Source organism: Aptenodytes forsteri, unplaced genomic scaffold (assembly GCF_000699145.1).
Source record: "Aptenodytes forsteri isolate BGI_AS27 unplaced genomic scaffold, ASM69914v1 Scaffold119, whole genome shotgun sequence".
NCBI classification, from domain to species: Eukaryota; Metazoa; Chordata; class Aves; order Sphenisciformes; family Spheniscidae; genus Aptenodytes; species Aptenodytes forsteri.
Window position 1 is genome coordinate 11961946 of NW_008796165.1, and position 72089 is coordinate 12034034.

Sequence of the window (72089 nt, forward strand, 5' to 3'; positions counted from 1 at the left end):
TGACGATGGCAGGACTTCACCACGCTTCTCCCAAACAACAAATGATCCAGTATCACGATATTTCACAGTACTAATGTTACCCAATTAGCCTCGACTGGGGTACGTTGACAGAAAACTAAGAAAGCATGTTCTAACTTGAATTTTTGATGGTTGATTTGCACCCCATGCTGTGCTGAAGTGCTGGATGCTGATACGCATCAAATCAAACAGCACAGAGGTAAAGCTGCATGACAGCTTAAAAAAAAAAAGTAGGAGAAATAAAAGAGAAATAAGTGATCCTTCATTTCCAAGGACTTCCGTGTCTTATCTTTCCAGAAGATTGCTACAGCTAGCTCAATTATTACTTTCCTGGGATGTCTTGTTTGTTTCCACCAGACGGAAGTAATATAAAATTATGTAAATCAGCTTTCTTGAAGTAAAGAATCATGGACAAGTCAATAATGTTTATGCATTAAGAAAGGGCAGCTCCTCCTGGAAGAAATAACACAGGGAGCCGATCATAAGTAAACATTTCTAAACAGACAAAGGGCTGGTCCCTGCAGCACAATATATTATCATATTTCCACATAATTAGTTTGTTTTCCACTTGAAATCAGAAAATGATTCGACATTGCATTCTGTGCCTCAGGATGGTGCATACAGTACAATTCTCATGTGCAGGTTCATATGTTGAATAATTAGTAAGAATTAATCTGTTGAAATTAAAGTTTGGAATATTATAGAACTCATGAATAGTGCATGGAACAATCAAGTAAATTAAACCAGAAACAGAATTTAAGAAGCCAGACAATAGCAGATGACTGCTGGCAATCTGTTTTTTAATCAGTGAGTTACAAGCCAGAGGGATGAATATTGTTACTGGCTTTGGAAAATAGTGTAAAACGTTAGCAGGCACAATAAAGAAGACTTACTAAGTAAGCACATTTTTATTGTATTTGTTAAAGAAGGGCACTTCAAAAGGACCTGCTAACTTAGACGAATATCTGCTCTCCAGGATGCTCAGATTGGAAACGATTGGACTTACGAAGGGTCCTGTACTTCTGGTCTGCACTGCAAGTGCACTAAGGACTTCTGAGAGCTCCGTCTCTGTCCATTTTAAAGTTGTATTTGCCTATCTGGAGCCAAAAATGTGTAAGTTTCTTTTTAGTTTCTTTAAAAGTAGCAACTAAGTTGCTATAAATTTCAGGCAGCCTGAGTCCAGTGTAGTGATTTCTCATTTTAAGAATTCAGAACAGCTATCCCGTTGTTCAATTTTATTTTAAATCCATCTAACCATTATAAAGATTTTTTTTTTTTGCTTGCTTTACTGTGAAGAAAACACTGGTCATGTCCTAAAAAAAATGAGAACAGTCAGAAATCCTGTGAAGACTAGGTTGATTCGTGCTGAAACGTATATATTCCATCCCTTGAAGAGAAGAGCTTTAAATCTACACGCACACTTGACTGTTTCCTGTTCTGTATGATCCTGTTAAATTGGAAGAGATTTCCAGATCTATTTGAAAAATGGCCACTACAGTTAGCTGAAACTTCAATCTTGAAAATGAATGAATGGAGCTGGTCCAGTACATTGGCTCTGGACCAGTCTTTAAAATACAGCAGAACAATGAATAACTGAATTCACAGCCAGCTGGTATCATGGTTGGGCAGTGAAAGTGTCAAAATATTAGTGACTTTTTTACATTTGTCAAAATCATTGCCAATACGGGAAGCATGGGCAGCTTGCAAATGTGAATCTTACACCAAAATAGTTTTAAAATCTTGCCTTAAGAATGTGAGTGCAGTTCGTGGTTTTATATCACCCATCACAGGACAGGCGGAAGAGAATAAAATATCTTTTACTTAGAAGATAAAAGCTATTATTGATTTATCATCAAACATCAACTACTAATGTGGTTGAGCGGTGCTATACGCCCTGCAGTAATAATGGATCAACCAGCATTTCTGTGTCTTATTTTCTGGAGTCTAAGAAGTCCATTCAGTCATTTCTAGAATGTAGCATGTAAGGTCTCCATGCAGAGTAAGTATAAAATTTTTATCTCTATATACATACACACACATACTCACACAATGTAAAGGAGAAGGAAACAGAGTTTGGCCATGTTTCAGTTACAGGAGAGAAAAAGAAAAATAAACATATGTTAGTGATGTCTGACATCTTTCTGCTCCAATAATTTGAAAAATGTTTGTTTTATCTTTAAAACAAAATTTTGCTGGCATTCACTGGATGCTGCAGTTGAGATACTTTCACTCTTTTTGAAAGAAAAAAACCCTACGTGACCAAGTTACTCCACTGCAGCAGAACAGAAAGTCACTGTACTTGTGCACTGAGTTTATTCTCCAGCAAGAATCTCTTTGGGATTTTTAGTGCCTACTCTCTGCTTGCTGTGTACTTCTTTACCCTCATTGACACAGATCTGTTCAGGTACCAGGACTTCAAAGGGGCTACATAAATTATCCTTCCCGTGATGATGTACGTGGCAGCCTAGGACCATTCAAACCAAGACCCATTTGTCATTGAACATAATGGATTTTCACAGAGAGTTTTGGAGACCTGAATCCACTGACAATTTATTGATGATCTCTAAAGGCCTGATGTGCAAAATGTGTGAACAATTAACTCTTGTGACCAGTTATATTAGCATCTATGGAAGCAACCACTGAGCTAATGAATTTATGAACTCCAGCACTCCATCACGATCAGATAGATTTGTGGAAGGACAGTGCAAAACTCCCACTGACACGTCTGTGCCACAAATCAAAACGCAACTTTTAAAAGAACAGGACATACCTCTTGGTTTTTTTCATTTAAAAAACACTCATTTCAAAAGCAAACATACATATCTATATGTAGAGGTATACTTTGTATAGGCAAATTCATTGCAGACATTAAGAGAAGCTTTTTACTCCCTCTGCACCCAAACACCTAATCTATCCTTTTTTTTTTTCCTTTGGAATTCATTAGTTAAGTGAATAATCTCTTTATGTTCCTTTATTAGTTTTATACTGAAAAACAGGAACCTCTGCTATTTTCCCCTGCTCCTCTGCAATGTTCTTGTTTCAGCAAAGTAAGGTTTGAGCTGGAAAGTTTCCCTAAGAAGATTTTCATTTCTCATCTTGTCTGATGCAAAGTAAAGAGTATGCCAAGTGCCGCTGACCTTAACTCTCCTGAATCAAAAATATCTGATGTGATATATAGAAAACTTTGATGTGTAGATATGCTAATCAGCAGAGAAATGTCAAATTTGCATACATTTCAAGTGACCCAACAATATTTACCTTAGAGCTAAGTTTCATATTTTTCTGACAATTGCAGCATTGAACAAGTGACTCATTTAGCATATCTAAGCAGCATTATGTCACAGGGATTTACCTCAGAGTTGTTTGAAAGCATCAAAAAGATGAACATCACTGTCTGAAATTAACAACAAGCCTAATTTGATTTGACAAATGATGTTGATTTAGATAGGGTCACTAGCTATTGAAGATGCGGAGGACAAATAGTGCCTTGAAGCCTTGATAAAACTGAATATTTAAACAGTTCATTATGCAAATTTGCCCTCTACCTGTCAGTAGTGACTAAAGTATAGGGTTAGAGTGCTGGAGAGGCTCTGTGCTAAGGAGACAACTAGTATACATGTACCTGGCTCTTCTTAAAAAAACAACTCCTTAGACATTTACAAAGTGGATGTGTATCAGCATTGTCCTCCCCAGGTTTGACAGTGACAAAATAGACAAGGGCTTGATTCCTAAAACTTTCGGCATCAGTGCAGAAAACTTAACTTTACCAAGAGAGCAGGTAGTCATAGCCATTTGCCTATTGCATATTCAAGGCATCATTCTCCAACCCTTTCTCACAAGTCTCACGTCCTGGGAGCCCAGTGGAGTTACCTGTGTAAACGTTGCTGCTGCTCAGGATGAGGATGCTGGATAGGAGCCCTGCAGTGTAACCAGACTTAGAGATAGGCTCCCATCCATAGCAGCCTGGGAACCATGAAGGTCCTGATCACTTTACAGCTGTGTACAACACCTACACATATGCCTTTACCATCCCTCCCAACATCGCTTGGCCAACTGGTATCCGTTAGGAGGAATATCAACAGAAAGAGAAAATCTTGTCCAAGATAAGCCCTTGGGTTTTGATAAAATACCTTGAGATGTTATTGCCCGTTCAGAACAGAGGGCTTTAACTCATGAGGGTCCCTTGTAAAAAATTAAGCATACTTAACTGTATTAACCTTGTGTAGTTTTAGACAGCTGAGAGCACAAGTTGCACCGAATGAAATATGTAGCAATGCAGAATTTGAACTCAGAGTGGACATTTAAGTGTTCAAGAATAGTTAACAATATTTACATGTTCCAAATCTGATGTGCTAATAAATACTAATTCTGAAAGCAAGTGCTACAGAGTACTTATCTATACAACAGTGAGTCCTTAAAAGGCTATTCTCATCTTTTTTTTTTGCTATATACACACACGCTATGGTTTTGGAGGTTTAGTATACCAGTATACTTCAATTTACTAGCGCGCTGCATGACCATGGGTCAACAGTTTGTAAGATACCACATAGTATGTATGTCTGGTTATATTATGCTTTACAGGTTAACTTTTTGTAAGACACTTTCCACTGTGTTTTTCTCAGAGCTCAGAAAAGACCGTCGGTGTAAGTCAGGCTGAATTTTGAGGCAGTGTGTTTAGAAAAGTGTATGAAAATGTCAGTTTAAGTATTGGCAAGTAGATAATATTAGAACAGCAGACAGAAACCATTTAATTAAAGTATGGGAGAGCAACAACAATACAGAGAGCAGATAGAAGAATACCTATTCATAAACTAGGTCCCAGGAAAGCCTTGCATGTAGTGAGCTCTGCCACCCATGGGGCAGGGTGCCTGTGCAGCAGAATAGCTATGCTATAACCGCAGAGGGGGTTGCACCAGCACTAACCCTATAACCAGAAGCCCTGGCAATGTCAGTGCAGAGGCCAGCCAAGTCAGACCCAACTCAGGAGCGGCACTGCTCTTGCTCACAGCCCTGTGCGTGAACACAGAGTCCCCACTGAGAAATGGGATTTCTTAGGGCCATGGAACCAGAGAAATGTTTATACCATACGTGGTAGACTTGGGCTAAAATATATAGCAGTGCACTGTGTAGACTTCTCAGCTCAGGAGCTCGTTAGCACCCATGAATCTAAGCCAAAAGCATCATAAACCTTTTCCCTTTTATGCCTTTATCATACAATCTTATTGACTCATTTACATGTGTTTTGTAGTATCTGTGTTTTCTTTATCCAGGTTATCCCAATTCCCCCTTGCTGGTCAGACTAATTGAGAGATGACTGTATTTACCATTTCACCGGATCTGAGAAAACATGCCTTGTGAGCAACCCTGATTTGTTTATAAACTACTCCCCTAACTCTGCTGAGCTTGTAAGTTCTTGGCTAATTGCTCTCATGTCCATGAAAGGGGAGAAACTCAAGTCTGAGATACATGGAAACAATTAGGACAGTAAAACAAAAAAAGGCTTTCCCTGTAAACAGATGTCCATGCCAAGATACCCCACCTAAAGCAACTGGCACGTGGTATGTTTGCAGATGGATCCACAGTAGGATCTAGCCACTTATATTTAGCATGCAGTGTTATTTGTTTTAGCGAGCCAGCTAGCAATAGGTGGGAGTTGGAAGGGGAACCCATCATTTCTGCACAGAAGTGCACTAGTATCAACACCCCTCTTGTACCAATCATATACCTTAACACTTAATTATTACAAATGCACCAGCCATTACAAGAATATCCATTTTTCCCCCTCACAATTAGAGACACAGGGAAAGTTGTCTTAGAAGAGCATAGGTAATATCATTTGTAATGTGTTATCTTGTTACATAGTTCTTTTGACATTTTGCTCACATGTGGAAAAATAAAAAGAAATACAGCAAAGCGTTACAGCCTGTTTCGTTATGTTGGTAATTTCCACTGCACACATTTACTGTAAACTATGGTTAACATGCATGAAGTAATTCAGCAGTCTGAAGGCCAGGAGGGATCATTTGTGCATCTAGTCAGATCCTCCTCCACAACCCGTGTCACAGAATTTCCCTGTGTTAGTCCACTATCTGCACTCATGCCTTCTTACTGAGCTAAAATGATAACAAATCTTGACTTGAATCCTACAAGAGATGAGAAAATCTATCCCTTTCCTAGATAAACTGTTCAGAGATCAAAATTAGTCACTACTTCCTATTTTTTCCCCATTCGAATGCATCGATTACAAAATCAGAATTGTCTTTGGACTGGACATAATTGTAAAATGATGCAGTACTCCTGAAGCAAAAAGCTATTATTTTTTATGAGAAGAAAAATAACTTGAAGAGAATAAGAGCACTGAAATGTCAGACAGACTTGGTCTTTGGGCTTACATCCAAAAGGAACAGCTAAATTTCTATGACCCACAAAGCAGGGCTAGATGATCATATCGACCCTTTCTGCCCTAAAATAACCCACAAATTTACAAGCTGTCACCTTGGAATTGTTCCTTTAACAAAGTGCTATTCAATGTCAGAACAGGTACAAGTATTTGATCCCTGCCAGTTTGCATATGATAGCCTTAATAATAAGGTTTCTTTCTTATAGAAAGACATTCCAAACATTGGTGATCTCCAAGGTATTTTTGTCTTTATAAAACGAAAAGTCAAAATACCTTTTCCCATGGAAGGCTGGCGATTTAAGCAACTGTTATGATGGAAAAACTAAAAGCCTAGCCAGTTTGGATGCAGAGTTCATCTTCACATCCTGCTGAACAAGCACCTCTGCAATCTCTGTATGAAAATGAAAAGGCTACTTTAAAACATTTCAAGATTTCTGAGTTATTGCAAATGCCATTATCCAGCAATCAATAATTGAAACAACTTCAAGGAGTGCACATTTTGTGAAGACCAAACTTTCTTTTTCCAAGCATTGTTATTCAATTGTCATTAATTTTATGACTGAAAGTAACTGCATGGGTTTATTTTTGCAAATCCTAATATCGTCAAAGTAGATGGATTCTTTTGGACTCCTCTTTTGCTGTAGGCCAGATTCTCAAAGTTGTGAATACTGGGTATGTCTAGCATGAGTGCACATACTACCTTTGAAGTTATTTCTGAGACATTTCAGGGTACCTTATGCTATAGTTGCTCTAATAGCTTGGTGTTACATCTCCAAGCATAGGCAGGGTAGGCAAGTGACCAGTTACCCAGGCGTCGCTAACATCAGAAAAATGTGGTTCTTTGCCAGTTCTAGAGCTCTTCACATGATAAAGTTTTTCTCTATAGAAATGCAAGTAGTAGTAGCTCATCTGAGTACTTCATAAGGTGTGAAGATTGAAATACATAATCATACTCTGACGTTACAGCCTACTTCAAACTTACTTTGTGAAGTTTAAAGAACTGTGATGGCTTCTGAATAAATACAGGTAAATAGCTTTTACCATTAAAATTTAGGTCTTCTTACTAGAGCAAGCTGAAATCACATATAATTTTTAAATTAAAAAAAAAAGGATGTCTCAATTGTAAAGAGAAGAACAAGCAACTGAAGAATACCAGGAGGATGAACAGCAAGCAGTGGCCTTAAAAATATTCCTGGAATGAATATCATTCTAGTGACTGGAATGCTGCCAAGATTTTTTTATTCTGTGTTTTTAAAAATGCATAGACTAGGAGAGTCATAAAAGAATGTTTTGTCTCTGGAATATGCTGGAACAAAAGCCAGATATGATTAGACTTTGACATGGACATTCATCATGTCCCAGGCTGAATCAGTTATTAATTCTGAAAGTATTAAATATGGAATGGGTTGAGTATCTAACAAGTCTGCAATATTATTCAATTATAACTAAAATGTTAGACTGACTGAATTTTCAGAAACATCCTCCTGTATATTAAGTTGTGTGAACTCAACCAAGCAGCACCCCCAGTCCTAGTCTTACAGAAACAAACTCCATGGGGACCTCCATCACTTTGCCCGACAGGATGAAGCTGAAGTGCCAGGATTATTTTCATGGGTGTGGAAAGGGCTTCCACACACAGAGCACAAGATCCACATAAAATTCACGGAAGCTTCTCTTTTTGGAAGCTTCCTATGCACTAGCTCCTGCCTCCTGGGCAAACTGACATCTTCCTTTGAAGACTGATGTAGTCAGATGACTGGAATGTTGTCACAAGGGTTCAACACATCCCCCATCTTTTTTCTCTGTGATCTGGTAGCAGAAGGATAAAGTATCTCCTCTCTAGTCCTTCAGACCACTTTGGGGCTCACACATGCAATTATTTCTGCTATTTAGTTACATTATTCAGCATCTCCCTTCAGGAAGTTACTAGCTCCCATGTACTGACTCATGTAGATGCTAGCATTATTATATTTTACAGCACTTCGAAACCTGCCAATATTTATTGTAACGGTAGTGTGAGCAGCAGTGCTATGAAATTCTGAAGTTGCAGCATCAAGTCACTTCCACAAATTCTGTATCTAAGTGCCACTTCAGTTTTCATTGCAATGTTTCTGCTGTGTTAAAGAGAAAAGCAGGAAAACACTCCTCCAGCTGTTCATTAACACCATTGCTTATCACCAAGAGGAGCTTCTTGGTAGTAGAAAGGCTACAGCTATAGCTCATGGAGGTACAAGAATTCTTAAGGACATTCACCATCCTAACATGAGACTTCAATGTTTTTTGCTCTTTAAGAAAAATCCTTACATTCAGGAGAAAAAAACACCTTTATAGGCTAAAAAATTGTTAAATGTGGACTCATGCACTCCAGTTTTCAACATAAACGCATATCCCACAAAAAAGGTTCCTAGACATACAGCTGTCTGTTCTCCGTTTTCTTAAATTCCTAACTTAGATCATCTTTGGAAACAGAAAACAGAAGGAAAAAAAAAACACAAATCAGGTTGAGTCTTGATTAAGAGCTGATCAAGAGGCTCTGGTAGACTCTCTTAGAATGTTCTTCTCCATTTTATAATCAACTTACTAAGTGTCGGCAGTAGCTGTAGTAATAAATATTAATATTATTTGTGAGCAAAGTCACCAGTGGAGCCCATTGCACTGTGCGCTGCAGGAGCAGAGAAAAGACAGTTCTTTTGCAGGACTTCTGTTGCCACAATTAAGCAAAGGGATTGCAAAGCATATAAAGCAAAAATAAAACTGGTAAAGTGCCCAGTCCACCATCCTGTGGACTTCCCAGGATCTGACTTGATTTTTAAGGAGTCTTGCTTTGATGACAGTACAAGGCCTCCTGTATTGCTTCATATTCCTTACTTGTAGGGAAATCTCTACACTAGAGAAGTGTCCTCCTCCTTCCTCCTCCCCTCCTTCCTCCTGCCAGAAGTATTTTCTCAGAATGGGAAAAGCCATACATATTAACACTGCCTCGGACTCCATTACCAGAGGAAAGTGCCTTTTGAACCATGAATTCCTGATACTGAATATCATCCATTGGAAAAAGCCTTCAGCTTTACCTCTGACATTCAAAGCTTTTGTTTATTTCAGTAAGCGTGCATGTAATTTTTAACTCACAGAAATAGAAGACAAATGTTTTCTTATGCCTACCCAATGTGATGAAGTAGATGGGAGAGGATAAAGGATATTTGTGCTGTTCTGTGTTAAACTGAGCCGAGAGGTTCTGCACCTGGACTTGTGCAAAGCATTTGACACTGTATTGCACAACATCCTTGTCTCTAATTTGGATAGACATGGATTTGATGGATGGACCACTTGGTGGATAAGGAACTGGCTGGGTGGTCGCACTCAAAGAGTTGCGGTCAATGGCTCAATGTCCAAGTGGAGACCAGTGACAAGTGGCGCTCCTCAGGAGTCAGTATCGGGACAGGCACTGTTTAACTTCTTTGTTGGTGATGTGGACAGTGGGATTGAGTGTACCCTCAGCAATTTTGCCGAGGACACCAAGCTGTGTAGTGCGGTCAACATGCTGGAGGGAAGGGATGCCATCCAGAGGGACCTTGACAGGCTTGAGAAGTGGGTCCATGTGAACCTCATGAAGTTCAACAAGGCCAAGTGCAAGGTCCTGCACATGGGTCGGGGCAATCCCAAGCACAAATACAAGCTGGGCGGAAAACGGATTGAGAGCAGCCCTGAGGAGAAGGACTTGGGGATGTCGGTTGATGAGAACCTCAACATGACCTGGCAATGTCTGCTTTCAGCCCAGAAAGCCAACCATATCCTGGGCTGCATCAAAAGAAGCATGACCAGCAGGTCAAGGGAGGTGATTCTCACCCTCTACTCCGCTCTCATGAGACCCCACCTGGAGTACTGCGTTCAGCTCTGGGGCCCCCAACATAAGAAGAACATGGACCTGTTGGAGCGAGTCCAGAGGAGGGCCACGCAGATGATCAGAGGGCTGGAGCACCTCTCCTACGAAGACAGGCTAAGAGAGTTGGGGTTGTTCAGCCTGGAGAAGAGAAGGCTCCAGGGAGACCTTATAGCAGCCTTCCAGTACCTGAAGGGGGCCTGCAAGAAAGCTGGAGAGGGACTTTTTACAAGGGCCTGTAATGGTAGGAGAAGGGGTAATGGCTTTAAACTGAAAGAGGGTGGATTTAGATTAGATATAAGGAAGAAATTCTTCGCTATGAAGGTGGTGAGGCACTGGAACAGGTTGCCCAGAGAAGTTGTGGATGCCCCATCCCTGGAAGTGTTCAAGGCCAGGTTGGATGGGGCTTTGAGCAACCTGGTCTAGTGGAAGGTGTCCCTGCCCATGGCAGGGGGGTTGGAACTAGATGATCTTTAAGGTCCCTTCCAACCCGAACCATTCTATGATTCTATGATATTTCCTCTCAGTTTTAACACCATGATAGTAATAACATAGCTGGAGTCTCAGTATTTCTCCTGTCTTTAGTTTTAGGCTGTGGCTGCGCACAACCTATAGCATTTTAGCTGCAGTAATGTTCAAAACCAGTTCGACTAAATACTTGTTGGTTCTGTGTACTGCCCCTCATTTGTATGATGAAAAGCTTGTTTTATTTAACCCAGTAGATACCAGATCTGTTCAGCACAGGGGATGCTATGCACGAAGAGGGAATCCTTACAGAATTTCTGCATAGCCTCTAGTTTGTTAAAGTCAGAATAGGCTGAAATAAGTCACCCTCAAGCCAGATATGAGCAAGTACATACAAATAAGCAATACTCTAACCAAACTAGGTTTAAATCACTCTTTATCAAACCAGTGCAAGTTTGCTTCTAGACAAGGCCTACTAAAATTTGCTACACTGTTTTAAACTATTTTTTAATACTTTTGGGCAAGCAGCTTATACACCCACTGTGTGGCTAATATTAATGGCAGAGCTCTAAATCCCTCACAAGGGACTTTGTGGAAATGCTGATATATCCATTATGACCACAGGAAAGTGCTGCTGGGCTCTTCTGTAATTACAGCTTCTTCAAAGGAAAAGGACATCATTTGGTCTGCAGAGAGAAGCAGCGAAAGCCAAAATGAGAGTAGACTGGCTGATTTGTCAGAAGTCCTGGTGCCAAGGGCGTGAGTACGTTGGCACCCAGACATCCTCACCCAGGTCCCACAGCAGCAGAGAAGAGCAACTACCCGTTCCCACCTTCTCCACCACTTTCCTGCTCCTCTTCCTTGTTTGTTACACCCACTTGTTCTTTTGTAACCCATGTTTCCCCAACACCCATCGACACAACAGTCATGCCTTCCCTCTATATAGCATTTCCATCTGTAACTCTCAAAGCATTTTGCAAAAGGCAATAAACAAGCTGCTTCTTCTGCCCAAGGTCACCCAGATGATCAGTGCTGAATCCAGGAATTGAACCCAACCTCTCAAGACCTGCACCAAGGATGGGACACGCTGTACCACTCACAGCCACCTGTTAGAGAACACCACAGCCTGACTAATATCTGAGCTCTTACAGGGTGCTTGACACTACTCCAAATCAAGTAAAAATAATGAAAACTATTTTCTGTCCATTTGAGACACTTGCAAATTACCATTCACTGTCATATCTAAGTGCCAAACGCTATCAGACATACTGACAGGCTTTGAAGGCTTCCAAGATGAGGCGGTATTAATACAAGCCTGCCTCACTACAGTACTACAAGAATTATACAGTGGATACTTAAACCTTTGACCCTGTAAGTACAATCTGATTCCTTTCAATCAGTAATAACAAAGCCTTGGTATGGAGCAAGACAGCTGTGAAAGGGTCATTCAGGTCAGCACCATCACATCCTTGTATGATCATCCAACAAGAGCACAACATAAGGAAACTGTGCTCATGTCCCGCAACTCAAGGGCTGTGGGTGATACCACACAACATCCCAAGGAGTAGGTGGCTATTTCCTGAATAAGTCTGTCTTTCTGCTGACACAGAGTTCAGCTGGGTCTTGGTTGTGGCGAAGGCTGTATTACAGACCTGCTAAAAACATTGTGTTATTGGCCTGTCTACCTCAGGTCTTGTCTCTGCATTGCAAATAACCAAGGAAGAAAAGCTACCTGATTCACATGCATGGAGAAATGGCCTCCTACAGCCCTGTTTACTGTCCCAGAGTACCAGGATTAATCAAAATACATAAAGTCTCTAACTTTGCAGGCAGACATCAAGGGGTAATCAACACCAGAGGATGGGAACTTGGGACCTGCAATAACTGTGCGTATCACTGCTGCATGATGGCATCTGAAAGAAACTTGCAATTGTGTGTGGCCAAGGAGAGTCCTTTATTCAGAGAGACATTGTTATGAAAGAAAAATCCACATTTCGCCATCTTTTTTACTCTTACTCAGGTCCTGAATCCATGTTCATGTAGAACTGAGGCTTAAGAAGATTCAAGGAGCTTGGACTCATTTTGAGCACCTAACACTTGCTTTCATGCAAGACTGAACGTTTTCCACTATCTCAGACATAACCAGCTACTGTTGGAGGACAACTACTTTGGACGAGAACACAGTAGTGAGAAATGCTATTTTAGTTTCTGATCACAATAAAGTTAGCAAAACTCAGGTTGAAAGTAGGGTGATGTCTCTGCATTTTTTACTGACTCCTTTGCTGAATAAATTCAATGATTTCTTGCTCAAAGGGTATGTTATTCTTTGCCTAGTTTGTGAGAAAATTCTGTTAGCAAACAAGCAGGGGCAAAAATCTTCTAGACATTGTCAGTTGTTACATATTTAGCCCTGTGACTGCTGTGGAGATAAGTCACTACACATTGGAAAGGCTTCTTTATGAAAGCTGAACGTGTGTGTGTGACAGAAGAAGTTAAATGTAAGCAAATACTTCTCAAACAATAAAGAAAATGTAATCTTTTTCACCAGACTTAAATCATTACAAGACCAGTTCTATCTTAAAGAGAAATTCTGAACAACACTTTATTATTAGAAGAGCCAAAGGGAGATATTATGCTTCATGAAGGATTTCATTACTTGTTTCATTTATTCAGAGTAAAAGCTAAGCCCCAAAATTTGTGTTCTCCAAGAAAAATACATTCAAAAATAGATCAAAATATTCCAAGAGATTGTTCCATTTGCATTTTGACTTAAGGTTCATTGTATAAGTAATGAACTAAGCAGCCCTTTGAAAGTTAAAATGCTTAATTTTAAGTGTCCAAGTGGACATTTTGACACTGCTAGAATATTCCTTCTTCATTCATGAAAGGGAATATACAAATGAGTGAAATTTCACTAAAATCAACTTGCTTTCAGGAATTTTTCAGTTCTGACAGAATTGCATTTTCTAGGGAAAAATAATCCAAAAATTCAGCTACTTGGTGCTTCTGTTCCACCCCCCACCCCCCACCCAGTATCTGGTCAGCCATCCTGCTTGACTACATCTGTAACACTTCTAATTTACATTCCATTTCAAAGACATAGATCAGAAATGCTTTTTTCAGTAGCATTTGGAGCAACATATAGATCTAAAAAGCATAAACCTGTGGCCCTACTACAACATGCAGCTCCCTAAAAATATGCAGAGTAGGTGAGAAACATCACAGTGTAGTTATATTTCTACAGTATTTTGGACAAGTTACTTAGTAGAGGATGAAAGGCAGCGCATCAGCACATTCTCTCCCACCTGATTCAGTTCCTAATTAAAAATGGACAAAGGAACTTAATTTCTTTTTTTCCTTTCATTTAAGCCAGAGCGCCATCTTTGGCTTGAGCCATCTTGAATTAGAAGTAAATTCAGACATGGTCAAACTAATACTTTAAGACACAGAAGATCTAATGAAGTTAAACAGGACAATGAATTTTTGCTTAGTCCTTAGTGGACACCTCTGTCCAAGATCAGCATCACTATTTGCACTACTTAACATTTCAGGCAAATAAAGCAAGAATTTAACAGAATGGCATACACCTCTACACTACCAAAAAATGCTCTTGGGATGGTGCTTAAGTCTCAATTGCTCCAATACTGCTTTTGGCCCCTTTCATTTTCTGCCTATGAACTTGGGTCAGAGGATGGTAGCCTTCTGGGTTTTAGAGACTAAAAGCAGAGCATATCCACACATTGGGCAGTTGCAACTGATTCTGCTTGTGACTCTCCCTGAAGATGACTCACAAGCTTTGGTTTGTCAATGCTTTGACAGAGCAGAGCAGCACGAGCAAGTTACTCCTTGTGATCTGTGAGCTGACCTGCTGTTTGCTGCTGGGCGTCAGCCTATCAATAAAGCCTCATGTGGGCTGGAGCAGAGCTTTGTTATGGATCACTTCTCTCCCTGTGCACCATTGCAATGCCCAAGCTCAGAATTAAATGCATCTGCTGGCAATGCACCGGCTGCATGCTTATGAAACGAAGGCTGATGCTTTAAGCAAGGGATCACCAGATGGCTATTGCTTGCTGGCAGAGTAGCTTAGCTCGACCTTCAGAGAGCACTGTTGTGTCCTACACAGCGCAGCATTGCTGAGCTCCAAGGCAGAGCGTAAGATGCATTATTAGGTCAAACACTTACTTGGCTGAAGACCATTGTGGAACTATTTATTATGGCCAACTAGGGCAGACTGCACTGGGCAGGGACATACTATTATAAGCACATTAACGCTAAGTGTCACATGCCAGGATCTGACAAAGAGGGGTGAAGAACCTCAGTTAATACTTCACTCATCTGTTTTTCCTGGGTAACTGCACAAGAGGCTTAGACAGCTTCTGCCCATACTACATCTAACCTGCTGGAAATCAGAAACCTCAATTTCCCAGCCCGAAACACTAGCCAAATCCACCCAATCTGATTCAGTTGCAGTCAGAAAAAAATCCTGACTGAACTACATAGAGTTAAGCACTGGCCAAAATATCAGCAGAAGCAGGAGGCTTGGGTGCTTTGAAACTCTGTTCAACATATGTCTGAAGGATTTTTGGGACTGCACAAAACTGTAGTAAAAGAAAAGATTGGCAAGGCAGATGTTCGTTGTTTACTGACCCCTGATGAAACCTGCCCTTTCCTTTACCCATTTGAGATGTTCAATAGATACGTTGGTGCTGATTTTTAAACCATGTGCTGCCAAAAATCTGGTGTATTTCTACGTCCCTGAGAGTTTGAAAACAAGAAGTACACTAGACTAGTGTGAAAACACACTTCCTTATGGCAGGTTTATAAGCTGATCACTGGAAATGAATTTCTTGCAAAGTAACATGTTGAAAACCATGACAGGCTCATTGACAACAAGCAAAGCCCTCACATTTCTATCTCAGGAAGAGGGTCAGTTTGCAGAGCAGGCACCAAGCAATTGTTTATTGGAGCTTCTGCAGAAAAAAAAATGAAGTTTTGCCTCCCGGGTATTTATGTGGAAAAAGCTGATACTGTCGCAAACACAAATAACAAAAACAGGACTGTGAGAACTCCCAACTACACTCAAGCTTTCCTTTCCACTCCATTTTTCTATATGGCTAACATGGCAACATTAGAGCCCCAGCCAACATGGTAACACTTCTGCCTTTGGAAGAGGCCAGCATTTTGCTTTGCTTGATTTTTTTCCCCCACCTGTCAAGCATGTCTTGTCCAAGAATATTTCCCAAGCAGCTGAAGAGATGGAGGTGCAGACATGACAAACACAGAATAATGAAACTACTTTCTAGAGCAGCTTCTTAGAATTGCTGGGGCAGCAGCTAGCAATAACTCTTGGGACTCTCATTCGTAGGAAGCCAACACCATGGTGGTCCCAGATGGAGTAACTCAGCATTCATTAAGTCACAGGCAGTATTTCTATTGCATATTCACCCCCTGCTTCTAGGGTCACACTTAGCTTCCACTTAAAAAATTTCCAGGCCTTGTCACTGCAAGAATATAACACCCCCACACAGGTAGCATTGTAAAGCTATTGTAAATGGGGACAACCTAAGACCTAAAACCTTACAGAGCCAAGTGGCATTAAGTAGCATCCTGGCATCCCAGTAGGGAAGCCGCCAACATCACATGCACAATGGGACCAATCTACTTATCTGAGTACACCTATCAAAAACTCTGGGCTTGTGCTACAGGATGTACAAGGTTCCCAATTTCGGTATACAGATAAGTGTCTGAGTGGAATATCAAGCTCTACAAAGGACCACCAATATTGTTAAACATGACACACAGGGTTCAATTTTAAGCTGTGCATGGTGCAGACAGATTAGCTTTCTTCAATAATACTAACTAGGTTAAATGAACTATCATTCCATGCATTCTTGAACAGCAGAAATTGATGAAGAGTGGCTTTTGAAATCCAGGCTAACTTATTTTACTGCCAACAAACTCTTCATCAGGGAAGATGCCTCTTCTCCAGACAGCTGAACGGCCAGCACAGGGCCAGGCCGAACGCAAGGACTGCACCTGTGGGGCATGCAGCAGGGATCCCACATCCTTGTCACATGGTCCATTCTCCTCTCTTGGCAGGAAGGTGAAGCAAGGGAGGCTGCAGGGAGATCAAAGCAAGTTGTTAAGCAGAGTTATGAACAAATATGGGGAAAGGATGCATGGAATACTGAAAAGAGTAGAGGAAGGGTGATAGTTGGAGTCCCTGACCTGGCAAAATGGTGGGGTGAGAACGGAAGCAGGAGTTCAGACAAAGCAGTTTGTCAGCTGCTATCACTCTTAATACATCATGCAGTCTTCACAAAAAGCTAAGCTTATCGTCTTTGCCATATTCCTAACAGAATACATGTCATTAATACTCCACGTTTAATAACGTGAAATGTTGCAGACCCGTGAAAGGGTACTAAAGCGTGCTGAGCTGACTGGGAAGAGAGGATCCAAGGAAAGCCTTCACATGTAGCAGAGCCCAGGGGAAATTCAGTACAGCAGAGACAACTCTGCATACCAGAAGTAGATACTCCTACAACAAGGATTGCTACTGCATCTTCATTAGCAAACTCTAAACCTGTCTTTTCATAAACACCAGAGAGAAACATGGCTTCAGTAAGAATCAAGAATCCTGATTTCGAGTCATAGGATGGAGGCACTCTTCTTCAAGAATAAATCCTTGGTTTGCCCAAGATGGCCCATTTCCTCCAGGATCACAACCTCCAGCAAGTTTCTCTTCCCATAGAGGCACACTAACAAAGGCAGGTTGCAGGCACTCCAAGGTGTTGAGCACAGACCTTGGAGACCACCAAGTGTCTCAGGCAAACCTGGCACAGGGATGGTTGTTGCAGACAAGGACCTTACACAAGACTTGCCTCACAATACTGAAGACACACCAAAACAATGCAGGATGGATGAAATTAAAGAATCTATACCAACAGTAACATTTCTGGTAGTCCCATCTCAAATATAACAAGCACAACTCCCAGTAGAAAAAGGCTTTGGACAACAGCAAGAAGCACTAAGGAGCCCTTTCCCCATTACAATCCCAACAGATGCATCCTTCATACAAGCAGGGGAGCTACCTGATTTTTACTGTGTTAGCAGACAGCTACAATATCCAGCCCACTGTTGTTACATGCAGGAAGCTTAATTGTAATTACACAAGTGAAGTTTACTGATGAATATTTCTAGGGATTTGCCATTTGGCTTGTGCTCTTTCTTGCACTTTCTATTTTACAGGTAAAGCTAATGAGTACAAAATAAAGCACCTGAGAAACAGATCACTAACAAAGTCCACACCAGATTTGTTGGAGAATGACATAAGCAGGTTTGGAGAATATTCCCTGTTCTCTCATAGCATCTTTCCATCTTTTCAACAGGTACGAAGGAAACAAGCTACCAAACACCTTAAGCTGTTGTTTTCAAGTTTTATTAATGTATTCCTATTGCCATTTTCAGCTCCTAGTCAATGTCTTTGATAGCTGACACATCATTTCTATCACATCTTATTTTGCTGAAGGCATTTTCCAACTCCCTTAAGCCTTCCTATTCCCAGCTCCAGTGCACACTTTTGTGCTAATATTAATTTAAATGACATTTTTTCCCCTAGACCTGCTTTTTAAATTTAATGAGATCCCAGGATTATACCTGTACTTACCAACACCCACAGGGGTACAGTCCCCCCTAGACAGATTGTAAAGGCTGAAGTAACTAAGGAATCTCACAGAGGAAAGAAGTCTTACAGGAAGCATAAGACTGTTCGCATGCCACACTCCTTTCTCCTCTCCAGTAGCATCCAGCAAGTTCTAGCTCCCTGTTTACATTTTGTCTCTCTGGCACATCTGGGGGTGGACAGAAAGGGAAAGTTAATGAGCTTGAAACCTAACCCAGTGAACACCTCTTTTTTCTAAGTCATTTGCAGCACATTCATAGCAAGCAACAGCACAAATATACACAAAATATAGTAGTAAAAATGGGATTATTGAGAAGCAAGTACAAGTTCTGTGATGATAAAAGCATAGAGTGATAGAAGTATCACGTTAGAGTTTGGGGGGTTTTTTTAATGAAACTTATCTTTTGATGTCAGGGGATGGTATTCAGCAGCTTTTATTCTGTTTTCTTTTCACTGAGGGCAGGAAGTTAGTTGGGAAACCTCTTTGAAGCCCATTCAAATTTTCCCACCCCCCATGACAGCAGTTAACATCAGAATCACTCCCCAAAACCTGGAAGATCACACATCTGGCATCAGGGCCAAACATATGAGGTTCCCAAACCTGAAAGTTCAGTCCCCTTCACACTGGAAACCAGGGACCCCACACCAACGTTCTCCTCCAGCTTCCAAGCCAGCATTGAACAAGCAAAGGACCAAGCCTTCCTACCCCTCCCAGCTGCATCAGCCCTCCTTGGCAGGCTAGCCTCCTACAGCTTGCTTCTCCAACACCTCTCCACCTACCACTCCTATTCCTGCTGGGCTGCAGCCTTTTATAGCAGCTGTTTTTTGATTGGCACTTTTTCACAGATGGGGGAGGCAAATAGGTCCTTCATTAACCCTTTTCAGGTTGCTGCCAAGTGTGTGTGGGGGTTATATGTAATTTCTGTTAATGAAGTGCCTTCTGGAATTGAACCCTGTGCTCCTTTTCCATAGCTGTGTAGTTCAGCACATCTAACTGGAAAGTAGAAACAATATATATTCTTAATCTTACTTACTGTCAGTAAATGAGGCGGTGAAGTGGTTGGGTGAAAAGGCAGTATTCTGAACAAACATTTTCCTTTATCCAAGGTAAAATTTAAAGATTAGCAGACTTTGGAAAACAACACAAGTATTTTGTGTCCATAGTCCTCTTTGTTTGATTTTTATTATGCTAAATGAGGTCTAGGATAAACAGGAAGGAAGGAAAGAAGCAGCTCCCTTCCCCACTTTTTCTTTATATCTTTCCCTCAAAGGGAAATCCATGGAGCTCCAGCCTGTTTGGATCTATAAGGCAGCACTCAACATGTGTTTGCAGGTAAAGCCTCCTGCATGCTGGTAGTGTGGGAGAGAACTAAGCAATATATGTGTGCTGCTTGCCTGGCTGACCAATGTCTTGCTTTGCTGTCTTTTTCTGTCCTTGCTTTGCACACACTCCTGGCCTAGTGCCCCACAGGAGAAATCAATTCAAGAATGTTTATTAAAATGAAAAGCTCTCTGCCCCACGTGGGGCTTTATGGAATTTTGCTGTTTGTGAAAGATAAATAAGGTTATAGAGAGAAGTCTTCAAAAGTGAGATTTAAGTGATTTAAAGCAGAAGCATTTAAAAGTATTTTTAAAATTAGGATTTACTCAGTTTTCCTATTTGTACTGTGGTTGCAACTAACCAGGGATACATAACCGACATACTCACCACTTCCAGAACTCAGATCCTTTCTTCTCCATTCCTCTTCCTAAAGTGGGGTTAGGGACAAAGCCGGGTGGGAAAAGGAATGGGAACAGGATAAGGTACTCTAACTACTGCTTTTGACAGAGAAAGGTGGAGCAGAAATTATCGATAGAAGCTAGAAAAGACCTTCTACCTCTTCTCAGGAGCAACCAGCTCGTGCATTCTGCAACCGTGTGAAAGGGCTGATCACTTAATCTACACCTTGAACCAGATATGTGGCTACTTCTAAATGGATACTTGCTTAGCACTCCATGTTCAAAACTTTGCCTACCATTATAATATTCTCTGCCTTAGGCACCGCTACTCAATAGAAGTGTAAGCCATGAACAAAAGTGCCATGTTGTTGTAGGTACCCATGTGAGTCATTAACACAAGTAGTCCATTCCACCCCATTTTGGAGGGAAAACACAGCTAATAATAGTTTAACAATTCACCAAAAGCATCTGATAAAATGTATTTGATGTCTTTGCATGATGATGTAATACATCAAAAATCTGATTTTAAACTTTTTGACAAGTTGCCCCAGGCTTTATATCAAAATTAGCCTTGTGCTGATGCTGCTGAAAGGAAGGAGGAGGGGAGACAGCTGTATACCATGCATTAAGAAAATAAGCAAGTAAGTATGTGAAAAAGGTGTTCAAAGTGGAAGTGGCCCCAGTACTCCAGTGGTTCCAGGCACTTACATGACATACTGTGAACAGACATGAGCTCAATCTGTCCACTTTCCAAGGTGGTCAAAGCCTTGTGGTTAACATCATGCCAAGCCTGAATGGGAAAGCCCTGCCAGTGACTAAATATATTAACTTGGGCTTGGTGCTGTGCTGACACAGCCACACGGAATTTGGGCAAAATGGAACACAGATGGAGTGAGGCTGTTTTTGCTGATGATGTACTGGCAGATGAACTCTATGTTCATCCGTAAGAGCAAACAAAAGGTCTCCCTGCACCATGTCATTAAAGAAAACATACAAGACACCCTTTCCAAATTTCACCATAAAATTGAATGGACAGGCTAGAGCTCCCTACGAGAAAGGATACATGGGATGCACATTTGGATGTGGCCAAAGTTGTGCTTTTTCCAGTCTGCATTCAGTGAAAACTCTGTGTACTCTCTCTAAGCACATACAAAAATGTCTCTCTCCTAGGGACATGCAGAGCTTTGCACCTTAAAGGTGAAATTACATCAACAGCCTCCAGTGCTGGCATTCCTGATGATCGCTGAAAATGTAGCAGCTGCACAGAAGGCCAGTGCTTAGAAACCAGCACTGGTTCCCTGTTAATTTTGTTTACATTTTTGTTTGAAGTCCTGCTTGTTTTGGTGCCTTATGCAAAATAATGAAAGAACCACTAACATACTGCCACTATACACAGTCACGCTGACTTTAATAATCTATAACCACACTTCATATTGGGGAATGAATATTCTTTCAGTTATGTCACTCTGGCTTACGCTGCTGAACCTGTGAATTGGTAGTGCTGCATTTTTTCTTAAGCTCTGCGTATTGGGAATGGGAGAACCACTCACTTCTCCAAGAACCTGAATCAGGACGCTTATGATGTATCAAGAAGTGGCTTGATTTCCCTCCCTTGATTTCATTTACCTCCTCAGTGTAATGCCACATTTCCTGGTTTTAATCAGGAATAGAAGCACACAAGCTGAAGCAGTATTTAGAAATATTTATTTTTTGTAAAATCAGAAACAGGAAGTATCAAACATCTTGTGAGAGAGCTCGTTCTCCTGAGCCTGCTCTACCTCAGCTTATTTTATTCAAATGGGTTTGAATAAACATCTGGAACAGCTGAGTGCTTTATCCCATCTTAACATTTGACACCTATCTCTAATAGTGGAGTGGACCATAGTGGAATTAGATCCAAAAGGAATTTGTCTGCATTCATGAGTGCTGTGTTCAGTGAAACTTCACATCCATAGACAAAATCCACAAATTGTCACAGTGCCCAGACAAGTTACTTGTCATTACAATGATCTGCAAGGCATCCATAGAAAGAAATCATTTTGACTGAGCTTTGTTCCTCAAGGACAACGCCAAGGTTAATTTATTTGTTTTTCACTTTGAGTTGGGGGTGGACAGTCCCTGGAAGAGCCATAGTGTTTGCCAAATGCGTTTCTGGGAGTATTTGCTCACCAACTACTCTTTTATTCCACACCTTCCCAAATGTCTCCAGGAACGTAGGCTGCATTCATAAGCTCAGTTTGTTCACAAGGTTTCATTCCACTCAAGTGGCTCCTGGCTGAATTTTCCAGGATTTATCATAGGGAAAACTGGGATAGTGATGTGTGACACCAGAAAGATACCAATAAATGGTAGATATCATGTTAGAGAGACATGATAACTGTAGAGATGGGAAACAAAAAAGAAAATTAAACACTAAAAACAATAGAGCCCCATTTTGTTTGGAAAGTGGAATCACACATTGACTGAAGAGGAAAGTTCTCTCTCCCTTCAAGAACTGCTCTCTGGGATAAAGGCAAAATATTCGGCCTTTCACCATGTGTTCTTTTGTAATGTAAGATGATGATAGCTTGCTGTTTGATAGTCTGCACAAGGTATTGGTGAAATTTCCTGAGGTCCCCTCATCTTTCAGGGTCTTTCTAAGCTTTCTATTTGATACAGCCTTGAGGCCCCATATTGTAATTTATAGCCTGTTGTATGATCAAATTCTGTCTTACCTGAGAAGAGGTTTCAAGAACTCTTCACTATATTTTGTAAGTAACTCTTCACTGTATTTTTGCTTTAGCTTCCAAGGTTCAAAGATGTGTTCATGAGCATAGAATAGCCACCTGCAACTGTACCTTTGGAAACAAGCCTTTCCTAAAGAACCATTCACTCAGAAATCTTTGGCTCTCAGTAACACCATGATGAATAACCTCAGCTCCAACAAACTATTTCCAAAACAGAGAAGAAAAGTGCATATTATAAAGCCACATTTATTTAAGGGAAGTTAGATTGTAGAAGCATTGACTGCACTTTGAACACACTGTGCGTTTCATGGCAAAAAGTAAAAAGCAAAGGTCCCTGTTAGTAAAATTCTATTTTCTGGGGCTGCAGTTTGGCAATTAGAGACCAGTCAGTGTTTGGGGGATTTTTTGGCCTTCCAGTCCTCACTCACACTCATAGGACTTAATGAAGATTGACCAATAATTTCATATTGGTCATAATTTCACACTGGAGGATAACATAGTTAAGATATTATGTCATAGATATATCTACAGTGGCAGAAGAAGAAAACCTTAAAAAATAAGAGTAGGCAATGCAACAAGTTAGATACAAATACAAATGATCTTGTTAAAAAAAAAAAGATATTTGATACAAATTTGATCAAACAAAATTGATATTTTTACTGGGAAATGGAGCTTGTAATCCAAAATAATAATAACGTCAAAATTCAGCCCCACATGAGATATCCATGCCCCATACATTTGAACAAATGTGGACTTGGACTCAAAACTGTCCTTAAAATTACAGATGTGTGTTTAGTGGTAAAACGACTTTTTATTGACAATGTGTGTCATATCTATTTACATTCTGGCCAGCCCTCCAGTATTGAAAACCATATGGCTGTTGTTTTAAACAGGCTGAACTATTTTCAAAATCCATTATAGAAAGTGTGCTAAACACCAGCCTTCTGAAACGAACAGAGAGTTTGTTTAGCCCTGTCTACATCAGGAGTTACACGTGTATAGTGAACTGATGGCTGCTGAGGAAAGCCAAACTTGCTACCTTCATCAATAACAGCACATTCTGTCAGGCCACAAAAGGCATATTTAATACACTAAGAACATGGAGACTGAAATTAAAAGTTTTCACCATGTGCCTGTCTATTAAAAATGCTTGGTTTAGGAAGAAACAAAGAGAAACATAGTGTTAGGATGGTGGTGTGATCCCAAGCTACAGAGCAGGACTTGAAAAGAATACATGTCCCAGTGCTTGGCAAAATACTCCCAGAGATGTGAACTTCATTATAGCTGGTGCCTGCATTGTCCCATTGAACAGCAATAATAATTACTATACTTATTTATTATAATAAAACACAAATAGGTAACAGTGATACCTGCTATCCGGTCTCTCTCCCAAAGAAGAGGCTTTTCTCAGATGATAGTCTCCCTGCCCCATACATCCTTTCTGTGCTGAGAGTCACACAACTTCCCAGGATATCTGAGTGGGAATACAGCACCTCACAGCCCTCCCTGACCATTTATTGGTATCTTTCTAGTGTCACATGTCCCTGTCCATTTCTGCAAAGTGACTCTCTCCAAGCCACTACTCCCAGTGTATTATAAGTGGCTGCGATAATCTTAAAAATAATTACTAAATACTGCATCTCTCGTAGAAATATGGTATTCTGGGTACTCTGCTTAATCCTAAGGAGGTAAAAGAATGCTATTGTTTTGCCTAGGATGAGTGCAGAATTTGGCCAATATTAATTATTACACTGCGTGAATGGCAAGGTGGTTATTTTCAAACTCTCAGTCAGCATGTGGCCAGGTGACTCACCTATTTTATTTAGCTACATCCTTCTGCAGTTAATCACAAATTGTTGGCCCCAAATCACAACCACAGAAAGAAACAAGCAGTGCAGCCGCAAAGATAGAAAAACATGTTTTACAAGGCTCCCAAAGAGCTAGAAACTCAAGTTGGTTGTCTCTGAACACTCACAGGGATGAAGAAGAAAATAAACTCGTGCAAACAAGGGAACAATGCATCTTGGGGAAGCCCTGACTTCTTGCACCGCATTACTTTGTGCAATACATTAGTGTTAACCTGACACAGCACATAACTGGAGAACTCAAGTTAAATAAATTAAATCAGCTGTCTGACTTCTTTAAGATAAATGATGTTATTACAGCATAATTGTATAACCCCATATAGCTTACAGCAGCAAAAGGATGTGTATTTCACATGCCCTACTATAATTACATTCCCATTATAATTTTGCAGTTAGTTGCTATGAGCTCTGGTCATGAAAACATGCCAATTTTGTATGGGATTGAAGTCTGCCTAATTTTAGCAAATTGAGAGCTGCACAAAAGAAAAGAGATAAATACTATGTTGTTATTTTTCATTAGAGAATTGCTATATTAAGAGGCTGTGATCCAGCTGTGTTTGTTTAAATAAAAGTGTGATTTGAATACCTCCTACAGCTATGTTCCTGCCAATGAATAAAAGATAAAATGCGGCTCTCGTTGGATGTTAGTCTCTGAGTTCTAGCTGACTCAGAGATTTATTGTTTAACATAAGGAAGTGAAAAGCATGTAGAGCAGACCACACACAGGGCTCTTTTGTGTATTGTTTCAAGCCATACCACTAATAGATTTGTTCCACCAAGGCTTGCAGCAATTCAGCTGTGCTAAAATGCTCCACTTAACTGTGAAAAAAAAAATAATAAAATAGTAATTATGTCTAGATGGCAAATGCAGCTTAGACCAACATCATGAGTAATGTAAACAGGAACTAATACCATTCAAAGCTGTATGTTATCATCATTATGATAATGAAATTAAGCTTTTATTTCCAAAAAACAAGCCCTTTAACATACTACTCAGTGTCTGTATAAACACACTGACTTCCTCACATAGCCTGATATGACTCTGAAGTTGCTGAGCTAATATCCTTCTAACAGTATATACATACAGATCTACATATAAATACATATACAAAATATAGAGTGCACTCCAGTAGCCAGCCTGAAACTTATCGCAGACAACTTGGATCTCACTGTGTGTTGGAAAAGCCTTTTACAATGCAAATAAAATGATGCATACAAATAGTCCTCGCTTTGTAGCTGCCTGTTTTGTAGGTTCCTTCATGGTAATCTTAGATTGAGGCACATCATTCTCAGGGAGCTGATATGTTTGAATGGATTTCATTATGGGCAAGTGCAGAAGTGAGTGGCTGTGTGCCAGTCAGAACCGACTACCAAAGGGCTTAGGTTGTCAAAGGACTGACTTGGGCTGTCTGAGTTCATTTAAATAACACAAGCATCTCCAGTTTGGGGAAAAGAAAAAAAAAAGAAAAAAGGAAAGGAAAGAAAAGAAAGAAAAGAAAGTCTTTTTCCACTATAATCTTTACATTGGATTTACAACTATAATGGATTGATAATGTATACTACGTATGTACAGTTTAGTTCAGCAATGGATAACTATATTCTGGACTTGAAATAATCTGAATTACGGGCTAACAAGGACGTAGCAACTTTCTTGAATAAAACAGGCCAGAGTGCAGAGTATCCATAGCCAAAAGGACCATGCATGGTCAGTTTGAGACTTGAACTATGTGTTTGGAGAAAAATCTTGCAGGTCTAACCAGGCAAGCTGCATCTTGCACTTTATATGAGAAAATGGAGCTTTGTGCCCAATTGCTACCTATTCTGGGGTGGGTGGAAAGCAAGGAGAAAGACCAGAAACCTGAGTCCAGCCACTGCTCTTTGGGGAAACAGCAAAGTCAGCATGTGCATAGGAGAACCAGCAACTCTTGGTGCAGTGCAGGCAAATGATACATTCTCGTCTTCTCTCCTCACAGCACTGTAGATGCAGATGATGAACTGCAATTCAGCCTCAAGCTGGAGTCACCAAGTCCCCGGGGCAGAGCAACTGACACTGCTCTTTGCTCAAGCCTGTGCTGAAAGAACAGCCCGGAGCCTATGAGTATGTTGAAGCTGTAATATGTGTTTTGAAGATACAATCTCAGCTCATTCTACAGGACTTTATGCTTCGAACTCTCAAGAGTCTTAATAACAATATCCTGTCTGCTTTTTATGTAGCACCTGTCAACCCGGAGGGAGCAAAAACACTTCAAAAACTCTGTGTGGTTGTTGCTGTTAAAAAACTCAGGAATCACTGCTTGAGTTGCCTGCAGGAGGCTGAAATGTAGGATATTTAGCATTAAAGAAGAGCAAATAATTAGCTATGAATAATGTATCCCCTCAAATCAGCTTCTTTTTGACTTTATTGAACATCTGTGAATAGGTCTCAGCCTCACTCTTAGGTTTATTTGGCGGTTTCATTTCACTTTTTCATTTTTACATTACTGCATACTTTTATGAACCATCGTCTACCTAAAAACACTGAAGAGAGTAGAGCAAAGATGAGCAAAATTTAAATTACCTGGCTATAAACATGACATCTTTTTGACTTTATTGAACATCTGTGAATAGGTCTCAGCCTCACTCTTAGGTTTATTTGGGGGTTTCATTTCACTTTTTCATTTTTACATTACTGCATACTTTTATGAACCATCGTCTACCTAAAAACACTGAAGAGAGTAGAGCAAAGATGAGCAAAATTTAAATTACCTGGCTATAAACATGACAGAAGCCACTAATACGTAATGAGGAGAGACAGAATTTTTTAAATAACATCATGGACAACGGAAACATTGAGTAAAAAGCTGGAAAGAGATGAGCAAGACATGGAAGAGGGTGAATTGTCTAGGAGACAGCTGGACAGAGACATTTTATAGGGACATTTTAAAGCAATAGCATTTTGGATTTCTAGGCTGAAGGGGAGAGAGAGGATCTGTGAGAAACTGGAATAAATGTGGTTGGTTGGATATGCATGTCTTGGAGCAGACATCCCAAGGGAAGCTCTAATCATCAGGATGAAAGGAAGGGAAGGTATGAGTAAAATTTGGGGAGGGAGACATCAAACCTGTGGCATGACAGAAGCCGTTTCTGAAGCTATGATTAATTCACAGCTTAAAATGGATGAATTTAGACTTTTTCCCTCCTGCTCAGAACTTGTCTATCAACACACTTTGTTTATTTGAAATTGTTGAAAAGTTTTATGAAAATCCGTTTCAGTTAGAGGTTGATGACCAGATATTTGGTTTCACATGTTTTCAATTAGACAGTGTCTGTGGTATGTGATGGGATGCCCTGACCATGTGATACTGATGCTTTCCTAAGCAGGAGGAGGGAAATCATAGCTTGCTATGTAAGCACTTTCTACTACACATGACCAGTGCTGGAATGAAATTCTACCCATATATATGCAAGGTAAGTGCAGTGAAGAATATGTTGGATGCCTTTTTTAAATTAGTACACATAAGGTTTTATCTTAGGATAAAATTCAGGAGAATTCCTCAAGACAAGGAGCGGCAGATTTAGAATGATAACCTTAATAAATGCTCTAAAGAGAGAAATGGAAGAAAGAATTGCTCTTGACTTCTCTGAATTTCCAACAAAAGCCTTCCTGCACCTTCCTGGGAATTGCTTGCGATGGAGTACTGTCCCAGGGTCCAAATAGCTTTCTTAGATTTGTTATTCCTGGCTGTTTAACATGATCGTTTTTGCTCTTTGCTGGTTTGCTAGGGATCTGCTACCAGCACAGTAATGCTGACATTTCATTATTTTCTAGGCTTTACTGTTTCAACCCTTCACCTTTTCCCCTCTTTCTTACTGCTGGCAAGGTTTAGTTGCGGTTGCAAAAATACTGAGGAGCTGGTTTTCTAGCTGTGACTGAACTTAAATAAACTGAAAGAAGCAGAACTATTGTAAGATTAAAGCAGTTCAACAGTTTACAATGTGAAATGATTTAAGTTTTGACACTTATTTCCTCAGCTATCTTTCCTTATTGAAATATACCACAAATAACAGCTCAGCGTGCTAGCGCTGACAGCAGTGCTACTGCCTGCCGAAGGTTATAGCACCCTTTGCAGGGATCCCATTAGCTGAGCAGCATCTGCCAAGAGCAGCCTGACTGCCTTCGTACGCGGGCAGGAGATGGCTGGCGAACGGCGATGGGAGCTGCTGGGAAAAGCTGCGTGTGGCAATGCTTCTGAGCCCCTGCAGCTGTGGATAACCTCAGCACAGACGCTGAAGCCAGAACGGACCGCAGGTCACCCATTTCACGTGACACAAAATGCCTCCCAAAGACCACGAGCAAGCTTCAGGTCTTTGCTGCGAAAGAGTGGAAAGCTATCTGCCATTGAATGGGAGCAGGAGGGAGCAGGACTGACTTCAGATCCCTGAGTCAAGGGGAGCTGAGCATATGCAGCTAAACCCCCCAGTCAACCTGAGCAATTAAGATGCACCATTACAAACAGGAAAACATCTTTAGATACTAGACTTCTAGATACTACATCTAGTCTACTACATGCTAGTAGTATGTAGCACTAGTTTCTGGTGCTATAGAGGAAAGTAGAAGCCCTAAAGCACGGAATTAGTTAAATACCACACAAATAGAACACAACTCATGTTTACTGATCAAACCTCTTTTCACCACCTTTTTGCAGATAATGAATCAACAAATGAAATACCCCTTGCTTCAGGATCAGAAACAGTGGTTTCAAGATTGCCATTATCCTGTTTTATTATCTCTTTCATTAATTCGTTAAGCTGTTCTTGAAACACAATCCTTTTGGTGAGGCTATTCCAGAACTTTTGGCAGCTATAACCTGTCTTCTAATTCCTAGTCTAAAAATCTTGAGGACAATATATATTCATTTGATATTGTACCAGCTTCATGTTACCTCTCTTTAGGCGGCTAAATAAAACATTCTAATGTTTCAACATAGTGTTAGGGAGTACTCGTCTGCTACAGCTGCTTCTCAGCAGCATTTATGATAATATAGCAGAATGGGACTCCATTGTGCTAGGTGCTGCAGAAATACATAGAAAGAAACGAGTCCTGTCTTGCAGTTTCCATTCAGAATAGAAATGGTACACAGAACTTGTTGGGGGAGTGGGAACAGTATAACCATGTATGCATTTTTAGTGTACTTTTTAAATATGGATATTATTAATCTTTCCTCCCTCTCCAGGTCTCTTTCACTGACTGATTTTATTTTGTTATTATCATAGATGTGAAACTTGAGAACCAAAAGGAGACAGTGGCACTCTGTACTATGCACGACGAGAAACAATATAAAAAACAGAGCTGCTTGTATGAGATATTGGTCCATAAGCAACTCGTCCAGGTGCCATAGTGGAGCAGGGGTAGATGGGTACTGCAGCAAAAGACACAAGAACATAGTAGGGACAAAGGTAAGGAAGGATCCAAAAGATTAAGGAAATAGTAGGGATGATGAGGTAAAATAGGATGAGTAATTAATTAGAAGAATGTTTCAGAGGCAAGGAAAATAATCTTTCCTTTGGACCAAATGGATGAGAAGTCCATGAGATGGAAGGGAATTAATTCCTTGTTTTCTGGGCCAAAGACTGGAATGAATCAAACCTGATCATCCCAGGCCTCAGACCTGAGCAGCAAGGGAAGAGTGGTGCAGCCAAGGATCATAAAGAACAAATGGGATGAGAGAAATATTAAGGATATGTCAGGAGTTAACTTCTGTCTATAAAGCATTTCAGCTGTAGCAAAATAACCAGGAAGACATGTCCATGCTCTGAGATGGGTGATTGGAAACAGTTCAGAAGCAGAAGGTCAGAGGGCAGCGGGTGTAAAGACAGCAGGTGAATATGCCAAATGGCTGGATTAAAAAATGGGCAAAGGTTATGAACAGAAGAGAGGAGAGGACAATTAAAAGAGTTCTAGGGTACCCTCACTTGGAGACAGAAAGAAAGGAGAGGGCACAACAACGAGCTGAAAAAATAAACAAAAGCAAGATTTAAAGAATAAAAGAAAGAAATCCAGAATATTTCCTGTTAGAGAAGAAATGCTAGCCCATATGTCCTGCCCAAATATCCACTCCCCATTGTTCTAACTTAATTTTTCACATGGATAAAGATGTTCCCTGCATATGGTTTTTTCTATTTGGTTTTATAACGTTACCTGCTATACTCCACATAAGTGATGAATGTTTTTCAAAAATGCCTACTGTACTATATACATCAGTTGATTAAATGCATGAACGTTAGAGATGAGAGATACTGCTCAACAAAGATCTATTATTACTGTTCTTGGATCATCAATGCAGAACACAACAGTCATTTTCATTATAAGGTTTTATATCTCCTCTCCTTCCACAGAAATAGTAAGGTTTCTCACAGGCAAGAGCCACAAAGCAGGTTCAAGACTGAGCCTGGCTAGAAGTACGTATGGATTTTGGATACAGTTTTGTTATGCCTTACTTCAGCAGAATATCCAAGGCAACAAAGAGAAAGGAAATGTGAAACCGTCCAAAGCACTGGCTGAGCTGTAGCGCCAGGGGGGGAAGAAAGCGCAGAGAGACAGAGAATGCCTGAAATGTCTGCAAAATGTAACTCAATTATCAGAGATCAGCCATAACAAGGAAAAAATCACATAAGGCTGTAAGAGCTATAAGTATCAAATAGTTACGTTTACTGCATTTATAAACAGATATCTTTTGGCAGGAGACTCAAAGAGGCCTCCACAAGGCACGAGAATCTGGGCTTGAATCCATTCACTCTGTGAATTAATTGACTTGGTTTGAACTCTACTGTTTTCAGTTGGAGAATTCACTGTGAACATGTTGTACATATCTCAGATATAAAATAGCAAATGTACTGAAGCCAGATACTGAACTGGAGCCAGAAATTTTTCATTAATCAGTATTGTATGCTTTCTGTGAATAGGAAATAGAACAACAACAAAAAGCAGACAAGAATGGGGAAAATATTTTTCTCTCTCTCCCTGTTTCTACACCCCCACATATGCTATTATTATTACTCAGTATTTACATTACAGTCACACCCAGTGGTTCCAACTGAGGCAGGAGCCCCACAGTGCTAGGTACTGTACAAAATAAATACACTGTAAGACACAATGGTTGCTCTCAAGAGCTCAAAGTCCAAACAGATGGGACGGATGAGAGAGAGGCGTAGAAAGGTGACCAAGTTGGCCAGAGGTCAGACAGTGGGTCCGTGGAAAAGATGAGAATCCTCTTCTGGGGGGAAATCTTGACATCATTGCCAAAATCCATATGTTTTAGCAGAGAAAACAGGTCCGTCCACACCACCAGTGACCCAGGCTTGCGCCTTATCCACCAGGCTCCAGGAGCTCCCCAGTGCTGCAGATCAAAATTCACTTCCAGGCAGAATGGGTAGCTGAAAATAACAATAAGAGACTATAATATCACACTCACATACTTTTGTGAAAGGGCAGATTTAGCAGGGAACTGAGAGTATGGTAGCCTTCACCACCATCAGACAGAGAAGAGGCTGCCCCCTTCCCTGTGCTCCTTTGTAATCCATTAATTTGCTCCTGATTTACACCATCTAAGAGGTCAGACCCGGTATCTTCACAAGCCACAAAAGAATGGTAGGTTGGATTTCAGTTTCTTTGCAATTCTCCTTGGCAAAGCATAAATAGAGGAGAAGCACCCCACAACTGGCATCGATCACAAACAAATGTAACCACTCTTTCTCAGCAGCAAGGCAGAAGCCATACGTTTTGCAAAGCGCCTTCTTTTGCTCAGCAAACCCAGTCATTCCCCATCCCTGCTGTGCACAGTGAGGCGGTAACTGAATCTGCAGTTACTGTGCATTGTGTTCTCTGCTTCAGTCTCATCTCCCACATAACCTGTCCTGAATAAAGCTTCATTACTGTATGTTTAGATTGTGATATGCCATGGCCAAAAACATTTTTCTGGAAAAGATGAGAAAATCTGCAGGAATATAGCCTAAATACGTGAAGAATCTGCTGGAATTTGATGATGGCTTCTCTGTCTTGTCTCAGCCTTTTAAGCTACCTATTTGCAAGCCAAATATATACATAAAAGAGAAAGCATATTACACAGTTGCCGGAGGGAAGGATATTTCTACTTATACAAATGAGCAGGGGGAAATGGAGACAGAGAGAAGACGACCATAACCAGGAAAATAAATGAGCAGATGGAGAAAACAACAAATGAGGAAATAACACCAGTCATGGCTGTGATTCCAGACGGCCCACCTGCAAATGTTTTATGGTGAGCGTGCATAAGAAGAAGAATATTTCCATTGGCCATCTCAGTGTTTGCCTCCCATTACTGGCACATCCTACTTGCCCTAAATCCTGCTGAACGCTGGAAAGAACACAGAAGCAAGTGAAAATAACAACACAAAGGATTTATTAATGTCTCTGTGACTTGCAAGGCTGCTGCCAGCAAACCAGGAAGGCCTCTCGGGGAACCCACTGACCCGAAGCTCTCCCGACTTCATTCCACCCATATTCTCACCCCAAGCATCCCATTATCCTCATCTCCAGCTCTTTTGGAAATCAGGGAAAACTCACAAAATAATTTGACTCCTTAAACCACCTACCTTTGAAATTACATTCATACTTTACAGGCCCAGTCCAGAATAGTCTGATCTGAACAGAAAGACACATGCTGTATCTTTAGCCCAAGAACCAGTACCATAATGCAGTACATATAGATTCAAGTTGTGTTATCTAGCTAAGGAACTCCTAGGAATAAGCTCATTATTAACCTCGACTAGGTAATGCATGTTAAAATACAACTGCTTTGTCTTCAGCAGGATTTTAACATGGTTTATCTCAGACTGGCTTAAAAAACACATCTTTTTCCTCATGAAGATATATACAGCATTTGAGCAATTGTTTGGACAAATCTATCCTGTTCTGCAGAGCTCATTGCCTGAGATTTGTTAAAGGCTAGTGATTCTACCTCATCTGGTCAGGAAGCAAGGTTTGCTTTTGACTTCCGAATTTTTCTGGTTTATATAGAGTGCTCAGAACAGTTACAGCCATGTGCACTCCAACTTCCTGAGCAAGAAAATGTGCGTCAGCTCCCAGTCCTCCTGCCCAGCAGCCTATTTCACAGATTTAGGAAGGTAGACGAACACCAAGGAAACAAAGAAAGAAAACATGAGCACTTTTCCTCCTACTCTGGTCCCGTATTTGCGTGACTGATCGGGACAGGTAGGAAGGAAACCACCATTTTCCCTAAATCTCTCCCACAGTTAAAATTCACTCCTGCTCCATGCTTATGAAGCTCCTGTTTCTCCTTAATGGTGAAAATTCTGGTCAAATGAAAATGCAGCTTAAGCATTTAATAATATAAGGAAAAGGTCTTGGTTACTTTGGGGATAGACTTCTATTTCATTACTCTTTTTTTACTCTGGTTTGTTTTTTTTTTCAAATGGCCCCCAAAATTACCAAGCTTCTTCAGGCAAGAGGAATACAACTCACTAAGAATTGAACTCCAAAAATAGTAAGAGACTCTGACATAGCTGTCTATGCTCATGAAGTATGCAAACTGTATTCTTCCTTTCAGCACCCATTTAGTCTGTTCCAGAAATAAATATATTTGCTTGTAGCAAAGTCTGAAGAAAGTACAGTCAATAGACAGATGTGTTGTATGTTTGGGTAAGAGAGTCCATTTCCTTTCCTCCTTATCTCCCATTTCTGGTAGTTATATACTTTAAATAAAGTATGACTAAAATCTCTTATTTTGCATGGGGACATTGCCAGCTGTTGAATCCAAAGCAGTTTAATTTACTCTAGACAACCACTGTCTGGTTCAAATGAAATATGAATATTTATCATTACTAAATACATGAATTATTTACATTATTTATATTAGACAGAAAAAGAGTTGCAAGCATCTTTAAAAGAAGAGATAGCTATGCTGCTGACTGTAAAGAGACAGAAATATAAAAATATTCTCAAAATATTTTATTTATGGATTGAACATACACAGTTTGCATAACGATCTAGTCTTGGGAATATATATATATATGTATACGTATGTAATATAAATAGGCCCAGAAGAACTGAGAGAAGGGTAATGTTCTTAATCCCGAGGGGATCAGAATGCTGTAGTATGAAAGCCGGGCAAAGAATGAAACAGGCAGATGATAATAAGCAATAAACTGGGACTGGGGAAGAGTCTATGGTGTAAGTGTCCACAAGACAGTGAAGGGAGTGGAAGAAAAGGGAGAATTTAATAGGACTCTAAGAGAGAAGTCATATACCCTGGAAAGGAGCACAGGGTAATTCACTGAAGTACAGTCAAGTAAGAAACAGGGAAGAAATTTGAAGTTGAGAAACTTGTTATAGGTGGTGATCCTGAGAAAGGGGAGCCTTTCCATTTGGTCTATATAGCAGGCAGACAACTGCTGATAACAGCCTGTCTAGAATTTGAAGGGAGGAGCAGGGGTTGCGTGAGTGAAGGCACCCAAGGATTCAGCCTGAATGAGAATGGCTGGAGCGCCGGCTGCAGTCACAGCTTAGCGCTAACCAGTGCTCCTAATAAAGAATACATTTTGTTCGGAAATGTGGAGCCTTCTTGTGTTATTATGCAGCATACTGTATGTACAGAAGTGTCTGGGGTCAGCCTTGAGGCACTCATAGCACGGAGGGGAGTGATGCCACAGGAAAACAAAGCAGAGTAAATAGGCAGCGCTCAGATGACTGGGAAAGCTGGACATGCTTTGAACAAGCAGAGGATAAGGGTTTGTCTGCATCTTCACCCCTTTACTTTGACATTTGGAGAGTATTTTGCTGCAGAGATATGTAGTAACAGAACTGCTTCAGCTAATAGCTAGAAATGTCCCATGCAGATGAAACATTTTCCACACATCCTTGTGAGCTTGCTCTCAGAGTGCACCTTTGACTGAAGGCGAGCAATACAAATGCCCTCTACGAGTTCATGAGCTTTAAGAGATGTGAACCCAGAGACAGTGCTGGACATGCTAGCTTGACTGTAAAGATCTGCACTTGACCCAAACCAGGGAATGGGATTTTGCTTTGGATTCTTTTGTTTTTCCTGAAAAAAAAAAATTCTAATTTCTGCTGGGGATCAAAATGCTAGCATTAAACAAATGACTAAGGGGAAACCGAGGCACAAGTTGTACTGTTATGCCAATATGAAGGACAGCTGCTGCTAAATAATGCAGCAAACATCCAGGACTTTTTTAAAGTCTTAGGAAAGGCCAATCACTGACTGGATAGTTAGAAAAAATGCTTCTGAATAGAACATTCCTTAAAAGCCTATTAGAGTTACCTGCATTTGTTTTAGGACTTGTCTGTACTTAAAGTTAATTTGACCTTGCATTTTGAAAGCAAAAGCCGTCTTTGAGTAATTCCATGCTAGCAAGCCATAATCACATACTTACATAGCCCCCACTATCTTATCATGTAAAATAACATTGCTGTATTATCATGTTAGATGCTGGGCAAACCAAGTGTACTAATGGTCCCTGCTCAGGGGGAGTGACTAGCACAGGACTGGGACTTTCTTGCTGAAACCATCAAATATCCTATTATTTTAACTGTTTCTGCACTTTCTCATGCTGGTCAGCAGCCTGGTGTTCCTCCTTTAAAACATGTTGCCCACAGAAGATGCACTATGCACATTGCTGACCTACCAAGGTGCATGAGAGGGCTGGCAAGGAAGATGGGGTTGTTCCTCCTCCCTGTCCTGAATCTGAGAGATGCTGAAAACAGCCCCAGCTAATCCACATTTTCTTTCTCTTAGCCAGTGTGTGACCTGTTCAGTGAAAACATACAACACATTTTGTAGCTGCTATTAGTAACAGAACTCTAGCCCAGAAATTAAAAAGGTTGTATTAATATTAATTATCTTACAGGTATCAAATTATATGCCATATATATTTCTACTAAAGGTCAATGTGGCATTCCTTCATTTTATATCCATCTGCTTCATTAGGTAAGGAAAAGTAAGCCAGATATAATGGATTTTTTGGTAGTTTTAATCAACAATTTCATCAAAAGCACATTTTTCACCTGTGATAACAACATAATGGAAAACTAGATCAATACATTAATTATATCCACTGCTTTCTAAACTCTTTTTTTAAATGAATTACGGTAAGTGTTGTTGTGGAAATTGGAAAGAAAAAACCTATACAACTAAAAGATATTACCTTTCAGTGTCAGGCAAATGGTCTCAAAAATATGTCTGCCTATTTTTATTTTTCAAAGACTTTCATTATTATTCCATATAAAAGAACAGAAATTAGGAGGCCTCTAATCATAATGTCCATACAATAGCAAATGAGCAGTGTAACTGATTTTACTAGCACATTACGCAGAACAGGATGAGGTAACAGCAGACTGCTACATGATAGAAATGGCAACCATAATATTAATCTGGGGAAAATCCAAAATCTTTACTTCATGGGAACTCCCCCTCAGCACACTATGGTGAAGATAGATATCCTCATCTTCTCCATCCATCCGAGGTTCTGTGACCACCACAAAGAGAGAGGCAAGGCAGCCGTCAGAGCTGTAGGGAAGCATCCATACAGCCGGGATATTTTCTTGTTAGGAAGACCGTTTCCATACTGAAAGGCTTATTTGTCTCCCAGGCTGTTGAGTTCTTATAAGCCTCGAAAGTGAAAAAGAGCTACAAATCAGCTGAGATGTCTCTGCAGACCTTAGCAGTGTTCAAAAAACATTTGGTCTCCAGGGGAAGTGGAAGCTGCAGTTCTCCCCAGTTTGCTAGCCTTGCTATCTCCCCTAGTAACACACCATCTACAGTCACAGCTCCTCATACGTCTTGTATGTGTTTCATTGTACAATAGAGCACAGCGCAAAGAGCCCCAAGCAAGCACCAGCTTAGGCCAGTAAGTCTCTACACAGTACTTACACAAAACAGATCCAGAAGCAGCTCTGCCTTGGGGATAGAGCTTATTAATTTGGATGCAAAATTGAAGAAGTATAGCTGTACAGATTCGGATCCAGCTCAGAGAGAGAGATAGGAGTGTCTTTACCTTCTGCCTCAGTGACTCCAGTTCTAGAGTTAGCCTGCACCAAATCAACTGGAACATCTCTAATCTGTAATCTAAGTAAATTTTACATATGTGCTATTAACTACTCTATGTTCTGTTCTAGTGTCCTTACTCCAAAAGACCCCTCTTTTGGCTGGTTGTTTTCCAGCTCTGGACAATATTGGGAAGACTAAAGACATAGCAAGAGATGGATTTAGCAAAAAAGGAACAAAATAATCTAAGCTGGCAACCCTTCCATACCAAGGTCTATTCAGCATCATGCTTTGCTACTGCTTCTGTTTCTCCTCTTGATTCTCCCGATAACCAAAACCAACACATCTTTAACATTTATTTCTTAATATGCTCACATATTTTAACTGCCAGCCTAAAAAGGAGAGCTGAGTCCTACATTATTTTCTTCTCCTTGCAGGGCTCACTGGTTAATTCCCAAAGACATCTTGCTTCCAGGCATTCCCTGAAGCTTTCTGATGCAGAAGTCTACACCATTTGGGGAGCTTTACTAGTATCACATGATCCTGATCCTCTGACCCAAATGACAGGTCAAATTTGAAAACATCTGGGACTAGATTCTTTGCTGGTTACAGGGAAAGGGGAGAACTGACTCTAACCTTTTGACTGAGGAGTGAAGGGGGCCCTCTGCAAGTATTAAACAAATAGTTGTGTGAGCAGTGAAATGAATTAAACCTGGTTTCTTATGAATTTGAGGTGCATAAAAGTGTGACCTTGGACTGAAGCTTTCCTGTATAGTGGTGGTATTTACTACAGCTCTCACCTCTATGGATTCTCTGGAGCCTCATAAGATGTAAGTTCATGCTGCAGCCTTCCCTCAGCTGGGCAACATCAAATTTTTTTGTTCATCTATCTGGCCACTTATTTTCATGAAATTTTTAGAACCCAGTTACCTTGAAACTTCTGTGATTTTGTCACACTTGGTTAGAAAAGGCCACTAGATTCAAGAATTATTAGGGGGTACACAAGGACAGATACATGCACAGAGATGCCTGATCACAGATGCCTTGTTTCCATAGGAAACCAAACTAAAAATAGACCGTTTCCTAAGTGTTAAAGATGGAATTTTTATTTGTTTTTGCAGTTGGGAACCAAACAGACCCACTATTCACATGGCTCTAGCACATGAGAAATTGGAAAGAAAAGTCATCTTCATTTTTCTGATAGATGCCTCAGTACATGTAATACAGGGACCAGTGACACAACAGCCAAGTGTCCAAAGGCTGCAATATGCTGGGCTGGATGACAGGTTGTCTATGTGGCAGTATATATGAGATTTTTTTTCTTTTAGCAGTATCTCTAAAATCATTTGGTAAGATGTTTGCTAGAAATGCAACACATGATGACATCAGTCTGTGTAAATTCCATTGTTTTGAATGATCCAGGCACAAATAAGGTCTCTATTTGGTTTTTCATTCATCAAAAAATGATAAAACAGATGTTAGCAATTCATTTTCCCCCCATCAGTTGCTAAGTATCAACCTCAACGTGGCATGTGACAGCAAATGATAGCTAGGCATACCATGACTGAGAAAGCACAGCTTTCTTTTGTAATCAAAATAATATGGTCACTATAGCGTGCGTATGAGCTGTGCAACCTTTGGCTGTATCCTCACAGATGTTGGCATTTTACATACGGATGTCTTTAGCGTATTTGAGGTGTTTGAGCTGAATCACTTGGGGATATTACATAAAGAAGTATATAGAAGTGAGGTGAGCCTCTCAAGCGATGGATAGGAGAGATGGAGAGAGTGACTGACAACTCAGACTATCTGTGTATCATCCAGCTAAACACATAGGGATCTTAGGACCAGAAGAACTGTATAAATACAGATAGTCCGAGAAAACTGAAGGGTCTCAAAACAGAAGACTATTTTTAAGGTGCAGTAACAATGCAGAAAGAATAACTTCCATGGCATCTTATATGGCAGTATGTGAGATCGTTGCATGAAAACAACCTTCTAAACCCACTTTTCTTGGGACTGAAGCTTTAGGTGGTAAAGGCTTGTTGTGCTTATTGCTACCACTGCACCTCAGGTGAGATCTAATGGTCAATAATTTGCTAAGAGGCAGAGCAAGCCCTCACAGCTGTACAGAAATAGGGATACCTTGGCCATTACCAGCAAACAGTAGATGCAGCTAGAAATTTCACAGAAAGCGGTGTCATGGCATTCATTTATATATCTTCATGCAACCACATACAGCAATGTAACATGGTGTGGAGGTATGCGTCTCAAACCGCCATGTAACTCAGAAATGGCTGCTACTGAGCCTAAACTTAAGCTTTACTGTGACCTCTTTCCAATTCTATGTCAGACCCACTCAAGATCCTTTACGTTGCCAGAAAACTATAGGGGACCTCAGTCCCAAGAATCACATTTGTGGCTTTTAAGGACAGAAGGGGCTTTCGGGCTCACCCGGTGTGACAACCCCAACCCTCCCCCAGCAGCCATAGCAAACAAACTCCTGTGGCTACCTCCTCCTCCTGCACAGGGCAGGCACTGGCAAGCACAGGTTTCAGGTGCTGGCCCTTGTGTGAACAACTAATGCAGCTGTATAATAACCCGACAGCAAAAACTAATAATCTTGTGTGGAAAGGGTGCTCAGGGCCTCCTCAGGCAGCATGTGGCCTACAATGGGTTGGGTTATGGTAAGAGAAGCCGTGTTGTCATGACATTCCTCATCTTCCTGCCGATACCTCCTTGCTTTAGGGGACAGAAACATGCCTGAAGAAAGAAAGTGGAAGCATGGGGTAGGTGCAAGACCCTGGGTGAGGAGGTGAGTGGGGAGCTGGGGAGGGGAGGCCTCTGCCAGTCAGTGAGGTGGGAAGGAGGGAGCCAGGCCCCTGAGGGAGAACGGCTGGAGGCTGCCGCCATGATGCAGGGGCGGGGGGGCGCTGGCCCCTGCTCATAAATGAGTTAAAAGTCATGTCTGAAAACTTTTTTTGCACTGCAGTTTGGAGGCTGGGTAGAGAAAAGGTTAGGAAGTGCTAGCTTAAATCCAGGATGGAGTTTTTCAAGGATAGGTTGTTACACACAGATTGATGCCACACTGTTGTCAACATGCCAGGGGTAGTTTTAGCTGTCAGCTCTGTCAGAGTCTGCCAACCAACTTTAACTTGTTTTCTGACTTTTCCAAATGTTTTCCAAGTTTTTGCTTGCTGTGCTGAGGATAAATTGTCCCTCAGTTTTTGTAAAACCACATTTGTTTACTTGTTTCCTTTTTGTCTGGATCTCTTTCTGTGGTTTTCCCTTTTTTGGGGGGAAAAAAAAAAGCATAAACCCTGCACCTTCGCCCAGCCATAATATAAACACACTTCACCGAAGCTGTCGCCTAAACCATAAGGTTTTCCTCATCCACCGGTGGTCACTCTTGTGCAATGCACACAAAAAAAAAAAAGCATAAACCCTGCACCTTCACCCAGCCATAATATAAACACACTTCACCGAAGCTGTCGCCTAAACCATAAGGTTTTCCTCATCCACCGGTGGTCACTCTTGTGCAATGCACACTTGCCTCCCTCTTGAGTTGGGTGTGCCTTCGCTATGGCCCTACCCAAGGTTACGGACTGGACAGCACATGCAGCTACTCAGGAATAAACTGTTACAGCAGCTCTTTTCTGTGATTTCCTCCAGGTGAAGACCTCTTTCTTCTGGAATGAACATTTTTGAGGAAAAATCTTCCAGTTTGGTCAGAATTATCTGCCATGCATGCAAGAGGTTTGAACAGGTGAGCTACAATCCTGCAGCTTTTCTCTCCTTCCCAGAGCCTCTGTTCCCACTGTGGTCTGATTGATAGTGAACAACCCCATTTGGGAAAACAAATCGCTCGTTGCAAACACAGTAATTACAGTGAAATAACATTTAAGGCATGTTAAAAGGACAACGGACTTCAAAGATTGAAACATCAGAAATTAAGATTGCACAACTTCTGTGTATGCATTATGCTACATTTACTTGACTGTGTGGTTTTTTATTCACATATAAGATAGATGGTACAGACATACTTCTGTTTTTCTGTTTTTCCTCACAAATGTTCAATGTGTGGTCCCAGGCCTTGTTTACTGCCCAGAGTTATTAATTCCCTCTTCAGCTCTTTCACAGCACTTTTTACAGTAACATTTATATATGTGACAAACAAGATTTAATTTATTTTCATTATACCACCAGAAGGTGAAGGGAAATGAGGTACAGAAAAAAAAAAAGCATCCTAATGTAAGATTACAATTATTTTAGAATACTTACCATTACATCTTCATATTAATACACTAATTCGGGGTTAACTACAGAAAATGGGTTCTTATGATCATTATTTTCTTAAGATGCAGCAAGGTAAAAATCTGGAGCAATTGGATCACCTGAGTGACATTAGTCAGTTATTGAAGTCAATCATTTTGCTCCTCGGAGTCCACTGAATTCACAGTAATAATATGTAAAAAAGAGAATTTTAGGTTCTGGCTACTTTCTATTTTTAGTGTATCTAAAAAAAATATATATCTTTTCAATGTACTTATAGCTGGTACTGCTTTCTTACTGATACTTGAGTTTATTATAAATGTTTTATGGAAATACCCACGTTAAACTTTACATGTTGCTAGCATGTCCCTCTTTTGTCCTCAGCTTCAGCTAGTTCAGCACTTCAATGTATCCAACCCTTGAGTATCAACCTGGGCCCCCTGAAAATGAGGTACATATAAGTGACCATATATCGTTGACTATGTGATTTGCCTGTCACCACATGATGACTTTAGTAATGGCACTTAGAGAATCCAGATCTCAATCTTAAGTAGATTTAACTTGCCTATCACTTCCAGGAATCTCTACCTCATTTATTACCTCCAGTTTCTCAATATGTGAAGATCCAGAAAAGTCTGCTTCACTATACAACCCTGACTCATCCCAAAGTAGGTCAGAACTATGAAAGGAATAAGGCAAGAGACTTGTAAAAAAACTAGATTGTGATTATGTTATTAAAAGATATAATCCATATGAACAGGGAGAGTTCAATTTCAACTGAAGGAGTAACATTGATTCTGTAATCTCTTTTCCCGTGAGTCCTTGGCATTGGAATATATATAATTTTAGTACAGTATCTGCCTGTCATCTTTCTAAAAGCCTCATAAATAAAATGGAAAAAAGATCTTGCATCACACTGACAACCCTGTGGGTCACTCCTGAGTCTGGGACCTTTTGTACCATAGCATGGATCTTTCTATCTGAGCTAATGGAGCAGTTAACAGCAGTGGCAGCTTTTACACATGCTTTCCCCATTGGCTTCCAATTGCAGTTTGCTCTGCTTACATCCTTTCCATAGCCAGCCTTTTCCTTCTTTCCTTCCACCTAGTGGTGCTCCCTCCTGTATTTGGTCCCAGATCTTCCTTCTGTCTGCCTCCTGTCTCTACCAGAACTCAGTCTTTTTTGGTCCTTGGCTCAAGTTCTCATCTCTCTATTCAGTTTCCCCACACCTCGAATCTCAGTTTCATTCTTTCACCCACCAGTCTGCAGCTCTAGGCTATGACTCCTTCAGGCTCTTTGCCCCAGTTACTTTACATGAGACAGGCTCTTCTACATTTGCATGAGGCAGCTTTGCCTTTCACACTGCCAATGGAGCAAGGAGACAAACATGATGCTGACCCAAAATGGCTTGCAACAGACCAAAGCTGCAGCTACCAAGATCACACTGTTTGATGCAGTCCTTTTCAAAGGTTAATGACTTGTCCAAATCAGCCTAAGACAGCTTTCTGCAATATGAAGAACTTTCACCCAAAGGGTTGAGTTGGCAAGATTATAAGCAATCAGAAGTAGCAGTTTTGGAGCCATCTCAGTAATAAGCTGTTTTACCTGCTCCACCTTTACTTAGATCATAAATATTTTTCTGTACTTTGAGTTCAGGCAGGACATAAGGCCTTTCTCAAAAGGGAAAGTTGTTAGGTAATAGGGGTGAATGAATGAGCATTCCTATCTTTCTATTTCACTTTCATTTAATCCTTTTTATTAAAAGGCACAGAAAGATTTACCCCTGAAATACCTTCTTCTGAGTGTCTGCATCACCCTTAGTACAAACAGGTCCGGTCCTTTTTTTCCTTGCTAACTTGCCAGACCTGTTTTTTTCTAACCTGTGAGTGTCTCTGAGTTAGGGTTTGTTCAGTGAGAGACTAGAAACAAGATTCATAAAAGGCTGCTGAACCCTTCTCTCTACCACAGTACTGAAAGTTAGACTTGTCCTCTCAGGTATGTCTTGGAAAATTAATCAGGATGAATTCTGAAAATGGATTAGTGTCAATGTAGTGATGAAGGATAGAGGCATATAAACAAAACATTCCAGCATAGATTTGAGTGTGAATTTGGTGGACATGAGTTGTTCTGCAGTAGTTGCCTGTGTGCTGCTTGTTACTCCATTGTAAATGAAATATAACATAGCCCTGTGTGAAATAAACTATTTCATATTTACCTCTACAGACTTGCTTGCATACTGGCGGTAATTATAGTTTATATGCTGTAAATTCATATTCAGGCTTAGGTCATTGTCATTTATTTCTAGGCCTGTATGAGAATGAAGTGGCCCTACTTTGTATGTGTTGCACTTTGCAGGCAAGGTCACTGTCATTCTGCGTCCACCAAGTGTTTCATGAAGGGTAACAGATCCACTGTAAATTCACATTTCTAGTTAATTCAGATTTCTTTTCATAAACATTGCCAAGTAAACAGACACTTTTCCACCTCTTTTAGAGTCATCATCCTTGGAGGAAGTTGTCATGTTGTGATCCAGATCTATGAGTGGACCTGTCTTTGATAGCAGTGGTAAGTCTAAGACAGAACTATCAGGGTTTTCTCACTCCAAGTCATAGAAAGCATAACAGTGAAACATGCAAGAGGAGGTTGTACATGATATATCACAAAATGTGGTTTGGCACCAAGCACAGTAACAGTTTAGGGAACAGGCTGTTCTTTAAATAATATGCTTTTGTTTTCATGTTTTAATTCTTCATGCTGCTGATTTACAGCAAAGGCTTTTTTCTTCAAAAAAAGCAGACCCACATGTAATGCATCAAAACGACACTGTATGTGGTTTCTTTGTCAAACATTTCAATAAATCATTCAGCTTTCTCAGGGGTATTTGTAGGATTCGCATTGGAACAAGATTGTGGCGGGTTTTTTTCATTCAGCCCATTTCATCCATGGGCTGGATTTTCAAATGTTGATGCGTGCAGATGTACATGCACAAATTCACATGCCTGGCATCGAAAATCTGATCTTAAACACACAGCAGGTGAGGGAATGATGTGGGAGACTGAAGGAAACCTTCAGTGTTTAGCTAAAAATATCAAAAGAACCTGAGAGGTGCCCATCACCAAGCTTTAGCAGAGGTCAAGGGGGTGACTGGTAATTGGTGCCTTTTGGATTTGATGTGATTATGTAGCTAAACACATACCCAGCAGCTAATCCTAAAAAAACATTAGAGGTTCAAAGCTGCACTTAATATTTTTGTCTGGTTTTCTCTCTCTCTTCCCTTTCATAAGGAAGTTTATTTTCTGTCTTACTAGGTGTTTATGCTATATAGAGCAATGTCGACATATCTGGCTTAGATTTAAAGTCAGTAGTAGTATTATAGGTAACCGATTAGCTTAGTGTATGGTGAGAATATCTTGGGTGGGGGGTGTTGTTTGATCTTGCCACTATAGTTGGCTCTCTGGTTTTCTGTGTTTGCCATATGTTGCAAAAAATAGCTGAGTGATCAATGGATTTTTCAATTCCATCACAAAATAAAAATTAAAAAAATTTGCTCTAAGTCATTCCTGAATTTATCATTCAAATTTAAATGAATTTTTTTGTTTCCTTTTTATATCCCTTAAAATTTCTAGAGACTCCTGTCTTCTTAGAGGTTTTTGTCAAATTTTAAATGAAAAATATTAATTTCTGAGGGAAAATTCTAAAGTATTCTTAACCAAAAAGTATCAGCATTCCTAAAATCAGACATTTTTATTTTGAAAAGGACAAGAAAAAAATGTTTTGCCTTTTACAATATTTTCTGTATTTTTTTACCAAATTATTGACTGAATCTGTTCTACTAACAAATAATTTTGGTTTCTTCAAAACTGTAAAAAAAACCAAACCTGGTTCTATTTTGCACTTTTCATTTGTGAGGAAAAAAAACAGAACAAATTTTTATTTAAAAACAGGGAAGTAAAAGAGAGAGCAGACAAAAAGTAAAACGTATTTCCACAAGATGGACCGTTTGAAACCAATTTCTCATCTGTCTTTGAGGGAATAATTTATTTTTCACCAAAATGTTGTGAAAATGTGGCAGGGCCAAGCTATCTGGTCTTCAGCAGTGCACGGGACATTACTAGGCAAACCTGCAAAAATGGGGCTTAGAGGAAAGTGTAAAGGGAAGCAGGTGAGCAAATTCTTATTTGGTAGACTAAAAGCGGTGAACAACCACCCAGATTGTTAAGCAAAGTAGAGACTGAGCATGAATGGAAGGGAAACGCTAATGACGATAAAAGCTACTTGGGATAAACTGTGTTGGATTTAATGCAACTTCAGGCATCAACCCTCATATGAGTTCTCTCTTTCTGAAGCCCCTCATGTTGATGAGCACTGCTTATAAAGCTCCATCATGATAATGCTAACCATTGTAAGCATTGAGGGCAAGGGTGAAATCCTGACTCTGTTGACATCATTAACGGTTCTGCCATTGATGTGAACCAGGCCAGGATCAGCCCAAATTAAAGCAGTAGCCTCACTGACAAAAGACTAGTCAAAGGGAGGCCCACTCATCGAGTTCATCAATCCCATGTGTTATATTCAACAAAGGTCAATAAGATGGAAGGTCTCGGATTTAGATCACTAGGAAGATAAGCATGCCAGGCTGAAACAAGACTCCAGAGAAATCAAGGGACAGCATTATTTGGATATTTGCTGTATGGCTTGTTTGAGAATTTTTAAAATGTGCTTTATTCATATTCAAATCCAGTATAAACTGAAGTAGAAGAATATGATCTCCGTGGGAACAGGTCATGGAAACGATATCTGTGCACCTGCCTACAGATCTATGCAAGCATTTTCAAAACAGACATTTTGGAAACAGGCAGCTACTGCTAATCTATTATTGTTTCCATGCAGATATTTATATAAATCCTCTTCTTGTAAAATGCCACATACCCTGCTTAGCTTTGAATATGGGCAGAAGAAGCACAACTTCAGCCTATGTAAATAAAATTTAAAACTTAAATGGTTTAGGGATCTGGACTTCATAGCAGCAACTGTGTTAGAATTATCTATTAATTACAAAATCATTAATTCAAAAGGATATATGTTCCTAACAGTTTGTAACTTTTTTACTGACTCTTAAACATTTTATACTTGATTGTATTTCCTTTAAGAAAATCTAAAAATGAAGTCTTAATAGTAGCCACAAACCTATCCTATTAATCAACTATACCTGTTAATTTAAGATACAATCACTTGAACATGGTTTGATAATACATGCTGTAAAGCTCTGTGTATGTGAGTGCACACACATGTGTTTATCTGTACACGCATTCTTCAATTTTCTTCCTGAGACCAGCATGCTTTGGAATGATATTTTAATTTATTATTATGAAAGGAATGGCAACTGGTTTTTAATGGTTACAGAATGGTGACTCACAACACTGTCCCAGATGCTGTCACCGTCGCTATGAGAGCAGATTTGCAACATCTTGTCATAGGCACACATCAGTGCTCATGCCTGCTGCCTTCATCCCAGAGGACAGCCTAACACCTGCTGCTGGCAGTGTGCCGGCCCTTCGGGGAACAAATGTTCCATTGCTGCTGGGTGATAGGACAGGACAGACTCGAGATTTCAAGTGAACTGGCTAAAGGCACCCTAGGGCTCGGTGCACCCACCCCAGCACCCAGATGGTTGCCACTTCTGTAGGAATACTAGAGAGTGAGTGGTATGCCTATAGCTGTCTCCTATAAATAAAGAACAAGAGAAAAAACAGCACCCTGGATGATAAGATTTCTAGCATTAGCTGTAGTTCCTTAGGAAAAAAACCCATTTTTCCAGTCAATATTATACTGTTGGAGTAGTATGTGTCTACTCTATTCACATAAGGAACTTAGAAAAGTGTGTTAAAGATTTTTTTACAGGAGAATATAAGTGCAAATCCACTTCTGGAAGGATAATGTGCTTCTTTCCTGCAGAATATCCTTAATCTTATACAATTTACAAATCCTAGACAAAACAGACATCATTTTTATTTTTCACACAGCGTTCAGCTGCCATACATTTACATTGCCAGATGTAGTATGTTAAGATGAGATGTAAGAATAAATAAAAAAAATGAGTGAGTAAATACATTTTGGAAGTGTTTCTTTTAAATGTATTTTTCAATACACCTGTCCCAGAGTTGTAAAAATAAAGAGTACTATGCCCTAGCCCTGGAGAGCCCAAATTTCTCACTGAGGTCAAGGAGAGCTAAAAGAACTCCTGGCTTGGAATAAGAAGCTCAGTGCATTTCAGGATCAGGTCTCTTGGATAGTATGTAATGCGTTTCTTTCCATTTATTACCACTCCACATCCAGTGGGGTGATAATAGCAGTGTTATGATGTCTTCGTTTCATGTGGATTGAATAGCAGGCTAATAAAGATGAGGGTGGTGCTTTTTTCAGCTGTTATACTCAAATTTCGAATAAGACCATTTTTACTCTCTGCTTTTGAAAAGGCTTTTTATCCACATTATTCTCCAAAGCTTAGATCAAAAACATGTCATGTTTCTGAGAGAGGTACAATCCAGGATGCAGTGCATTAGTATTTCAGCTACTGTAATATAGTTTTGATATTCTTTGGCATTTCAGTCTTTGCACAGGAATTTGCTCCTATGAAAATGGGATCCCTTAAAAATAAAAAGATTGATCATATATTTATAGGAGGGTGGCTTGATCCGAAGCCTCTAGATTGTTGCAGTTTAATTCAATGTGGTTTAAATCAATGTGCAGTGGAGCAAAACCCAGGTGATATTTCACTTTCACTGCAGTATGCTGCACTTTTCTGCAACAAATCAATCTAATCTACATCACAATACACTGAGCGACACCCTGAACTACCAACAGGAGAATTCCGGATGGCTTTCTCCAGTTAAAAATTCCCTCTTTTTCTCTTGTTAGAGAGGTTAATGGTTGGGGTATATCCCTGTAAATTCTTAGGAAAGAACAGCATCACACAAACGGCGTTAGCTCTCTTTGTGGTTCTTTGAACACATGTTCCTATGTTATTCTTTCTGATGGTCTTTAAAAAAAGTTTCCAGGTAATGCCAATTCATAATAATCTCTCTGCTAGTGATCCCACGATTGGCCCTGGGCAAATCACATTGTTTTTCTTTGTCCCTTAACCGTTTCTGTAAAATGATGCTAATAACATTCACAACAGAGAGATGTTGGGTGAATCCCTGTGGCTGCAGAGGACTTTGAAGATGAAAAGGCTTATTTAAATGTTGTATATTGCCACTATTATTAAAGATTAAGAGTGCATTCTGCCCTCAGATGGACATGCACAGCTGCTGCTATTCCTATTGTCTGTGTTTACACAAATAACCATGCAATGGTGCAGAGATGTACAAATCTAGAGACTGTAAGTTCAGCAAGTCAGCTTCACTGGAGCAAAGACAAGGTTTTTATGTGCAGATGGCAGGCATGCAAATTTGGTATGATCACAATTTAGAGGTGCTTGTAGAGCATTTGTGTCGAATGAAGTCTTTTCAGCTTCTATTTCTACAATGATACTAACTACAATGAGAAAGAATAGAATTAAAGAGCAGGAAAAATATTTCTCATAAACCTTTGGATAAATCTCCTTATCAAAAGTGGCCAGAGCTAGGGCAGTCCTGGTGACAGAGACAATTCAGAGATCAAGCTGAGCTCTCATGTCACGTTTGGGTCATGCTGCATGAATCTTCCCTTTTGCAAGGCTTCCTTGTAAACTGTGGAGTATCCTGGGTCCTAATGCAGGAAATGAGCCCCAAAGGTTTGATGGTTAAAGGGCACTTCTAATCTGGAATTTCTATTAAAACTGAAAAAATTATGGAGGCCCTGTTATCGCTCAAATATTGCATTCTATTTTGACACTGTTAGAAGTATTTTTTCACTGTCCTGCATATAGTCTTTACAGAGGATTTACAAGGTAATCTTTCTGACTGTGCCATGTCACTCTTGTGGAATTCAGTTGCAGTTCTGTAGTCACACTGCCTTTGATTATCTTGCCAGGTGTAACGACAGTAAAATTTGGTCTGAGTAGAAACTTAGCCTTGTAGTCAAATAAAAATCAAAAGGAGAGTCTCGCTAAATAGATTGTCATCTTCCGCTTTTCAATATAGACTGCTTTTTTTTAATTCCCTTTTTTTGGTTGCGTCAGTACACGTGCAAAATAGGGATCATCTGAATTCAGAAACAGAGTAAAGAAAACTGTGACTCGGTAGTTGTTTTAAAGACAGTGTTGGCAAATAGCAGAGATGCTTCTTTTACCAGGGAAAGCTGCATTTATTGCTTTATGTTTGGAACATTCTGTGAAGTGAGCAGAAATGAGGCTGATCCATGCAAGACCCAGGGTTCAGAAGTCAAAGAAATAAACAAGTTCCTGTAGTTAACAATACCTTTCAGTGCATTTTTTAAGGCCAAGAATAAGTAAATCAGTAACAGGACATATATGCATCTTCAAAATCCAACCACCCAGACCTGCTGGTTTTTTTAATAAAAACATCAAAAGTGGCTTATGGTTTGAGAACTCAACGTTACTACTGAAGAGCTCAGCATTAAGATAAGGGAAGCCAGAGAGCGTGGGCCAAGCTGACTGACAGAGCAAGCTAGTGTCTGAGCAGCTGCGTAAGTGCTTAAAGGGCTTTCCTTGCCTTTTAAAGTTTAAGACAAAAACAAGGAAAAAAGAAAATCTTTAATTAAGGCTCTGTTGCCCTGGATAACCAAGGACAGATTCTGGGTGGTCCCCATAAAGTTTCTTTTTAACTTGATAGCCAGACTCTTGGGTACTTTTCCAACAGTTGTAGGACATGAAATGACACTGAATTAATTTTCTTTTTTTTAAATAAAAGGAATGAGAGGAACAGCTAGATCTCGATACAACTGCCTTTGAAATCATCACTGTTGGGCTTGTCTGCATGTTCTATGCAATATTATGTATTTGCATGGTCTGGCCCTCCTTTGGGCTAAACAACTGATCTTGGTAAGCTGGGATGCCTCACTTGAGCACAGCAGATCATTTGGGCTGGCTAGCGTTCAGGAAAGTTACTGCTAAATGCAAAGATATTTAACAGTGGTAAAATATGTGACCTGCTCACCTGGCTTCTTAGAAAGTGTAGTCATCTGCCATCTCCAAGTCATGTTCTCCTGCACTGTAGGAACCACATACACATGATATAAAACTATTAGGTGACAATTGCTAAAACTATTGGTTGAATTGGCTACGGTCCCCAAACCAGCTAAATATTTGACAAAGCTGTAAACAAGAAATCTTCAGAATCAAGAGGGGATTTTTCCTGCTGTTCCTTCAAAATATTAATGATGTATTACACAGCCATTCCTTTCTTAGAAAAGCTATTCCTAACCTAGGAAAACTTTGGTTTCATGATTGCTAAAGTTCTGAGCTTGTTCTTGTCTCCTCTTCATGGTACAGCTGTACTGCCTAATAAGATCAGCCGCCCTGCGCTGCCTGCCATTACTCATTACCACTCCTTCACTAGATCTTCCCGTTCCAAAGTCCTGTTTTGGAATTCCTTTATGGAATGACCTTCCTTATCTACTGGAGACAAAATGAGCTGGATGGTTGGCCTCCTTCAGATGAACCCACCACCTTTGGATGGATGTGGGTAAGGCAGGTCTTCCAGGAGCAGCCACATCACCAGACAATAGCAGCGGCAAGACAGCAGGGATGGGCTGCAAGAGTTTTGCCCAGCTTCTGCTGAAAGAGGTTGTGTGAAGAGGGACCACTGTGGTAGTGTATTCATACCCTCACTTGGTACCCATGATGCAAAGCAGGTGATATAACAGCAGGGAAATAAAATCAACATCCTACTGGAGAGATCATATGCTAGTAAATAAATAGAAAATACAGTTATTAGCTCTTTATTTTTTTCAGTGGACAGTTAAACACCAGAAACATGCACTTCACAACCTGAAATTACTTTAATGGCTGTCATCCATGCATCACTGTGATTAGGTCTAGACAAACAAACCATCCTCTAGCACTGCTGAGCATGTCTGCATTGTACACAGCCTGCATGGTATATATTCCTTAACTGCTTGAAAAATTATGTCAATTCTATGAGTTTCTCCTATTGAATGAAAACAGGTTTAGTAACACTCAGGGCTGATATAATCCCCTGCCTCTTCAAAGCATCCTACTGCACAATTGTCTTAGTTATCTATTACTTCGCAGCGCCCTTTCCATTGTGCAAAACAGGACACACAAAAAAACTTCCATGAGGCTCTGAAGCAAATGGCTACAAAGACAACAGTGAGCGTTGATCTGCTGAAAGACAATTGAAGATATGTCCCAGTCTCCCTTACATAATTAGAGTCAACACACTCGTAAACAAGAAGAGCCAAATTCTGACATCAGCATCTTGATTTTACCATTACGCAAATACACATAAAGACAAGGTCTTGTCAGGAAACTCAATCTCAGATAAGTGGAAAGGTGAAAACTCTGTTTGTTAGTAACTGGGCAAATAAACACAGGCAAGAAAAAATGTAAATGTGTTTGTTGGAACATGTTCATTTGAAATTTGAGTTAAGAAATAATTGCATTTTTAAGTATTAGAAAGAAAGTGCCTTTGATAATGGGTATTCTCAGAAAATAGTCTTAATTTGAAAACTGTATTTAAGGAAACAATTTATATTCTCTTGCAATCAAATTCCCAACTGCCAGATTCTGGGTTGCATTTCCCAGATGTTCCTTCTTTAGTTGTCAAAGAAGTGAAGTAAATTTCTGTAGTTTGCAGGTGTTTACTTTGAGATAAGATAGGTTGCAGGTAGTGAACTTTCATTTTCAAAAAGAAAAATTCAATAAGGAGAAATAAGATTCTTGGAAGTTAAATGTAGTCTTGTGTCTATTTTTTCCATTTCTAGCACTGCTTTGTTACTTATATTAATAGCAGTAATAATCAAGGAAGAGCTCTGGGGTAGCTTTGAGATTAAAAGACTTTCAGTCCTCACTCGCTGGGTCAACCCCTGCAAGTTTCAACCATCTCAAAGCTCTTAAGTGATCTCTATGGTATACACAAATCATCTTGATCTAGTTCCTTAGGGACAGGTGTTTCACTGCTGCTCTGTGTGTCTGGGAGAGTATCCCATCTGAAGACAGAAGTGAAAATTTCATAGATCTCTATGACTATTCAGCTATTTAGCTGATTTCTGTCTTCCTCAAGTTGCATCCATTCTTTTGTCTGCAATAACCTGGCAGTGGAGTTTCCTTAGATTGATGGTTTCCCAAAATATAATTTCTAACAATTATTGGAGATGTATCCAAGAAAACAAATGCTACTTGGACAGAAACTTGACTTTGCATTCACCTGCACAGACATTAAAAACCTCCATGCAGCCAATAACAACTGTTCCATGGCTTGAGATAGTTCAAGGACACTTTCCAGCACAGTTTCTATTCAGCCATGAGACAAAGTCTGAGAGAAATCATGATCTCATCATGGAAAAATTACAAACAGTAAAGTAAAATGAAAACAAGCGAGTTATCATTAAATATTTGCTTAGTTCTAGGTGACAGTCAAAGCAAGAAAGACCAAGTATTTGAACAGGCATGAAGTCAGCTCATCATTATTTGTCCTGTAAGAAGCACTGGAGGCACACTGGTGGCTTGCTGGCCCTCCCACTGTGCCTGTTGTTGCAAGAATAGCTAAAGGACTTCACCTTTTGAGTCAGAGCCATTTCACTCACTAAAAATTATTCTTTTTTTTTTTTTTTTTTTTTTTTTTTTTTTTTTTTTTTTTTTTTTTTTTTTTTTTTTTTTTTTTTTTTTTTTTTTTTTTTTTTTTTTTTTTTTTTTTTTTTTTTTTTTTTTTTTTTTTTTTTTTTTTTTTTTTTTTTTTTTTTTTTTTTTTTTTTTTTTTTTTTTTTTTTTTTTTTTTTTTTTTTTTTTTTTTTTTTTTTTTTTTTTTTTTTTTTTTTTTTTTTTTTTTTTTTTTTTTTTTTTTTTTTTTTTTTTTTTTTTTTTTTTTTTTTTTTTTTTTTTTTTTTTTTTTTTTTTTTTTTTTTTTTTTTTTTTTTTTTTTTTTTTTTTTTTTTTTTTTTTTTTTTTTTTTTTTTTTTTTTTTTTTTTTTTTTTTTTTTTTTTTTTTTTTTTTTTTTTTTTTTTTTTTTTTTTTTTTTTTTTTTTTTTTTTTTTTTTTTTTTTTTTTTTTTTTTTTTTTTTTTTTTTTTTTTTTTTTTTTTTTTTTTTTTTTTTTTTTTTTTTTTTTTTTTTTTTTTTTTTTTTTTTTTTTTTTTTTTTTTTTTTTCATTTACAAGAGCGATGATTTTCTAAAAAAATATAACATTTAGAACAAGGGGAATTTAGAAGAAAAATTACCATAGAAGTGCTTTTCCTTAGGAGACCATTGCTTACTCAAAGATGTAATTCAGATCTCCAGCTTTTCCCTTGCCTTGATTGTCACATGTGTTTATGGCTCCTACCTTCTGTTTGTACCATGCTCATCATTCCAGATCCTGGGCATCTTCCAACAGTGACTATTCCAGATGCAAGGACCTGTCACGTATTGTTTGTTCCCTCGTTTCCAGGAGAGGCAGACGGTATGATGAGTAAATTATTTTGGTAAAGGAAGCATTTTTAGGGGATTGGGTAGGGCTTGTGTGTCCTGGGTAAACACCTAGAAAAAATATTGCCATTGCAAAGGCTTATGGAATATTTCTTGTAATTTCTTTGTCTTTCTAGCAGAAAACAGTCCTTGGGAAATTCTGGTTATCAATGTCATAAGAACATAAGATATGCCTTTCTGCATGTTTGATCCATCTAACCTAGCATCCTCCCTACTAAAGGAGTCAGAAGTGAACTCTAAGGGTAGAGTATAAAAGTAGCACTAGAGTGACCTTCCCTTTGTATAATCATTCTGGTTTTCAGCAATCAGTAGTTTAAGGACTCAAGGCTGCAGCTGGGTCATCCTGTCTAATGGTTATCAGTAGTTATATTCTCCATGAAATCGTTTAACTGCCTTTTTGTATCATCAGATTTATTATTCTTCAGAACACTGACGGGGCTTAGGATTGGATCATTGCAAGAGTGCACTATACATTATTTATATTCAAAATATTTAATGTCTACCTCAACAATATAGCTTTACTTGTTCTAAGATTATATATGAGGTTGATATTCCTGCTTGAGTAAACATACAGTTACTAGTTAACAAAAATCACATCTTAACTGCTTGAGTGCAATTTTCCGGTGACCCATAAGATCAGTTGTTCTAGGCTCTCTGCAGTCTTAAACTCAGCATGAGTTTAACCTCCATCCATGGCCCCACAGATACAGCAGCCATAGAACACCAGATGAACTTACCTAAAAGAAGAGAGCGTAAAATGCAAGCATAAATTTAAATGACTGCATGGTGAAAGCAAAAATTTGCTGGACACTTTTAAAACACAGGAGGCTGAAACGAGAGCTGAGAATGACAGAGAGGGCAGGTAGTGATCCCCATACTAAAAGATGTACAACAAAGGCTTTTGCTATAAGTTCTCATGGAAAGCCTTTTAGACAAATTAATTAAGCAATAAGACATGACAGGGTGTGAATCACTTGGTAATGATTTACGCCTATTGTGTTGTTAGGCAGAAGGCCAAAGGCCGAGTGCTGTCAAATCACCTAGGTGTAAATTATCATTTGATAATTTGAGCCCTGGAGTGCGTTATTGTAATTAGAAGGTGTTCTATCATTAGTTTGCTACTTCATTCCATTTTTTTCCATTCTCAGCTACATTTTGATACTTAGAATTCTATCATTAAAAATTGAACTTTTTTTTGCAAGATTTTTTCAGACAACTAATATCCTGAGAGGCTTTAGATAACAAACCCTGTCATATACCACAATGCATAGCAAAGAAGTCAGTGCAGGCATGTCATCACTGTAATTTAATCACCGCGCCTTCATTCATAAAGCCAGTTACAGACAAAGGGAGGTATTAGGGTTATAGGGGAATGTGCAATTTAAAATTAGTTGGAAGTTAAATGCAGAGTCGATGCAGAGGAATGAGGCAGCTGCAGATGACTTTCACTTTTCACATTAAATAACACAAAAAAGATGAGGAGATAATAACATAATAATTCTTCCAAGTTGCAGCATCTGGACAGCTGTGGAGACCACAAGGAAAAGGCAACTCAAAAACTGATCATTCAAATTGAGAGAAGCAAAGTCTAGCAAGGGCTGTTCAACACAAAGATGTGAACACCATCTCTGGCTTTGGAAATTCATACAATGCAGGTTGTCAGAAACTGGGAGAAGGTACTGTCTACCTGTCTACTTGCTCTGTTCTTACATGCTTCTTTCAGCTGCTCACTACTATTGCAGATAGGATATTAAAGTAGCAGGGTCTCCAGTTTGATTCAGTTTGCCATTCTTAGGTACTTACAGTCATTAGTCACATTACATCTACGAAGCAGAAGAAAGGTCTTTTTCAAGTCTGGCATAGAAATGGATGTCGTGACAGCCTCTTCTTCCCTCTTGTCTCATCTATGGCCCCAACATAGTTAGGGAACATTATTTTATCAAATCCAGCTATTGCTTCCTAAACATTAACCAAGATCACAGTCATATGCAATAGAACATTCTTAATGTTCTTGCGTGACTAGATGACAACAGCCTTCACTGCAGAATTCCTAACACTGAAATGATTGCCCACTGATAAAAAGCAGTCCCAGGATGCAAGTATCCAGGGTGAAATGTCAAGGTCAATCAAGAGAACATCTTTCCAAGCATTAGACACACTCAGAAAAAGGGAATTATACCAAGCTGATACCTCATTGGTCAGCCATGATTTCAAAACCAGCAAGAAACCATCTTGTAAGTGATGTAACTGTAGAAACAGAATGTCTCAAATCTGTTCTGATAAACTATTGGTCTTAAAATTATTTTTCTGGAGTTTACTTTTAATGTTTGCTTATTGATGGCATATGCTCCTTTTTTGTTGTGATTCTTTTTGCATCTATTTTTTTCCCCTCATTTCGTGTTGTCACAAAAGCTGCCACACATCCTATTGCATTTATTTAATCAGAAGGATAGTGATAGTTGGTTTTACCATCCGTCTAGCATATTATTAGTAGTTTAGGGTTTGGAAAATTGACAGAGAAACAGATGTTGGGATTATTTTATGTAGCTTGAATACCATAATGATATACAGTTGTCAGAAGATTCTGTTTTCTTATTTTAGGAAGATGATTATTTTATGGGGGAAATGGCTCAACTTTTTACAAGCCAGAGGGGAGAGAAAAATAAAATGAAAGACCTGAGGAAAAAATCTAAGGAAGGAGTGATGAAAGTTTAGTCTGTGCCTAAAAGCCTGTGCAGAACATGTGCAATTTATGAAATTGTTCTATGGGAATAATCCTGGCTGTGCCTGTTTCCCTCACAGATATATATTTAATGAAATAAGGCAAAATAAATCTATAGTTTCATGATTTGCATATCCTCAGTCTGCTGTAAAGTGTGACAGAAAGGAGGCACCATTTTTGTTAGTTGCAGCTTAATAATGTAATATGCAGAGGTTTCTCCCTTTCTAGGAAGGAAACAGTAAGCTTGCAAATAAAGAACTTGGACATGCTTGACGTGTCTTCATTCCCTTTTAGCTATGCTTGTCAGTCACAGTGGGGAAGAAAGATCTAGCTGATGTCCAAAGGACAAAGGTCAAAAAAACTTTATTTCCATTATTTTCCACATTTAGTGTCTTACTATTGGACTTTTAGATATGAAATAACAAAATCAAAGGTTTTTTTAATTGCTCGTGAGTTTGCTTGCTTTGTTTTCTGGCCATCTGCTGAAATCGTATTTTAGGAAGAAACTGGGGGACAGTGGAAAATACTGTGAAAAGGACATAGTACTCAGTGCTTTGATGCATACATCTAAGAATGAATATCCATTCCTACATTTCTTTACCTCTAATTCCTTTTTCCTGCCTATTTCATCACTGCATGTTAGTGCCGGATGTGGATAAGAATTCAATATCTGGTAAGACAATTATATTTGGTCCCCATCACTACAATTTAAGTCTAAATAGTTCAGGCACTCAGCTCCTTCTGGAGGTGAAATAGGTTTCAAAAATGTTCCTTGAGCTGTGGGGAAGCCAATCTCTCTATCTCTTTTCATCCAACATTCATGAGCAGGGCTTGATACTTCTACCACTGACATGCGTGGGAACACTCTCTGACTGGTAAAAAATTGAGAAAACAGAGTTGTACGTGGATTGGTGTGGCACTTCACTGAGTACAAAGTATAGAGAAACTTTCCTACACAGACATGCACATTCACATGCGAGCACATATCCACAGAGAGGTATGTTATATGACTTCCAAAACCTCTCTTATATAACAGAATAGAAAAGATGGATGTTCAGTCTTTAAAAAGCACACAAAACTGGTTATGAATAGAGTAACTTGCACAAGATGATATAGTCAAGTCACTCCCTAGGAAATTTGCAAAGATCTTTATTATTAATATCAAACATTCTCTTTTTTTGTTAAAGGCATAAATCTTCACAATGTAATAGAGTTCATCACCTTCAGATTTATACTCTTAGCAGGGGTTTAGATCTTTATGGATGCCACCCAAAAATCTAATAGGTAATAAAGAAGTACTGATCTAATAAAGTCAACAGGTAGTTGATGCAATAGTTGAATTTAGACTTCACTTTTTAATTATAGGGTTATAAGATGTAATATATAGAACTGCCTCTGGGCATTCATCAGAAATATCTGCCTTTGATTTACTTACCTAGCCATTGGTTTCTAGCTAGTATAACTTAATTCAAAGGCAACTGGGGAAGGATGTATTTGATAGTAAAACTACTTTCATTAATATATTTAAGAACCAGACGGTGCATTTTTTCCACACAGCTTTAATAAAAACAGCACTGTTCAATGTGCTTTAAAACAACAACGGTTATTGCCAGTATTACCATAAGATTATTAGATTAATCTACCAATTAAATTATTTATTCTTTCTTCTCTGTCCTTTTATTTATTTTAAAATATGAATTTCATGGGTGTTATTGACAATGAAGAACAGAGAGTCAGCTGACTATCGACTGTTCAATGTGCTCCAATTCTGTTCTCATAGGAGTGCGCTGTTAGTATTCAGCTATGCTCAGCCATTCTTTGAAGTAAAAAAAATTTAGATATTAGCAAAAGGTTCAAACAAAAAATCTAGATCCAATTTCAAACTTCTGTATCTTTTTGTCACAGCCTAGTCTGAAGCTCCAAATTCAGATTAATCCAGGATATTGAAGTAACTATGATCTGAGTCTTAACTTTGTAATTATGGTTCATCTTAGTAACATCCAGTGACTTCATAACACCCAATTGCTACTGAAAATTACAAACACGAAAATGCTAGAAGAGTCTTTCAAAGTGTGTCAGGAAAGTTTCTAGGATTTACAAATCATTATTATAAGAGACAAACCAGAAATAGTGGGCATTTAAAATATTTGAGAAGTGTTAGTGGGAGAGAAAAATGGGAAAGAATTAGCTATCAAAGAGAGCAGACAGGGACTAAGGCTACAGAGAAATGAATTGGGATCACTTTAAACAGATTATTTTATCCTTGGGGTAGATGTGTAGGAGAACTGGATTCTGAGATTATTCTTTTCCTTGGAGAACTAACCAGAATAATATGATAGTCCTTATAGCGTTCAGTTTAACAGAACCAGGAACAGTAATTCAGCATTCTTATACATTGAACAGATCTGCACTGGAAAATACTAAAGACAGCAATCAGCATGATACAGATTGTTCTGTATCTTTGACCTACAAGCACATTTTATAGCTGAACTGGTGTCAGGATTCTGTCTGGCTGCTGCACTGGCTGCACTGGCCTCAAAATACAGCCCAGCTCCCTTGCACTACTTGCAAGCAATTCAGACACAGAATATTTTGGGGATCGTAAATGAGCAACATCTATTCCCAGGGTAAGGCAAGTCTATTTCACAAGTTACTTTATGGACCATATGGTTATACTTGGTTATGTTCAGTCACATAACATCACAAAGCAACTTAATCCAGTATATTCAGATACCATGCAATGCAAATGGAGCATCATTTCCAAGCTTTAAAGGAGCCATGTCTTTTCCCCTGGGGAGCATGGTGTAGACTATAGTTTTAAGTCGAACTTCCCATAAACTTTTAACACTCCACTCTTTCAAAAAAATATGTCAGCCTCCAACTTAGTGTGATGCAACTTATTATCTGTAGGTCTGAGTGTAAAAAAGGCACTCTAGTATTCTTCTAGCAATATGCCAAAAATAGAAAATGAAATTGCAACCAGTAAAGAGGAGAAGTCAGAATTGGTTAAGGTTTTTAGTATGGTCCTTGCCAAAACCAGCAAAGCATCCCTGAGGCCTCCTTATCCAGTGTGCTGAGCCGAAGCCTTCTGGAAACAGCAGGCTCAAAGGTTGCTAAGCCAGACTCCCTCTTAGATAATTTTAAGGCCTATAACTAGGACATTTTAGTACTATACAGGGAAATAGTCCTCAGTCTCAAATATGGCAGATATTGGATGTAATTATGGGGTGAGCAAGACAGAAAACATTGCTCAAGAGGCAAGGAAAGAGTTAAGCATTATGCACTCAAAGGTAAGATTCGGTTCCAGGCTAACAGCCTTCCAACACAACTTTCCATTGTTCACAGGTCTGGTAAGCTCATGGGGTAAAGTACCTTTTTGGCTGTTGATGTCAGGAGTGCTATCACTTTTGTGATATAATTTGGTTTTCTGTGTAATTACATCCTGGCAAAAGCATATTTCTAATAGCACAGCTAGAATTTTCTGTTTAAAATGCATTGTTGACTTTACGCTGGAATGCTGTATTTGGTTACATTCCACCTTCATTATAGACCTCTCTGTACAGCCCAGAGCACAATAGCTTTATTATGCACTACCTTGGCCTCCAGGTCATGAACTACAATTATCTCTTTTCATGGCAACAATCTTTATAACCTAGAAACTACTCCCAGGGACAACATTATAAAGAAGGATTGGCATATGCATAAATAAAGATGAATAGATATTGGCACTCCTCAGAGTTTTTGCCATTGATTATGGAATGTTGATTAATGCCATAATCATTACCTCCCCTCGTAAGCGATAGCAGCATTTTGTGCTGGCTTCACTTTTCTGTCTTCACATCTGCTGCTTTCTCTCCAGTCCCTGGCTCTTGTCACCCATCTGATTCATCTTCGTAGCATGATGACAAAAGTCACAATGTTTGGTTGCCAGTGAGAAAATTTCAGAGGAACAATTTTGAATCTGATTGTTCTCGACTAACATGCTGCTCCAACGGATTATAGCACTTTTATATGTGGTTGCTTTTTGCTAGGTCCATCTGTCTGTTCTCCAAGCTGTGCTCCTAAGATTTGACATTTCAGGCAGTTTTGATTCTGTTTTCTCTCATTCAGTTTCAGTTTTTAAGAACAAAAATCCAGTCAGGAAGGTTATTTGGGGAGCAGTAAGCAAAAAGTTTTGTTTATTAGCACTCTTTCAAGCTATTAACCACAATGCTTTGTATTTCCTTGTCGTTACTTAAAAAAAAAAAAATCTACAACTCATCTACAAGGCAGATGAGTAAATAGCACCTGCACTGCATATAAGCAACTTGAATCCAGCAATCAGACATTCAATAATCCACAGAAAGAGCTTATGAACCCTAACGGCTACACCCAAAGCACTAATTACTACAATATCCCCCATCCTCATTAGATCAATTATTTGAAAGTTCATCTTTACTTCATATAGGTTGCTTACCTGCATTCACAAGTAATGAATGACTTGTGAAATGCAGCTGCATTTTAACAGACGTGGCCACACAGACTTCACAGAACATGATCAGAATTGCTAGCGATAGAAATTGCTCTGCAGAAAGAGGGCTATGCTAGAAATGTATGTCAGTGTAAAATAATTAATTTACATACATTGTCATTTTATGCAACATATGTTCATTTTTTAAATACTTGCCTTGCCAGAAGCTAAGGAACCAGCCATAAAAATAAACTAAACCAGACAACGTCTGGTAAAGTTTAGAGTAAAAATTGCTCCAAGTCGTACTGCACTGTTCTAGTTGTCCTCCTGTACCGTTTAAAGTATATAGTCATATCAAGTTGATTAGGTTAGTCCAAACACACTAGATGAAAATTACTTGGTATTGGTATCAGGGAAGTTTTCTGATTGCTTGAGAAGAAAATGCTTGAGGGGAGTTTGTTAGCCAACACCAGCACAGTTTTTGTCTATATGAATGTCCAGTGAGGCTTATGCATGTCTGCATATTTTGTGTATCTATCATCTGGTGTATCTGGGACAAGTAGAACAAATGGACTGTGTCCCTTTGGTCCCTCTGCTGTGGGCAAGGTTTCTGAAAAATTGCATTATACCTAAATGCCACAGGTTCCCTCTTGCAATAGAGCAGCTAGGAGCAGGAGGGGAGTAAAATACATAGACAAGAGGTGTAAAAATATGTCAAAGCCAGCAAAAATTAACCTGAAAGGTTTTTCAATTGTACAGGACAGAGGAGAGAAAGCTGGACCCTGAAACTATAATTGCTCAAATAATAAGAACATTTAAAGAATAGTATTTCATTTTCTACATCAAAAGATTGAACTTTTGGGGGTTTTTTTTGTAAATAAAGGCATGCATTGCATACATAATAGCAGGTTAACGAAAGAACTTATGAAACCTTTCAGAGACAGGGAATTTCCTAAAAGAAGTAGAGTCTGTACAGATACTGTTTCCCTTTATTCAGGAGTTGGCAGAAGGAAGAAAAAATTTGGCAACTCAGCAGTTCTACCTCTCTGAAGATACCTCGGTGCGTGGTTGTTACTCTTTCAGTTTTTATGTCCTAGCATGATAATGTGGCATGTGGATAATGAATCCAGCTCTTAAATCTTGTTTTTCCAAAAAGCTTGTAGACCCATGTCAAAGTGCTGGCTGTATGAAGTGGCCCATTACTGTGAGCCCCCAGAACATTCAAGTCTCTTTCTAAAGTGGGAATTCATCCTCCTTGAGACTTGCCCAAAGCTTTGGCTGCATGCAGATTCAGGAAAAAAAAACAAGCAAAAATCCTAAAGGTGTGTTTAAGCATGTGTTAGTTCAGGGAATTAGTCACACTGAGAAGGACTCCCATAGGGTGGATATAGAGCAATTCCCTTTAACATTTGCTGCCTGCAATCCAGAGGGGTCAGTGAACGATGAGTGTGTCCTCTCCATGGTAAATGAGAGCAGCAGAATGGAATGATAAGTAATATCCTACTTTCTGTACAAAGTTTTCATCGGAGCAGAGTAAATGCCTTGAAGGATTCCTCAAAATTCGTAAAATAATAAACAGTTGAATTGGACACATGAAAGGGGTGAAATGCAGAAAAGGACTAGCACAGTAGGAAAAACAAGTTTGTCTAGTACAGTAGGGAGCATGATATGCTCCCAGCGTTTGACAAATGAGCCAGGAGCTGCTGTGTCCTCATGCCTTTCCATTTTTATAACTGCATACCCACAGTGAATAGAGTTTTAGGTAGAAGGAACTGCCTCTGACAGATACAAAATTATCTTAACACCAGCATAGTTTATTACCTGCTCTTATGCTGATTTACACACAAGAGAAACTACAGTTCCCAGTAATGGCTAATTAAACGTAATTCAGGTTTAATGTCTGAATTTCAGGGAATCTTTATCTGATGAATGATCTTCACTGAAAAAATAACATCTGAACTGAGCTGACTTGAACACAGTTATGTCCGAAGAGAATCATGAATTCCTCCCCTATTCCCTCTATTCCTGGATAAAAGCAGAAAATAATTATATCCCTGTTTTTACAGGATGCCTATTATGGAAAAATACCATCTAACAGAAAGTCCAGAATAATACCATTCAGCCTAGTGACAGACTACATAGGTAAGCTAGAACTGAACTTAGCTCTGTATGTCTGTGTGGCAGCAGAGGTGACAAGAGAATACCATTTGCAGTAAGGCAGCCAAAGAGCAATGACAGCAGGGATGACGGTAGCTGCAAAGTGCCAGCAGACTCAGCTTTGGAACAGATTTGCCAAGACTGCCGCACCATGTGATGACACAGATTCCATGCTGAATGCACAGTGACATGGAAAATGTCTCCTAGTGGTGTCCAATCTTCATCAGTTAACTCCTCTAATAGCTACTCTCCCCTGAATTTGTACTGTTTCACCAGCTGTTGTGTGTCTCCTGTTCAGAAGGAGACACTGGCAAAGTGGAAGCATCAATAGGAAAAAGCAACAACATATGAATGGGAGATGAGGGGTGTTTTAAATAATGAGCATGCGTGTGTCTGTGTTCAGTGCACACACAGGGAGTACCGTCTTATTTAGTTACTTGAGCTTGATTTACCTTTCGTACCATTCTGTACCACGGAGCTCTTGGAAGTGCAGAGCATTCTGGAGGATACAAGAGCAAATGCACCAAGTACAAAGTCAGTTCCACTTGGCAATGCAAAGAAACTCTAGGATGAAGAAAATTCCTGTTTGGTGAAGAGTCAGTTCAGCAATCCAACCTTATACTTCACTCCTGGTTGGCTTCCAGGGCTGAAGACATTCACCTGATGCCATCTTGAACTATGACTGCCGAACAGCCCCTTGAAGTTTATGGCATCCAGCTAGAACTGCCTTTGGGTAGCCTCAAGACCAGAGGGTTGAAACAACCCATTCTATGGGAATTAGAGCTAATGAAGACTGGACTTCTCTATGAATTTATGTCGTAGGGTAACTGTCTTTGGTGATACAAGCTCAAACTGAGGCTTTTGGGATGCTAGGAAGGAGCAATCCTCTGAAGATTCTCTGGCATCTAATACTGTCAGCTTGTGCGATAAATGCTTCCTTAGAGTATGTATAGACTCACTCAGTGGGTCTTTCTCTTCTAAATAAATACTGATTTTTACCCAACCTGGAGAAGCTTAGCTGTCCTTAAGACATGTTTGAAATTCAAAAAGTATTAAAGGACATGGTGCAGACAGATAGTATGCCCCACCTGAAACCTGTCCCCTCGGGAGCCTGGTTCTGCAGGTCTTGCTTCTGTATGAAGGGTAATCAAAATTAAGGTAAGCATTTTTTTGCACTTTGCTGCATGGTTTTGCCCAGCTGGTAGGTGGCCTGGCTGTAGCATATGAATCCAGGCACTCTTTGTTCTGTTGGTCATGAAACCCTCAGGAAGATACTGGGGCGATGAAGACTGCCAAAGTAATTGCACTGTCTTTTGCCTTTCCTAGGGCCTGTGGCATGTTCAGTGTCTCCAGGCTGTCATGGGCCCAAATTCATAAGAGTTTTTGAGGTTTTATGACCTCTAAGTTCACATCCAAACAGCACACAATTTATCTGGGCCACACTAAATTAAAGGCTTTTAACAGTTTATTAGCACTTCTCCCAAGCTTTCAGTCTATAACTGAGATAAGGATGTATTCCTACATTCTGCCTCACACCTGCCTATTATGTGTTTCATTGGTAAAAGCTTTCATTCGTAAAATCTCCCATAAGGAGATACCTTAGAGAGTAACTGAAATCAGGCAGTCATAACCTATCCAATTTAATGTTTCATAAGAAGGAAGCTTTAGGATTCTAGCTGGTATAGTAAAAAATCACCAGATACACCACCATAACAATGCATTGAAAAAAAAAATCATTAAAACAATGTTAATGATGCTGGTATGTTACACTAGTTTTCTCAGAGGTTTCTATACTATCTTTAGCAACGTGACAGAATCAGGGAGCAATCACTGTAATATAGTAGAATGGTGGATTTTCTCCTCTTAGTCTAAGGGCTTTCATCTAACATCCTCATCAAGTTTAGAAGCACACACACAAGCACACTCATTCCTCGTGCGTCAGTAGGTCTGTGTTAGTACAAGTTCCAAGTCCAGCAGGTAGTGAGGACATGCCATTTCTGTATGATGGGTGCCACTCATGGGAGTGAATCTCACTACTGAGAAGTACCGCTTAGAGATGAGGCACAGTGTGGCATGGAACCCAAATAATGTTATTATCGTGATGGTTCTCCATTGACATGGCCAGAAATGGTGGAAAGGAGGACAAGAAGAGATGGAGGAGATTATGATATGGTGATTATAATATAGATTCCCAGCCTGCACATTTGTCGACAATTCATTTGTTTTAGGCTTATCTGTATTCAGATCATGACGTGAATTCAAAGGGCAGTGGATCTGATTTTCTGTTGCCTGGCACTTTTTTTAACATTTGCCTCTTCTGCAGAGGAAAAATGAATGTAAAATACTGCTCAGAATCTGGGCTTGGTTTTGATCTCACACTAGTTTAACAGAAATGCCTCTAAACTGTTATTTTTCCTGAGTTACACTTGCATGATAGCAGCGAAATGATGTGACCCTCTTTTGTCCTTGCTCTACTTTTATGTAGCTTATGTTCTCATCAAACTCATCAAACTGACCCCAAGCCTCTTCTCTGCCTATAACTGCAGGTCAAAACATCAATTTTGGCAATTCGGCTGCCCACTCTGCCATTTGAAAGGAGCAAGGTGGAGACAGCTGGCAGTTAGGGGAGCACTAGGAAGCATATGGTAGCTCTGTGCAGTGTTGTCCAAGAGCTCGTAGGACAATCATTCTTTTGCTTCACTGATTTCTAAAATGCACATCTCTTTTTTTTGTCTTTTCTCATAAGCCCCCAGGATAGCCATCACTTCAGCAAGGGTCCTCTTAGAAGAAACTCCATATTTTGAAATGAAAATTTCAAAATGAAATTTTGAAATATTCTTTCCATGAAAGAAAATCTGCTTTAAAATTATTCTGCTCCCATAAATGACTACAGAGAAAATAAGGTGACTGATAAACATAGGTAACTGGACAGAAACAATTTTTCAGAGACTAAATGGGACAATAAAATGCTAGAAGAGAGCATCTCAACTTTAAAGAATTATGTAGCTGGGCATTTGCAACTTGTCTTTTTAACACGGCAGCTGGTCGGAGGGTTAAGAAAATATGTGGCCATGCAACTTTGGCTGAGATCCTGCCTGATCTTGAGAGTTAAACACAGCCAAGCCCTGTAGTGTTGGATGGGAAACCGCTAAGGAAAATCCAGTGATTCAATAAGTGGCATTCTTCCTGCACAATTACAGCAACCCAAGTGCCAGCATGGTGCTAGGGGATAGTTTTGTTGGTGGCAGTGATGTTTTAATATGAGATGTAAACTTGTCTAAAAATCTAGTGACGATTTGCACAAAAATACGCAAGTTTCAATAATTACTGTCTTGTAATTCCATCCTCTGCTTTCCGTTGTATGGGGCTTTCTTCCTCTTTTATTCTGTTGGCTGATTGTGGTCATCACTACAATAAAACTAATGGATTCCTCCAAGGAGGTGGCTGCATTTCTGTGGTAAATTCTGTTTGTATACACTACAACATCTACAGCATTTGATGATGTGTATAATCAGAAGTTTGTGCCTGTATAAAGACATTTCAAATACTCTCTAGCAAGAGACAGTAATTTGGGAAGCTCTTTATACAGTTCTGTGATACAATTTCTCTCCCTTCTCTATCACAGTCATTCATTCCTGCCCCCAAGCTGCAACGCATTACTGTAGTGTTTGTGTTGATGCAACTGTGTGAGCTGCTTTCTAAACCAGATCAATGAGCTGACTTCGACTAAAAAATCCTCCAAAAGAGGATATTTTTTAACTCAGGTAAGTTCTGATCAAGACTGAAGTGCAGCCATACAATCGATTTCATTAGCACAACTTTGGAGGCTGTAAATCCCAATGTGGGCCTAGAAGTGGTGGAGCGAGGAGGCAGGACACCAGAAGAAACAGTCTGCCACACATTTTTACCATTTTAAATAGGAGTAATGCCTATGTCAAGTTTTGAAGTTGAACTACTAAACATGAATCTCCATTCTTTGTACACCTAAGTTTCTATTACATAATTAGGAGTTTGAAGTTTACAAAGGATATACCAAGTGCTTTTGGGTCCTTGGATTACAATTGTCTCCTGTAATAGCTCTATATAATGCAAAAATGGGAGTGCATAAATGAACATTTTTGCAGAGGTCAAACTGTAATTTTTGTTATTTCACTTTACGGTTTCCATTTGAAGTAAGATTCCATGACACATCTAAATCATTATACACAAGGGTCTATTCTAATTGTAGTAGGCTCATAAAAAATAACAAGACCAAATGATAACTGTCTCCTGACCCATACATGTATTTACAATAGAAGTACTTTAATAAAGGTAACTACATCCTCTAGATCCCCAGACCTTTATTTGAACTCTGCTGTAGCGTAATTGACGGACAGAATTAGAGCGTATATTAAGACCTGGAACTGAACTTTTTCAGTAGGCTCAGCTTCACTCACATCACTCATAATATTAGAAAGAATCTGTGACAATCATATTAAAATGATGCCACCCTGACATAGATTAACGAAGTATGCAATTATATTTAAATGCTGTAATTGGAACTTGCTGTTAAGTGCCTACTGTCACTTCTCAATTCCCCTCAAGGCAAGTAAACCGCTTCTTCCTTTGCTCTATAAATTTAATGCCATATTCTGCACACAGAAAGAGCTGGTATTTCATCAAGAGCATTTTGTTTGCCTCAAATGCTGTGAAAACACAGGCCTTGTGAACACTGCAGGATATAAATCCATCCTGGAAAATGACTCTGTTAAAAAAAAAGGCATTTTGCCATTTCATGCTTATGGGGACAACCTGAGTCTCTGCATCTGATTAGTTTGTTAACCTCAAAGCTGTTTTCAGCTCAATCTTTTGTACACAGCATCATTAGGAATAAAGATCGTGCAGGTGAAGGCAGGGCCTGGTGAACCTAATGATACCCAGGTGCACCTTTTTAAGGCCCATGGATGCACACAGGTGTTTCTGAGGGCCTCACCTCAGTGGCAGAATAGCTTTTGCTCCTGGTGGTGTATGACAAAGGAGAGCCCTGTGCAACCTTCTCGGCAGAGGCAGGACTGTAGATGGGGTAGGTAGGAAAGAAGTATTGTTGTTTAAGCTTTTATAGTAAGGTTTGATGGGAAATTTGAAAAAAGTGGTGATGGAAGTTTCTTGTGTGCCTCTCAGGAAAGACCCTCTTCTGAGTGTCTCTGTATCTTTCTGTGAATGTGATACTGTTGGCCATTAGTTAGCTGTCAGTTACTTATGTATTTTATTAGATTTAGTCAGAATTATATGTATCCCAAGTTGTGATATGATTGCTTGTTTTGCTGGATTGTGTTAGTGTGGGTTACCATCTAACATGCCTAACAGTGTGTAAAGAATAGCAAAGTGTTAATTAAAAGTTCGGACAAGAGTCTTGCCCTTCTCATGGATCCACACCACCTGAAGCTGGACTTCTATTTTTCCAACACAGCCATGAACAGCACTGCTTTTCCTTCACATCCGTTGCCAAAATGACCTAGACTTGAACTCTCACAAGAATGGGAAAGTGCTTTTGTGTAGTCTCCATACTGGAGCAGTCACAGAGACCTCAGCTAATAGGTGTGATAGCCAGTGTGTGTTACGTTGGTCATGCATAAATCTGCAATGTTGACTCTTGCTCACTGGAAACTTAATCTAAGATAACTAAGTCCTTTCATGCTCAAAACCAGCAGTTAAACAGTATTAATTTAGAGGTGCTTTGAAAAAGGCTGACTAGAAAAGGGTATGGAGGAAAAGGTAGGATTTTTTTAATTATTAGGACTGACTATAATTTTACTGTGAAAATTGGTATTATAGAGGCTGAGGTGCAATTAGATACGCATTCTCAGTGGTGTTGCTTTTCTGCGTACTGTACTTGCATTAATTCTACATGATGTCTACAGGCCTATGGATATTTTAAAAACAGTGACTGTAAAGTTATACGTTGATGGCTTTGATAAATGCATAGAAGACTAAAATCTGAGACTGGGCATTGCTCTGCATTGTACAAAAATCTGTCCATTAATCCCTTTCCATTTTCTGTCTTGAAACCATGTATTTTTCTCTGAGCAATGAACTAGAAACCAGCACACCCAGATGCTACAGAGGGCCCTTGGCTCCTCCACAAAACTTGGTCTTAAATAACGTTTTTGCAGTGTGGCAAGTGCTAGAACCCCACATGGTGACCTACATGGCATTGGCTAGAGCTTTTCTTGTGAATCTAATCCAACAAAAGCAGCTGTCTCTAAAGTAGTAGAGCTGTGAAAGTACTAACATTTTAGCACTGTGGTTATTCTTCAGGGTACCTGATAGTAAATGTGAATGTTTCTAATGGGATGTGTTCTATCTCATTGAAACTCTAGCATGCATGTTTTCCTGTAAAATTCTCTTTCCTCATTCTTTTTGTCCTGACATTATATATACTATATATATATGTACACACTCTGCTGGCTTCTTGAACTGGTGGAAGGTAAAAACAATGCAACTGAACACTCTCTTAAACAGAATCTGCAATCACTACCAACAGAGGCTAGCTCATGCTGCATAGGATTGCCATCATTGTATGCTAACGGCCTCATTAGAGAATACGAAGTAATACAATGCAAAGAGTAATATGAAAACATACAGCTCTTGCTGAGTCCAAATCCTGTGCACTCTCCCAATGCCTTTGTGTCAAGGCAAGAGTTCAACTTACAAGGAGTCCCAAGAATGTCACCCTTCAGTTATCCTTTGTAAAAGCTTCCTTTTACTTTGTTGGAGTCCAACAGTTTTGTTAACTGGTAGGTTTTTTCCAAGCGCTTTGAGCATTCTCCTACAACAAGGATTCACTATTAGTGATTCTAAAAGCTGCTGCTTTCTCAGCCAATATGGCAAGATTATGTAGATTAGGTCCTGCCCAAAGTTATCCAAGTCACTATCTCCATTATTGAGACAACTGAGGATATTTTAAGGCTGTTTTTGTTCCACTGCACGTGATAATCTACTTTGTTAATTAAATTCTTTCTCTCAGGATTCCCTGTAGAATATGTAGAGTGAAATTCCGGCCCCAGTGAAGTCAGTGGCAAAATTCCCATTGTTTTCAATGGTCTGAGACTTCACCCGTAAAATCAAAAAGGAAGAGATGCAGGCCAACAGGCTACAAAAATACTAATGGAGTCATTTTCAATCTATTACCATGACTGAGGCTTATATTTTGGAAGTGAGAAGCTTAATCCCAATAGTAGGCAACAATACAACTCTCCAAGGAACTAGTGGAAGTGCTGGTGAGGCTTAGAGGTTGTGACAGGCCTGCTGTCCTAATTAATAACTTGTCAATCTCAGGATGGAGTTAGGCTATTTCTTCAGTGTAGGACTCCAAACCTGCGGATAGACAAAGGTGGAGTTAATTGAAGCTATGCACTAGCTTAAAATATCACAAAGTTTGGGGGGGATTGAAGCATCTAGCATAAACTTCTGATATGCTGTGATACTTCATTAACTTCAGGATATATTTCGAGCAAACATCATTGTAGTATAAAAGGAACTGGAGTTTCAAAATCCCCTCACACACTACCAAAGATGTGCCTAAAGGAACAGTTATATCTTAAAGCATTTTGTATCTAGTAAAAGAAAAAAATCTTTTAGGGTTTTAGTGGTTGGGAGGATAAAGGGGTGGATTTCCTAAAAACTCTGTAGTGTTGGGAAAGGTATCAGTGATAATAAATGGAAGAGGAAAGACAGCATAAAGTAAGTACATGACTTTTGGGGAAAATGTGTATAAAAACAGAGTTTGAATACAGTGATTTGAAAAAAGATACAATAGCAACTGGCCAAAATTTCTTCAAAGTTTTGTTCAAACACTTTAATTGTGGGACCCCGACTACCTCAGAGAGAGTTAATTTTTTCATGCCTTTACAAGGAGGCATTGCTATCCCCATTTATTCACAATGGGAAATGGAAGCACAAAAAGGTGTGCCAAAGACTGTAGCACCTACTATGAATTTAAAGACTGCGATCCCTATATCCTATGCCAGCCTTCTAAAAAGTAAATACAACTGTGTGAATTCTCCAGTAACTTTCACTCTAGAAGTCGGAGAAAGAAGTATTTTGTGTTTAACTGGCAAAAGGTCTTTTACAA